This window comes from Phocoena phocoena, chromosome 20, assembly GCF_963924675.1.
Source record: "Phocoena phocoena chromosome 20, mPhoPho1.1, whole genome shotgun sequence".
Lineage (NCBI taxonomy): Eukaryota > Metazoa > Chordata > Mammalia > Artiodactyla > Phocoenidae > Phocoena > Phocoena phocoena.
Window position 1 is genome coordinate 420,463 of NC_089238.1, and position 52,496 is coordinate 472,958.

The 52,496-nt window shown below is 51.3% G+C and overlaps 5 protein-coding genes across 5 annotated transcripts; 1 reads left to right on the forward strand and 4 right to left on the reverse strand.

Annotated features, from left to right (window-relative positions):
* Window positions 1-1,334: 1,334 nt before the first annotated feature.
* Window positions 1,335-6,735, forward strand: LOC136140723 (zinc finger protein 132-like). Its single transcript, XM_065898896.1, has 2 exons — window positions 1,335-1,488; window positions 4,805-6,735. The coding sequence occupies exons 1-2, from the start codon at window positions 1,455-1,457 to the stop codon at window positions 6,733-6,735; spliced, it is 1,965 nt and encodes a 654-aa protein (XP_065754968.1). The 5' UTR covers window positions 1,335-1,454.
* A 4,130-nt stretch (window positions 6,736-10,865) lies between these two features.
* Window positions 10,866-18,034, reverse strand: ZNF584 (zinc finger protein 584). Its single transcript, XM_065899002.1, has 5 exons — window positions 18,017-18,034; window positions 17,013-17,167; window positions 15,286-15,310; window positions 12,493-12,589; window positions 10,866-11,869 (listed from the first exon to the last, which is right to left on the reverse strand). The coding sequence occupies exons 1-5, from the start codon at window positions 18,032-18,034 to the stop codon at window positions 10,866-10,868; spliced, it is 1,299 nt and encodes a 432-aa protein (XP_065755074.1).
* An 11,052-nt stretch (window positions 18,035-29,086) lies between these two features.
* RNF225 (ring finger protein 225) lies at window positions 29,087-30,055 on the reverse strand. Its single transcript, XM_065898898.1, has one exon. The coding sequence runs from the start codon at window positions 30,053-30,055 to the stop codon at window positions 29,087-29,089; it is 969 nt and encodes a 322-aa protein (XP_065754970.1).
* Window positions 30,056-31,460: 1,405 nt separating this feature from the next.
* RPS5 (ribosomal protein S5) lies at window positions 31,461-37,296 on the reverse strand. Its single transcript, XM_065898901.1, has 6 exons — window positions 37,232-37,296; window positions 36,381-36,489; window positions 32,819-33,028; window positions 32,533-32,661; window positions 31,661-31,759; window positions 31,461-31,571 (listed from the first exon to the last, which is right to left on the reverse strand). Exons 2-6 carry the CDS (start codon window positions 36,486-36,488, stop codon window positions 31,503-31,505), a joined length of 615 nt encoding a protein of 204 aa, XP_065754973.1. The 5' UTR covers window position 36,489; window positions 37,232-37,296; the 3' UTR covers window positions 31,461-31,502.
* A 5,259-nt stretch (window positions 37,297-42,555) lies between these two features.
* On the reverse strand, window positions 42,556-51,530 carry ZSCAN22 (zinc finger and SCAN domain containing 22). Its single transcript, XM_065899003.1, is given in 8 exon segments — window positions 42,556-42,672; window positions 42,763-43,754; window positions 43,757-43,815; window positions 47,630-47,690; window positions 47,838-48,057; window positions 48,059-48,291; window positions 50,988-51,251; window positions 51,344-51,530. Coding segments are annotated over 8 exon segments (2,133 nt in total).
* Between the last annotated feature and the right edge of the window lie 966 nt (window positions 51,531-52,496).

The window sequence follows — 52,496 nt, forward strand, 5'->3', positions numbered from 1 at the left end:
TCCCTGGTCGGGAAACTAGATCCCACATGTGTGCCGCAACTAAGAGTCCTCATGCCGCAACTAAGAAGTCCGCATGCCACAACTAAGAGTCCAAATGCCACGATTAAAGATCCCGCATGCCGCAACTAAGACCCAGCACAGCCTAAATAAGTAATAAATAAATATTAAAAAACAATGTCCCAGAGACTGCCAAATTGAGGTGCCAAGTGTGCTTTCTGCCGGGTCCAGGCTGGAGACATCTAAGGGGTGGAGGCTTGTGTGCAGCTGTGAGCTGGGTACAGGATGATGACCAAGCCTCTGAGTAGAGTGTAGACTTGGGATGAAAAATGAAGCATGGAAGTAACTGAGGCAGGATAACAGAGGGGCCCGAGATTAGACTGTTTTACCTCTCTACAGCTCACCAGGTTTTTGTGGCTATCCTCCTTGGGTCCAGGGGTTTTTGTCAGGCTATTGGAGTAGCAGGGACATAAAGGGTCAGCCCAAGCTAAGAGTTCCTAAGCCAAGGGTGGGGCCAGCGGGTCTGGGATTCGTGTATTAGGAAGGGCAAGGACAGCTATGACTGGTGAAGGGACAGCATGCACAAGGTCAGAGCTGGAAGAGAATAAGGGTGTTTGAGATCTTACTCATGGTTCTGGGGGGCAAGGTTGAAGCAGCAGAGCAAAGAAGGGAGGCATTAAATAGAGGGGTGAGGGCTGTCTCTGTCAGTGGGAAGTTTTGGCAATCAGGGGCAGTCCAAGGTTAGTATTGGATTTTGCTTGCCTTTGTCGGCAAGCTATGTACATAGTGGTAGATGGGTACACTAGGGAGATGCTTGTGGTGTGGCCAGGGAGAGGGGTGATGGTATTGTGGGCTGTGGGGAGTGGAGATATGAGGAAGGTATGGTCCTATGTGTACAAGGTAAGGGAATGAGCCCTGGTACTAGAGGCTTAAGGAAGAAAACAGAGTCCAAATTTTCTTATATTTGGGAGGTGTGACCTGGAGGACACAAGGGAAATTGTCCAATGGGGGAAGTGGGCTGTGTGCCAACCTAGAGCTGAAACAGCATCCATCTATCCACCTTCCATTTGTTCCTCTTGTTTGGTTTGGTCTGGATACAGTGGCCAGTGGGAGTATGAGGAGAGAAGGACACCAGTGGTGCCAGCACCTGTTGTCTTCTCTGAGGTGAGGGCCTGGAGATGGGGGTGAGCTGCAGGTAGGTGAGGGGAGGATGGACTGAGGGGATCATGAGAAGAGGCGATGACAGTGGTAGATGTGGCAGAACTCTGAGTCACAGGTCAAGGGCCTGGATGTGCCCATTTGACTATTTGTTTGTTATTCACCCCGCCTATTGGCCCCCTGGCTTAGCTGTCTCATCATTGCAGGGTCTGGTGACCTTTGAGGATGTGGCCGTGCACTTTTCTAAGGAGGAGTGGGGGCTCCTTGATGCAGCCCAAAGGCAGCTGTACCACAGTGTGATGCTGGAGAACTTGGAGCTCATGACCTCACTTGGTAAGGTCCTTATGCCCTGCCCAGCCTGGTGGCCAGCATCTGCCTTCTGCCTTCTCCCCACAGAAAGCTCTGTTCATCCCAAAGCTGGACCATGGACACTGCTTCCTTCCCAGGTTTCCTGTTGTAGGTGCTGTGAGTGCTGGGACTGAGCTGTATGCACTCGCCTTGTTTCTCCCTGAGCAGCTTGATGAGCAATCCTAATAGCTGTTAGGTCCCACAGAGGCCTTGTGGGAGAAGAGGTTGGGGATCAGGCATTCTGGTCTGCCTAAAGGATCCCACTGAGCTTGACCAGTTCCTGGCAGGGTGACCTAGTGTGGGGCCATGCCTAGGTTCTGCCCCTTCTCCCAGAGACATTTTTTTTTAAATGGCTTTACTGATACATATCATAACATTCACCTTTTTTTTTCGGCTCTGTCAGGTTTTAGTTGAGGCAAGTGGGATCTTTGATGCAGAATGCAGGCTCTTTGTTGCAGTGCACACAGGCTTCTCTCTAGTTGTGGCACGCAGGCTGCAGAGCACGTGGGCTCCGTAGTTTGTGGGACACGGGCTGCCTTGTTAATAAGGCTCACAGGCTCAGTAGTTGTGGCACACAGGCTTAGTTGCCCAGCAGCATGTGGGATCTTAGTTTCCTGACCAGGGATCAAACCCGTCTCACCTGCATTGGAAGGTGGATTCGTTACCACTGGACCACCAGAGAAGTCCCACATTCAACTTTTTTTTTTTTTTTTTTGTGGTACGCAGGCCCCTCACCGCTGTGGCCTCTCCCGTTGTGGAGCACAGGCTCCGGAGGCACAGGCTCAGCAGCCATGGCTCACGGGTCCAGCCGCTCCGCGGCATGTGGGACCCTCCCGGACCGGGGCACGAACCTGTGTCCCCCCCATTGGCAGGCAGACTCCCAACCACTGCGCCACCAGGGAAGCCCCAACGTTCACTTTTTTAATGTGTACAGTTTAGTGGTTTTTCATATGTTCTCATTGTATAAATATCACCATAGTCCATAAAACTCCTAGAAAAGAACATAGGCAGTATGTTCTTTGACATAAATCATACCAGTTTTCTTAAGTCAGTCTCCCAAGGCAATAGAAATAAAAACAAAAATAAAGAAATGGGACCTAATCAAACTTACAAGTTTCTGCACAGCAAACGAAACCATAAACAAAACAAAAAGACAACCTACGGACTGGGAGAAAATATTTGCAAATGATACAACTGACAAGGGTTTAATTTACAAAGTATACAAACAGTCCATACAATTCAGTAACAACAACAAAAAGTCCAATTGAAAAATGGGCAGACACCTGCTGGGCCTGTGTGCCACAAATGCTAGGGCCCGCACACCTGGAGCCCATGCTCTGCAGCTGGAGAGGCCACTGCAACGAGAGGCCTGCATACCACAGCGAGGAGTGGCCCCACCTTGCTGTGGCCAGAGAGAAGGCCATGTGCAGTGGCAAGGACCCAGCACAGCCAAAAATAAAATAAATAAATTAAGAAAAATAAAAATGGGCAGAAGACCTACATAGACATTTCTCCAAAGAAGACATACAGATGGGCAATAGGCACATTAAAAGATGCTCATCATTACTAATTATTAGAGATGTGCAAATGAAAACTACAATGAGCAGGATGGCCATCATTAAAAAGTCTACAAATAACAGATGCTGGAGAGGGTGTAGAGAAAAGGGAACCCTCCTACACTGTTGGGGGGAATGTAAATTGGTGCAGCCACTATGGAAAACAGTATGGAGGTTCCTTAAAACACTAAAAATAGAGTTGCCATATGATTCAACAATCCCATTCCTGAGCACATATCCAGAGAAAACTTGAAAAGATACGTGCACCCCAATGTTCACAGCAGCACTATTTACAATAGCCAAGGCATGGAGACAACCTAAATGTCCCTCAACAGATGGTAAAGAAGATGTGGTGTATATATACAATGGAATATTACTCAGCCTTATAAAAGAATGAAATAATGCCATTAGTAGCAACCTGGATGGACCAGAGATTATCATACTAAATGAAGTCATAAGGAGAAAGACAAGTACCATGTGAGATCTTATATGTGGAATCTAAAATACGACACATGAACATATCTATGAAGCAGAAACAGACTCACAGATACAGAGAACAGACTGGTGGTTGCCAAGGGTGGGAGTTGGAGGAGGGATGGATTGGGAGTTTGGGATTAGCAGATGCACCCTAGTACATACTGGATGGATAAACAAGGTCCTACTGTATAGAACAGGGAACTGTATTCAATATCCTGTGATAAACCATAATGCAAAAGAATATGAAAAAGAATTGTACATATATGTATAATTGAATCACTATGCTGTACAGCATAAATTAACACAACATACTTCAATTAAAATTTTTAAAAATTAGAGGTAATAAATGTCACCATACTCTAATTTTAGAACATTTTCATTACCTAAAGAAAAACTTTGTAGCCTTTAGCAGTCACTCTACATCTCCCCTCATCCCTTCCTCCTGAGTCTTAGGCAACCACTAATCTACTTTCTGACTATATAGATTTGCTTATTCTAGATATTTTATACAAATGGAATCATACAATATACATTTTTCTGTGACTGGCTTTCACTTAGCATAATGTTTTTGAGGTTCATCCATGTTGCAGCACATATCAGTAATATGTTGTTCATTTTTATGGCTGAATAATATTCCATTGTATCAATATACCAGTTTTTTTAATCCATTCATCAGATGATGGGCATTTGGCTTGTTTCCACTTTTCGACTGTTACAAAAATTATGGCTGTTATGAACGTTCATGTACAAGTTTTTGTGTAGATATGTTTCATTGCTCTTGGGTAGATACATAGCAGTGGAATTCGCAAACCGTTTCCCAAACTAGCAGCACCATTTTACATTCCCACTGCAGTGTATGAGTGTTCTGAGTTCTCTACTTCCTCATAAACAACTTGTTACTATCTTTTTTCTTATAGCTATCCTGGTGGGGTGGTATCTCATTGTGGTTTGAGTTTGCATTTCTCTAATGACTAATGCTGTTGAGCATTTTTTCACGTACTTACTGGCCATTTGTGTATATTTATCTTTCTTTGAGAAATGTCTTTTCAAGTTCTTTGCCCCTGTGTCCATGCCTCTGGTAAGGCCCCTTTACTCTGGCTTGCTGGGCCCTGTCCTGCACAGTGAGCCTTTCACTCTTACTCTGGCCCCCTTGGCCTATCAACAAACCCTTGGGCCCATTTCCGTATGTGTCAGTCACACATTTCTAATGAAATCACCCTTTCCACTAAGTGGAACACTCAGTTAACCAGAAATTTCTCGGCTTTCAGGTTGTTGGCATGGAGTGGAAGATGAGGAGGTATGTTCCAAGCAGGATGCTTCTGTAGATGTGGTGTCACAGGTCAGGATTTTCAGTGCACATCCTTCCACCCAGAAGGCTGACAGTTGTGACATGTGTGACCCATTCTTGAAAGACATTTTGCACCTGGATGTACATCAAGGAACACATGCTGAGGAGACTCCTTACACATGTGTAGCATGTGGCAGAGAGTTTTGGTTTGGTGCAAACCTTCACCAGCATCAGAAGGAGTGCAGTGGAGAAAAGCCCTTCAAATGGAACAAGGACAGGGACTTGTTTGTGCAGAGCTCAATAGTCTGTCTATCAGAGAAGCCCTTTACATGTGGATTAGGTGGTAAGGATGTCTCAGACAGCCATGACCTCCTCCAGCACCCAAACACAGATGGCAGTGGGAAGCCACACAGCAGCACAAAGTGCAGGGAGGCCTTACCACACCCTTCCAGTCTTGGGCAGCTCCCAGAAGTCCATGCCTCACAGAAGCCCTTCAAGTGCAGTGACTGTGGAAAAGCCTTCCAGAAGAGTTCTGTCCTCCTCAACCACCTGAGAACTCACTCTGAAGAGATACCATTTAGATGCCTAAGAGTTGAAAATTCCTTAGAGGAGAAATTAACTCTTGTTAATGACCAAAAGTTTCACACTGGAGAAACATCTCACGTATGTAAGGAGTGTGGCAAGGCCTTTAGTCATCCGTCTAAGCTGAGGAAGCACCAGAAATTTCATACTGGAGTAAAATACTATGAGTGCAGTGACTGTGGGAAAACTTTCAGCCACAAACTCACACTTGTTCATCACCAGAGAATCCACACAGGAGAAAGGCCTTATGAATGCAGTGAATGTGGGAAAGCCTTCAATAACAGGTCACACCTCACTCGGCATGAGAAAGTTCACACTGGAGAAAGACCTTTTGAGTGCAGCAAATGTGGCAGAGCCTTCAGCCAAAGCTCCAATTTCCTTCGGCACCAGAAAGTCCACACCCAAGTAAGACCTTATGAGTGCAATCAGTGTAGCAAAGCCTTCAGCCGCAGCTCTGCTCTCATTCAGCACTGGAGGGTTCACACTGGAGAAAGGCCTTATGAGTGCAGTGAGTGTGGGAGAGCTTTTAACAATAACTCCAACCTTGCTCAGCATCAGAAGGTCCACACTGGAGAACGGCCTTTTGAATGCACTGAATGTGGAAGAGACTTCAACCAAAGCTCTCACCTCCTTCGACATCAGAAAGTTCACACTGGAGAACGGCCTTTTGGATGCAGTGAATGTGGGAAAGCCTTCAGCAATAGCTCCACCCTCATTCAGCACCAGAAAGTACATACTGGTCAAAGGCCTTATGAGTGCAGTGAATGTAGAAAAGCCTTCAGTCGCAACTCCAGCCTGATTCAGCACTGGAGAATTCACACTGGAGAAAGGCCTTACGAGTGCAACGAATGTGGGAAAGCCTTTGCTCACAGTTCCAGTCTCATTGAGCACTGGAGAGTTCACACAAGAGAAAGGCCTTATGAGTGTAGTGAATGTGGGAAATTCTTTAGCCAAAACTCCATTCTTATTAAACATCAGAAAGTTCACACTGGAGAAAGGCCTTATGAGTGCACTGAATGTGGGAAGTTCTTTAGCCGCAAGTCCAGCCTCATTTATCACTGGAGAGTTCACACTGGGGAAAGGCCTTACGAATGCAGTGAATGTGGGAGAGCCTTCAGCAATAATTCTCACCTCGTTCGTCACCAGAGAGTTCACACACAAGAAAGGCCCTATGAATGCAGCCAATGTGGTAAAGCCTTTAGTGAAAGATCCACACTTGTTCGACACCAGATAGTTCATACCAGAGAAAAGACTTATGAGTGTGGCCACTGTGGGAAAATCTTCAGCCGCCTCTGCAACCTTGCTCAGCATAAGAGGACTCATACCTGAATGGAGCCTTTTAGAAATGATCTTCGTGAGAAAATCTTCAGCCACATCCAACTTCATGCAGCAGAATACCCACAAAGAAATTACCTAAGTGTGACTAATGTGGAAGAGCCTTCAGAAGCTACTCTGCCCTTTTTGAGCAGCTCAGGCAGCACTGTCTCGCCTCTGGAGCATAAACCTCTTTCTAGCTGTCTGGATCCAAATATTTGCAGCAGTCACCTACATATACATGGAGAAAACACCTCCCTTTGCCTCCCTTCTCCTTTCCTGGAGGGTGTTGGGATTGTCCTAGGCTCACTGGAATGGCTTCATTCCCATTGCCTCTGAGAGGGTTAAGGAATGAACTGACCCCATGCCGGTTGAGAGATTAATTAATCAAGACACATGACAGTCCTAAATGTTAATATACCTAACAGTGCTTCAAGGTACATGAAGCAAAAACTGACAGAACTGCAAGGAGAAATAGACAAATCCACAATTATAGTTGGAGATGTCCACATCCATCCCAGATAATTGGTAAGGACAGAGAAGACGAACAACACTGCCAACCAACTTGACCTAATTGACATTTATAGAACATTCTGTCCAATAAAGGCAGAATACACATTCTTTTCACAGGCACATAGAACATTTACCAAAATGGAGCATCTTCTGGGCCACAAAACAAGGCTTGATAAATGGAAAAGAATTGAAATAATACAAAGTATGGACCCTGACTATGAGACAATTCAATAAGAAGTCAAGAATAGTATGATGTGTGGAAAACCCTCACTTGGAAACTAAATAGCACACTTGTAAATAATCCATGGTCAAAGATGAAATCAAAAGAAAAATTAGAAAGTATTTTGAATGAAAATGAAAACAGAGGATATCACAACATATGGAATGTACCTAAAACAGTACCAAGGGAGAAATATTTGTGTGTGTGTCTCCATGTATACTAGTGAAATAAGAATAAGCCCTATGGAGTGTAAAAAAGAATCATTAAATGCTCAATTTTTTTAAAGTTACAACAAAAGAAGCAACCATGACAAATACAAGCCATAATAACTTCTTCCCTTCACTAAAAGGTAAAAGCCAATTGCAGAGGTCACGTGAGCCCCCAGGAGACAGAAATGCAGAACGTCAGGAGGGGCCTCATTGACACACTCGGGGCCCCTCCACAACCCTGCTCACAGTTGCCAGTTGTGTGGTTTCTTAAGGGATGTCTGTCTCCCCGTGTCTTAGTCCATTCCAACTGACAGAACAAAAATACCATAAACTGGGTGGCTAATAAATAATAGAAATTTCTCACAGTTCTGGAGGCTGGAAAATCCAAGATCATGGTGCCAGCAGATTTGGTGTCTGGTGAGGATCCTGGATAATAGCTGTCTTCTGTGTCTTCACACAGTGGAAGGAGAGAGGGAGTTCTCGGAGGTTCTCTTTTATGAGGGCACTAATCCCATTCATGAGGGTTCCTCCCCCATGACCTAATCATCTCCCAAAGGCCCCCACCTCCAAATACCAAACATTGAGGGTTAGGTTTTAACCTATGTATTTTGGGGGGACACAACATTCGGTCTACATCACCTACTAGAATGTCTGTTTCATGCAGGAGGGCCCCTATGGGTTTTGTCTCTGCTGGGTGAGTTCAGTCTCCAGAGCACAGCAGCAGTTTACACAGCCTGGGGTAGGTGTGTAAGCACTCAGGGAGTGCAGGAAGGGGGATGTACTACTCTTTCCCTGTGCTCTCCTACCTTCTCCCTCCCGAGTCAGCTCTGATGACAGGGCTGTGGTCTGGGCCCAGCACAGTCCTTCAGAGCAGCCAAACATTCCCTGGAGTCCTACTGTGTGCCAAGCTCTTGCCTGAGCTCTGTGGTAGATACATTTCATCTCCATCTGATGTGCAGTACAGAGATTTAACGTGCAAACAGACTAAAGCAGCGTCATTGTAGGGTGGCTGGAGCTATGAAGGAAATGAAGCAGAGGTGACAGAAGTGATGGCTGCTACTGCAGATTGGTTGGGGAGAGCTGAGGAGGTGACTCCAGGGGAAGGGTATTCCAGCCAGAGGGAACCGCAGTGCAGAGGCCCCAGGCAGGAATGAACAATGAGGAGACCCAGTGGCCCATGAAGAGGAGAAGAAGGCCATGAGGTCAGGAAACAGGTCATGCCGGCCCTTTTGGCTGGGGTGAGGAGTTTGGTTTAGTCTACCCTACCCCCACTTATTTGTCATCTGAGCCCTACTCGGCTCAGCTGGACTCTACTCTGCTTCCACACGGACTGCCATGCCAGGGGCAGACAATTATTACACACAGGGAGAAGGGCCTGAGCAGGCCTGGTGGTGGGCGTATGCCTTACAGTGTTGGAGAGACATTGAGCAGACTGGCCGAGAACTCCGTAGGGTCCTACCCCACGTGGCCACCACCCCTCCTGCCATCAGGGGGTGGGTGAGAGTAATCACTGAAGCTAAAGGAAGCAGCTGTTTCCCACCCCAACCCACAGTACTGGCTGAGCACCATGGCCCAAAGCCCCTCAAGTCCAGGGTTGGTGGCTCTCTCCCCAAACATACCTCCCAGCTAACATTTCCTTCTTGACATGAAGCATGATTTCTAGACCAGGGACACAGCTACAACCACATAACAACTTTCGCTGAACTGACATTTTATTTACCTTTTGAAAAAACAGGTTCCAAAATTTTAAACACAGATCTGGATCCATATGTTGATTCAACCACTTCTTTCCCTGGAGCCCTGGGAGAGCGGCAGCAAAAACAGCCAAAGCCATGGTGTGCAGAGACATCAGGAACACTAGCTGGGTCACAAAAGCCACATCCTAGGACTATAGGATCTTCTTTCAGTCCCAGGGTGATGGCCATGAGGTGAACATGCCCGGAAAGGCTCTGAGAATCCAAATAACCTGTAGATTATTTGCTGACAGTGACCTCAGACACAGGGAACAGGTTTGCAATTCCTGAGAAATTCTGCATGCTGCACCCTGTGAAACCATGGTTCCTGGAACATTTGTGGGTGCCTCTTTAGAACCAGCTCAAACCCTCTCGTTTACCAGATTCCCCACTCCACAGGACCTCACTCAGTGCTTCTGTGTCCACTTACTCTTTCCAACAGGCCCCTGTAGGACTTATGGCCAGTCTAGAACTTACCTCCACGTTCTCGATTTCAGGGGGCACGGCTTCTGAGCTGATTCTGGAAACAACTTCTGACCAATGCTGGAGATTGCAGAACATTCCCTGGGAACAAGGAACCCAGGTGCTTGTCCCTAGTCACCCGGGGATCTTATACCAACCACCCCATTCTTCAGGTGAGCTCTGAATCCTCAAGTAAACCTGACATCCAGGCTGAAGATTTATCCACAAAGCCTTTCAATCTTTCCCTGGAGGTCTCAGGCACCAGTGCAAGTTAGGCCAACCTTGACTGGAGCTGTCCTCTGCCATCCTGCTGGCCCCACTGAGGCAGACAAAAGTCAGGGACCCCCACAGAAACCGTTCCCTCTATCCATGAGCCCAATTTTGTTCTCAATCCTTCCACACACAGATCCCAAAGATTAAGGGTGGTTTAAACAAAAAGGCCTAAAGATTACCAGACATTCCAGAGCAGTGTGAGGCAGTTCCAGGGTTGGATAAATGCACGACAGGGACCAAATGTAGTATCAACAGTGTCCATGAAAATGGTTAACCTTCCCTGGAAGGCCCCAGCAGACACTGCTCAGCTACTCTTGGAAAGAACTAGGTCATGCCCACACCTAAACCAGTTGGAGGGGGAGAGAATAAGACCCATTATGGGCTCCACCACTCATGATTCTCTCCTTTATCAAGTGGGGAACACAGAGGTCAGCTTCCCTGAGCACACACAGTGACTGATGCTCACCACGGGGACCTGCCAGGTGGTAGAAGTGGGATGGCTTCTGTCACGGTAACTGGCAGTGACTCAACACTGCCAACAGCCTGGGCAGGTGAGAGTGCAACACAGCTCCTGAACGCTTCCCATGTACCTGGCACCAACCCAGTGTGGGTGCTGAGGTGTGACATGTTTAGCTTTCAAATGGCTACTCTCCTCAATCTCCTTTCTGGAGTGAGACCTTTCATGTTGAACAAGGTGCCAGCCATGTCTAAAGGTTTTCCCACATCCCCGTCCTCCTATGGCCTTTCTCCAGTGTGGACTTTCTTGTGCTGAAGGAGGGTAGAACTATGTTTAAAGGCTTTCCCACATTCTGTACATTCATAAGCCCTCTCTTCAGTGTGGAACTGCTGGTGCCGATTTCGGTAGGACCTGGTAGTGAAGGTTTTCCCACACAGGCTGCACTCGTAGGGACGTTCTCCAGTGTGGACTTTCCAGTGCTGATACAGCCCAGAGCGGGTCACGTAAGTTTTCCCACATTCACTGCACTCATAGGGCCTCTCTCCAGTGTGAACTCTCTGGTGAAGAATGAAGCTATGGTTGTATTTGAAGAATTTCCCACATTCCCTGCACTCATAGGGCCTTTCTCCAATGTGAACTTTCCGGTGCCGAATGAGGGTAGACAGAACGCTGAAGGACTTCCCACACTCGCTGCACTGGTAAGGCCTCTCTCCAGTGTGAATTCTCTGGTGCAGAACAAGTGCGTCTTTGCGGTTGAAGGTTTTCCCGCACTCACCACACTTGAAAGGTTTTATGCCAGTATGAACCTTCTGGTGCTTCCTCAGTTTAGATGGGTAACTGAAGGCCTTCCCACACTCACTACACACATGGGATGTTTCTCCAGTGTGAGTTTTTCGGTGATGAACCAGGGTTGAGCTCTCCATGGGGGCATTTCCACCTGCTGGGCACCTGAAGGGTCTCTCTTTGGCGTGAGTGATCAGGTGGTCAAGGAGCGCGAAGGCCTTCAGGAAGGCTTGCCCGCAGTCGCTGCACTTGAAGGGCTTCTGTGTGGCGTGGGCTCCCTGCCGTTGCTGGCGAGTGGAGCTGGGTGGAAAGGCCTTGCGCTCGGTGCTTCTGCGTGGTGTCCCCTCTCTGTGGGTGGCCTGGGGCTGGAGGAAGCCTAAGGTGGCAGGGATGTCCTTCCCAGACACCCTGCACAGAAAGGGGTTCTCTGACAGGCAGACTCTGTGGCTCTTCACCTGCTCGGGAGGGGCTTCCTCATCCCGCAGTCTACACAGAAAACCTGAGACAGAAGAGTCAGTCACTGAGAGCTGGCTTAGACGGAAGAGGCACCTTCATCATCAGTGCATGTCGGACACACCCATAAAGGAGTCCACAGAATTGCCAGGAGGTTGCAAGGAAAGGTCTGGCCGAGTGGAACAGGGCTCTGCCAGAGCCCAGAATAGGGGAGACCTCAACAGGGACCAGGACACAAAGATGGGAACAGTGCAGGGAAGGGATTCAGGGCCTCTAAGTCACTCCTGTGCAAAGGGTATCGGCAGGGCCTTAGCTACTGGAGACAGCAAGCACTGTGAAGAGGCTGTGTCTACTCCAATGAAAACATGACTGTGACACAGTAGCTGGTGCTCAAGTATTACTGAAGGATATGTACGCACCTCAAACCACACACACAGGAGGTCACAGTTGACAGTTCTGCACTGGCACAGAGGAGAGGAAATGACAAGACACAGAGGCCAGAGAGGTGGGTCATCCAGAGCCATGGTAGAGATAGCAAGACCACACAGTGAGTCCACAAGAGGGGAGAGGAAAGGTGGGAATAAGGTGTGGTGACTGGCCCCAGCACCAAAATGCCAGTGTACTCAGATACCCATTACTGAAACCAAGGCACCCCCTAGCCCCATTCACCAAGACCAGGACCCAACCTGGCCTCTGCTCTGCTGACCACAGTCATATCCACCATGTTGGGCACCCAGGGCTCTTCCTCACCCTTCATTTGGGCCACCTCACCCTTCATAGTGAGCTCAAAGGTGCAAAGCCTAGGAGGTAGAAAGGTAATAAGATACCAGCCCAAATCAAGGCTGACCCATCCCTACACGTACCACAGGAAGCTCATGTCACCATGGCAACCAGGTAGGAAACCAAGTATTAGAACATGAACCTCTTCTGTACATTTAAAAAAAAAAATTGTCAGAGAAGCAATTGTGATGTTCATTTTTTAAAATTTATTTTTTAAGTTGAAATATAGTTGATTTGCAATGTTGTATTAATTTCCAGTGTTCAGCAAAGTGATTCAGTTATATAAATATACATATATATTCTTTTCCATTATGGATTATTACAAGATACTGAATATAGCTCCCTGTGCTATACGGTAGATCCTTGTTGGAACCTCTTCTGTTTAAAAATTTGTTAAGAAGGTAGATCTCATGGTTTATTTGCTTTACCACAATTTTTAAAAAAAGACCCTCCTGTGAAGCAAAACTGACATAACTAAAGAAAGAAATAGACAATAATATTTAGAGACTTCAATTTCTAACTTTCATATATGGATAGAACGACTAGGCAGAAAATGAACACGGATATAACACATGAATAACACTAAAAATCAACTAGACCTCCAAGACATCTATAGAACATGCCACCTAACAACAGCAGAATACATATTCTCCTCCATTCTCACATGCACATGGAACATTCTCCAGAATAGACCATTGCTAGGATATAAAACAAGACTCAGTAGACTTCAGACAATTGAAATCATACAAAGAATGTTCTCTAACTACAAAGGAATTAAAACAAATCAGGGCTTCCCTGGTGGCGCAGTGGTTGAGAGTCCACCTGCCGATTCAGGGGACATGGGTTTGTGCCCCGGTCCGGGAAGATCCCACATGCCGCAGAGCGGCTGGGCCCATGAGCCAAGATCCCACATGCCACGGAGCGGCTGGGCCCGTGAGCCATGGCCTCTGAGCCTGCGCATCCGGGGCCTGTGCTCCGCAATGGGAGAGACCACAACAGTGAAAGGCCCGCATACCGCCAAAAAAAAAAACAAAAAAACCCCCAGAAATCAACAACAGAATGAAATTTGGGAAACTCACAAAGTTTTAAAAATTCGTTCCCATTATGGTTTATTATAGGATATTGAATATAGTTCCCTGTGCTATACAATAGGACCTTGTTGTTTATCCATTCTATATATAATAGTTTGCATCTGCTAGTCACAAACTCCCAATCCATCCTTCCCCTGCCTTCCGCTTTCCCTTGGCAACCACAAGTCTATTCTCTATGTCAGTGAGTCTGGGAAACTCACAAATTTATGGAATTTAAATTAAGTACTCCTAAATAACCACAAGGAAAGTTACAAAACATTTTGAGATGAAAGAAAAAGAGAACACAACATACCAAAAGTTATCAGGAAAAGTATTGCTTAGAGGGAAAATTACAGAAACATCTCTGAGCTGTCTTATTCACAACACTTCTGACACCACACGCATGGGGGCTTTCCCACACCATTTCTCCAGCTCTCTGACACCAACTGGGTGTTCAAGGATTCAATCCAATTCTGACACCAACTACCTGGAATTAGCATCAGATCCCACAGGTTATGGACGCAGTCCCACAAGACTGCCCCCACTTCAGACATCAACGGAAAGTCCCAGGGCTCCTGTACTTTCTGACCAACTGACTATAAATCTGGGATTCTCACAATTATTGATTCCTCCTCAGGTTCAATAATTTGTTAGAACAGATCAGAGAACTCGGGAAAAGAGTTTGCTTACTATTACCAATTTATTTTAAAGGATACAACTGAGGAAGAGCCCAATGGAAGAGATGAAAAGGCCAAGGTATGCCAGGGGTGGGGATTGAGGACATAGGGGGTAAGAAGTGTCCATGCCCTTGATGGCACCATTCTCCCAGCATCTTGCTGTGTCCACTAACCCAGAAACTCTCCGAACTGGTCATTTAGGAGTTTTTATGGATGTTTTATCACATAGGCATGACTGATTAAATCACTGGCCATTGATGACTGGCCCAATCTCCAGCCCCTTTCCCTTCCCCAAAGGTCAGGGTAGCGGGGTGGCGAGGAGGGGTTGGGAGTAGCTGAACACCCAACCTTACAATCATGCCTTGGTCTTTCTGGTGACCATCCCCCATCCTGAAACCATCTAGGGGTTCCCAGCCACCGTCAACCCATTAGCATACAAAAGACTCTCTTATCACTCCAGAGATTCCAAAGGTTTTAGGAGCTGCATGCCAAGGAACTGGGAACAAAGACAAAGTATATATTTCTTATGTCACAACACACATATTAAAAAAAGGTCTCTATATGTGTAACTGAATCACTTTGTTGTACCCCTGAAACATTGTAAATCAACTACACTTCAATTAAAAATAAATTTAAAAAATTTTAAAAAGAATCTTCACTATCCTAACTTTATACTTCAAGGAACAACAACAACAAAAAGCAACCCAAAACTAGAAGAAGGAAGGCAATAAAAAAGAGCAGAGATAAACTGACCGAAGAAGAAACAGAACAGCTGAACAGACTTAAAAACAAAATAAAAAACTTCCCTCACAGAAAAAAAAAAAACCTAGGCAGAGATGGCTTCACAGATTAATAATAACACAGGAATAAGAATTAACACCAGGGGACTTCCTGGTGGTCCAGTGGTTAAGAATCCACCTTCCAATGCAGGGGACTCGGGTTGGATCCCTCGTTGGGGAACTAAGATGCCACATGCAGGGCATCTAAGCCCAGGTGCCACAACTACAGAGCCCACATGCAGCAACTACTGAGCCCATGTGCCACAACTAGAAAGCAGCTCACGTGCCGCAACAAAAGATCCCGTGTGCCACAACTAAGACCCGACGCACCCCAAAATAAATGAATATATTTTTTTAAGAAAAGAATTAACACCAATATTTCACAAACTGTGCCAGAAAAAGAAGAGAAGGGTACATTCCCCAACATCCACTGAAGCCAAAATTATCCTCATACTCAATACAAATAAAGACATAACCAGAAAAGAAAACTACACCATTGATAACTCTTATGAATACAGAAAATCAATTACTGTAATATACCACGTTAACAGAATAAAGGACAAAAATCACATGGTCATTTCAATAGACATGGAAAAGCACTGCACAAAATCTAACGACTTTTCTCTATAAATGCCCTCAACAAACAAGAGAAGGGAACTTCCTCACCTGAAAAGGGCATATGCAACAAACCTACGGCTAACATCATACTTATTAGTGAAAGACTGAACGCTTTTCCCATAAGATCTGGAACAAGACAAGGATGTCTACTCTTACAACTTATATTCAATAAAGTTCTGAGGTTCTAGCCAACCAAGTCAGTTAAGCAAAGAAAGAAGTAAAAATATCTCTACTCACAGATGACATGACATTATATAGAGAGAAAATACCAAGGAATCCACCGAAAAGAATAACCATTAGAACAAATAAATGAGTTTAGCAAGGTTGCAGGATACAAGATCAGTATACAAAAATCAATTATATTTCTATACACTAGCAATGTACAATCTAAAAGAAAGAAAGTAATTCCACTTAAAAGAGCATTAAGGGCTTCCCTGGTGGCACAGTGGTTGAGAGTCCGCCTGCCGATGCAGGGGACACGGGTTCGTGCCTCGGTCTGGGAAGATCCCACATGCCGCGGAGCGGCTGGGCCCGTGAGCCATGGCCGCTGAGCCTGCGCATCCGGAGCCTGTGCTCCGCAACGGGAGAGGCCACAACAGTGAGAGGCCCGCGTACCGCAAAAAAAAAAAAAAAAAAAGAGCATTAAAATGAATAAAATATTTAGAAATAAATTTAGCCTTGTAAACTGAAAACACTTTAAAAAATTACAGAGCTAAATAAACAGAAAGACAACCATGTTCATGGATTGAAATACATTAAGGTGGCAATCCTGGGAATTCCCTGGCGGTCCAGTGGTTAGGACTCCACGCTTTCACTGCCGAGGGCGCGGGTTCAACCCCTGGTCGGGTAACTAAGATCCCACAAGCCACTCAACGCGACAAAAAAAAAAAAAAAAAACGGCAGTCCTGCCCAAATTGATCTACTGATTTAAATTCATGGCTCACACCTGGCCCAGAAAGGCCCCTATAAAACTTCTTTTGGAGGAAGAAGGCCAAAACCAGAACAGAGAGGGCCCACAGCTTCAGCAAAGTCACGAAGCCAGAAAGAGGAAGAGCTGGATAGGATTTGTTAGGCAAACCGTAGACATCTGAACCCCAAGCCTTACTCCAGGAGCCTGTAGGGCAACAGGTGTTGAGGCTGCCAACAGGGCTGCTCAGAGAGAGGCAGGGGAAGAGCACACAGCCTCTGTGGGCTTTAAGATACACAGAACTTCCCGTGGATTAAAGGCAGAGGTGGTCAGTTTGCCGAGGGAAAGTGTGAGAGACTTACCCAGTGAGCCAATGAGTGCAAAGTTCTCCAGCATAACATCACGGTACAGGCTCCTCTGGGTCAAATTAAGGATCCCCCACTCCTCTCGGGAGAAATACACAGCCACATCCTCAAAGGTCACAGGGGCCTGTAATGATGAATTCAACTGAGCCTTAGGGTCAATAGTGGGCAGAAAGCCAACCAAAATATGAACAGAGAAACACATCCATGCCCTTGACCTGTGTCTCAAGGTCCTGCCACATCTCTCACTGACATCATCTTTCCCTTTGAGCCCGCACCCCTCACATACCCTCATACCTCCTTCCTCCTAACACCTCGATCTCAGAGGATTCCCAAGGCCCCCAGTACCATCGGTGCCTCTCCCTTCATGCTGCTACTAAGTTCTGCATCCAGCCCACAACAGGCTGGTGACCAGAGAGATGCCATCTATGTACCCCGCCAAGCACTCAGGCCCACCCTATTTCCTGCCAGCCAATTCTCTCCGTGTCCCAGAGGTCACCTTTCATAAGGAAAAAAGACTTTGTTCTCCTCTCTCTCTTAGGCCTGAGTACATCATCCAAGGGCCCTCCAGTCTGTCCTCCTGCATGCAGACACATAACTGTACCGCAGCATGGTACAACTCCACACCCTCACCACAGCCTCGCCGGTCCACCCCACTGGCAACTCCCGCGTTCCACTGTGCACAGTGGTGTGTGTCTCCAGTGCGCTACCACAGAGAGCATCTTCAATCCCATCCTGCCTCGTCCACCCCACACCTCCCATGGCCCACAGCCAAGGACAACCCCCAGCTCTGCACAGAGGACCTACTCATCCTTCAACCCGCAGCCGCCAGGATCCACACACGGAGCTCCGAGACCCCCAGCCCTCCTCTTCTCTATTTCTGCATAGACTGTTCCTTCACCTGTCATAGCCTTCCTCACCTGTCACGGGCTCATTCAGAGTCCGGACCCGCTGGGTGGGGATCCGGGTGGTGAGAGCCTGGGGCGCACCTCCCACTCACCTGAGCCTCATCTGCCATTGGAACCTGTGGGCGGAGAGTTTCAGCGGACGCAGCTGAGATCCGCACCCGCCACCCCGCCCAGCGCGCTGGAGCCTCCGGGCGACCGAGGAAAATGTGCCCGAGGACTGGGAGCAGCCTCGGGACGTTCTCAGGGTACGACAGCGAGTGTCAGGAAAAGCAAGTCGTGCCCGGGGGTCACGGAGCAAGCAAAGGCGTAGCGAGGGTCCCTGCGCTTCTCTCAGCCGGGGTAGTCTCTGCGGTGCGAGCGCTGCCCTCAAAAGTGCTCGCACCGACCACCGGCGACGGCAAAACGAGTACCACAGGGAAACGCCGGAAGTCCCGCCCCGTCCCGCCCCGCCCCGCCCGTGCGCCTCCGTTAAGTCTGCGCCCGCGTTACCCGCGACCTCGTTCGGGGCGGGCGCGAACTACGTTTCCCATAAGTGACGTCGCAGACTGCGTCCGTACCGACGTAGCCAATGACAGCCCAGGAGAGGGGCGTTTCCGGGAGAGCCTCGTGGGCGGGGCAGGGACTTCCAGTGTCGGCTTTAGTTCCTTTGGACCCGCGCCGGGGCGGAGAGAAAGGGCTGCGGCAGCGGGGCGTGGCGGCCAGGAGGCTCCCCGGGCCCGCGGCCAGCGGAGTGGGCGAGGTGCGAGAGTCGGGGAGGTCCCACCACGCCTTGTACCCGCGGTGACCGAGCCGAGGTGACCCCGGCCGTAGAGAGGTGCAACTGAAATGCACTCATTTCAAGTGCAAAGTTTGATGAGGTTGGAAAAATAAATACACCCATTAATTAGATTCGAGTCACTCTCTGGAGTTATCTCCTTAGCCCAATACAGCTTTGTCCCACCCACCTCCATTATGCTGTTATTGGCAAATATATTTGTTTGTTATAGGCCAAACAGTAAAATTATACGGTTTTATACAGTTGCTTTTAAAATAAGAAATATGAATTTACGCTTTCTTTTATACACATGTCAATCATTACAGTATCATACAGAATAGTTTTGCTGCATGAAAAATCCCCTCTGCTCCATCTATTTACCCCTCTCTCCCCCTGAGTCCCTGGCAATCACTATTTTACTGTCTCTATAGTCTGGCCTTTCCCAGAAAGTCATAAAGTTGGAATCATACAGTATGTACCTTTTTCAGACTGACTTTTTGACTTAGGAATACACATTTAAGATTCCTCCATGCCTTTTTGTGGCTAGATAGCTCAGTTCTTTTTATTGCTAAATAATATTCCATTGTATGAATGTACCAGTTTCTTTATTCATTTACCTATCGAAAGGCATCTCAGTTTGATTCCAGTTCTAAGCAATTATGAATAAACCTGTTATAAACATTCCTGTTCTAGTGTCTGTATGGACAAGTTTTCAACACATTTATATAAATACCTAGGAGTGTGACTGATGGATCATATGCTAGGACTGTATTTAAGTTTGTATGAAACTGCCAATTGTCTTCCTAAGTGGTTATATCATTTTGCATTCTCACCAGCAGTGAGTGAGAGTTCTGGTTCCTCCTGTTGTCAGTATTTTGGATTTTAGCCATTCGAATAGGTATGTAGTGATACTGTTTAAATTTGAAATTCCTTAAAGACATATGATGTTGAGAGTATTTTCATCTGCTTATCTCTGCCATCTGTGTATCTTCTTTGGTGAGGTGTCTGTTCAGATCTTTTGCTTTTTTTTTTGGCCGTGCCACGTGGCATACGGGATCTTAGTTCCCCTACCAGGGATCGAACCCACGCCCCCTGCAGTGGAAGTGCAGAGTCTTAACCACTGGACCGCCAAGGAAGTCCGCATTATCCTTTTAAAACTGACTTCGTATTCTTGAATTTTAAAAGGCTTTGTTTATTTGTGGGGGTTTTTTTGGTACATTTTGGATAGAAGTCCTTTATCAGATTTATGTTTTGCAAATATTTTCCCCTAGTCTATGGCTTGTCTTTTCATTCTCTTTCATGGTATCTTTCACAGAGCAGAACTTTTAATTTTAGATAAGTCCAACTGAATTTTTTTCTTCATGGATCATGCTTTTTGTGTTCTATCCAAAAGTCATCTCAATGCCGAACTCAAAGTCACCTAGATTTTTTTTCCCATGTTATCTTCTAGAAGTTGTACAGTTGTACACATTTAACTCTATGATTATTATGATTTTTTTTTTGCTGTACGCGGGCCTCTCACTGTTGTGGCCTCTCCCGTTGCGGAGCACAGGATTCAGACACGCAGGCTCAGCGGCCATGGCTCACGGGCCCAGCCGCTCCACGGCATGTGGGATCTTCCCGGACCGGGGCACGAACCCGTGTCCCCTGCATCGGCAGGCGGACTCTCAACCACTGTGCCACCAGGGAAGCGCCAAGGATTATTTCTTAATGCTCAGCTAAGTGTGAGTCTTTAAGACTGAACCACACGTTAAAAAAAAAAGGCACTAAAAGCACACTGAATCAAGATGAATGGGAAACCATCCTAATAAACACATTTTAGATTAAAAAAAAAAGACTGGACTACATGTGTCACAGGGGTGGTCTTCTGGGTGGAAGGACCTCGCCTCCCTTGAGGACTTGTGACACTCTTACAGAAACACCCTGCTTGAAAGATGCCTCCTCATCCCGCACTCCAAGTCAACAACGGGAAAGCCAAGAAATGCTGGCAAAAGTGCATCTTGACTTTGATAGGAGAGGACAGCCCCATCACACATGTGTGTCTGACACCCAGAATATGTCCACTGAGGGGGCCTGAGTCAGGTTAACGGGCTACTGTGCAAGATCACAGAGTGGAAGATTCCTCATGAAGGGCAAGGAGACAGGGATGAAGTACAGAAGATGGAGAGTCTGCTTGGAGGAAGACTCTCAAACACGCTCCTCTGTAAATGGGTTTCGTCTGTGAACACTGTGTAGCAGGATGTGTTCAGGCCCAGGAAAATCCAGCCGTAACTGAGTAGCTGGTGTTCAAGGACTATTCAAGCATATGTGCGCACCTCACGATACACTAAGTGAAGGCCGACTCGGAGAGCACTGCAGAAGGAGCAGTGAAGAGTGAAGGAGCGCTGCAGAGAGGAGCAGATAAGAGGCAGAGGACAGAGAACAGAGAGGCGGGAAACAGGCAGGGGAGGAAGTCAGACTAGAAATGGCAATCCTGGGAGTTCCCTGTTGGTCCAGTGTTATGACTCTGCGCTTCCAATGCTGGGGGCCTGGGTTCGATCCCTGGTCGGGGAACTAAGATCCTGCAAGCCGTGTGGCGTGGCCAAAAAAACAAAAAAAGAAAAAAGAAATGGCAAGAGGGTGGAATGTCCAGAAAGGGGAAGGAACAATAGGCGTATTCATTTCTTAGGCTGCCATAACAAAGGACCAGGAACTGGGTGAGTTAAAACAACAGACAGGTCTTCCCTGGTGGCTCAGTGGTTAAGAATCCGCCTGCCAATGCAGGGGACACAGGTTCGAGCCCTGGTCCGGGAAGATCTCACATGCCACGGAGCAGCTAAGCCTGTGTGCCACAACTACTGAGCCTGTGCTCTAGAGCCCGAGAGCCACAACTACTGAGCCTGCGTGCCACAACTACTGAAGGCCACCTGCGCACTGCAATGAAGATTAGCCCCCGCTCGCCGCAACTACAGAAAGCCCATGTGCAGCCACGAAGACCCAACGCAGCCAATAAATAAATAAATAAACAAACAAAACCAAAAAATCCAGACGTTTATTGTCTGACAGTTGTGGGGGCTAGAAGACCAGAATCAAGGTGTCAGCAGGATCACGTGCCTTCCATAGTGTCCAGAGGAGAATCTGTTCCTTGCCCCTTCCATCTCCTGGTGGCTGCCAGCCTTTCTTAGCTTGTGGCCACATTACTCCAATCTCTGCCTCCGTCGTCACATCTCTTTCTCTGTCTCCTCTGTCTCCCTCTTGAAGGGTACCTGTGATGACACTGAGGGCCTACCCAAAGAATCCAGGATAATCTCCCCATTTTAAGATCCTCTATCACATCTGCAGTTTCTTCAGCCATATAAGGTAAGTAACATTCACGCATTCTAGGGATAAGGACTTGGGTATCTTTGGGGGCCATTATTCTTCCCACTACAGAGCCCTTCACTCTGCTTAAGGGGGAAGTCCAGAACTGCTGGGAGCATCAAGCTCTGGCCTGGCCTCTTGGCAAGGGAGGGGCCACCTGTGTTGATGAGCCAAGTCTGTATCCCATGGGGGGTTGGGGGGACCACCCAGAGCGGGCTGGATCAGAAGAGCCATACTCCAGCCTGGTGCTTGTCAGACCACATGCACACAACCAGTCAGGAAAGGACACTCGCTTCTAGGGATCCCTGGAAATCAAAGTCGAGAGTCGTGAGTAATTTAAGCCAGGGCACAGCAGACTACAGCCTGCGGGCCAAATACAGGCCATTTTCTATTTTTGTCTCGTCCCCAAAATGAGAACTGTTCTTACATTTTTTTAGTGATTGAAAAATAGATCAAAAGAATACTATTTCATGACATGAAAATTACATGAAATTCAGATTTCCACGTCCATAAATAGAGGTTTATTGGAACACAGCCATGCCATGCATTTACATATTGTTTATGGTACTTTGACTCTGGTGGCAGACTTATGGTGGCAGAGTTGAGCAGTGACCAGAAACTTCACATCCTGCAAAGGAGAAAATATTTACTATCTGGCTCTTTACAGAAAAAGTTTGCTGACCCCTGATTAAGAAGCCATAGAGCTGAAGAATTTAACCGGAGGAGCGGCGTGTAAAACAAAGGTGGTTGGAAGGAATTTGCTGGAGGAGGAGAGGATGGGGATGGCCACACTCAGCAGCTGCAGTGCGACTGACTCCAGCGCTGCCTGCAGGTGAAGATCGAAGATCGCGAGGGCGCCCTCCCATCACAAGTCAGCAGCTGGCAGGAGGCGGCCATGCCAAGCCCTGCCAGACAGCTAGGAGCTACCTCAGAGCCCTCGGTTCTGAAGATTGACTAAAAGGACACGTTGAACTCAGAAAATCTGTCAAACTCTTAGTTACAGTTTATTACAATGAAAAGGTACAAATTAAAATTGGCAAAGGAAAGAGGCATACAGGGCAGGTTCTAGGAGAGACCAGACACAAGCTTCCAGGTGTCCCCTCCCAGTGCAGTGCCGGATTCTCCCAGCAACAATATATGACAATAGAAAAGGCTGAGACAGAAACTAATACAGGCAGAAAGATCAATGTCTTCTTCAAGACTGCAGCCTAATTCTTTTTTTTTTAAATATCTTTATTGGAGTATAATTGCTTTACAATGGTGTTAGTTTTTGCTTTATAACAAAGTGAATCAGCTATACATATACATATATCCCCGTAGCGCCTTCCTCTTGCATCTCCCTCCCACCCTCCTTATCCCACCCCTCTAGGTGGTCACAAAGCACCGAGCTGATCTCCCTGTGCTACATGGCCGCTTCCCACTAGCTCTCCATTTTACATTTGGTAGTGTATATATGTCCATGCCACTCTCTCACTCTGTTCCAGCTTCCCTTTCCCCCCCGCCAACCATGTCCTGTACGTCTGTGTCTCTATTCCTGCCCCCACTTTTTTTAAAAAAATTATTTATTTTGGCTGCTCCAGGTCTTAGTTGCGGCATGTATGTGGGATCTAGTTCCCTGACCAGGGATTGAACCAGGGCCCCCTGCATTGGGAGCGCAGAGTCTTACCCACTGGATCACTTGGGAAGTCCCAACTGTAGCCTACTTCTTAGCACAAAACGCGATGAGGCTTTAAACCCCCTGGAAAACAGGCAGCATCTCTCAAGAATAAGCTGCCTCCTTATCTTGGGGATACCTCAAGTATGAGAACATGAAGCTCATAAAGTACCTAGACTGGCTTCCTAAATTAATACCTTAAGAAAGAAAGAGAAACAAAAGAACCCACGTATCACTAAGTGCTCTTTACCAACGTCAACCCTCCCACACTCCTGTCCGTCTTGGCCACCCCTCCTCCAATGGCCCTCTGCTTCTCACGGTGGTGCCAGTAAGCCTGTCCCTGCATCAGGGACTTTGCTCTTGCCATTTTCTCAGCCTTGCAGGCTGTTCCCTGGCCTCTGCTTGCCTTGTTTGGGCATCTGTGCTCCTACTCCCTGACCCCCCCATCGAAGTTGGGCCCCCGACAGTCTCTGTGACATCATTTTGCTTTGTCTTCTACAGAACACTTAGCTTTGACCTAAAGAATACTATGAATGGTCTGTCTGGCTGTAGACTGTCCAGCTCTGCCCTGGAACGTGACTTCTAAGGAAGAGAGAAATAAGAACATCTGTGACCTTCTTGTTCACTGCTACAACCTCAGCAGCCAGCCCAGAGTCTGGCAAATATCACAGGGGCCCCTTGAGATAAGGAAAGAACTATGAGATGAAATTTCAGCATGCGACAGATATTGAGTAGGTCCATGGCTCACTGGGACAAATGCTTGGCCTGAAACAAGCCTGGCCAGAGGACAAGCCCCCAGGGCCCATCTGCTCCTGTTGTGTCTGGCCTCTTGTGGCTCCTCAAAATCCAGCAGAGACCGTCAGCCCTGTCACAGTCCACCAGTACCTGAGAGCAGGGAGCACGGCCTGAGTGAAGCCAGGAGAGCCCAAGGCCAAGTGTACACCCCACCACTCCCCAAGTGGAGAGTGAGTTTCAGAAGGGCTAAGAACAAGGCCATAATAGGAGTAGGAGTCACACCCACATCTCTCTGGCTCCAGAGTCCACACCCATGGCTGAGCTGGCCCCACCAGTTGGGAAGAACAATCCACACACTGCTGTTTTTAAGAGTGGATTTCTACAAACTGTATGATTCTATTGGTATGAAATGTCCTGAACAGGCAAATCCATAGAGACAAAAAGTAGACTAACGGTTGCCAGGGGTTGAGGAAAAGGAGAAATGGGACATGACTCAAAAGGGTATGGGGCTTCTTTTTGTAAATGTTCTGGAATTCGATAGTGGTGATGGTTGCATAAACTGTGTGGTCATACTAACAACCCGAGGAATTGCACACTCTAAATGGGCAAATTGTATGGTGTGTGAATTACATTTCAAGAAAGCTATTACTAAAAATAAAACGAGTAGATTTCTGGAAGATTCCTGGGAGAAGTCCCATACCCAATGTGGAGTTTTCCACGGCCATTAGAGTGGAAACATACATGCCCCAGAAAGAGGGACGCAGGTCATAGGTTTCTCCTGGCCCCTCTGGCCCAAGCCTCTGCAGAAACTGACAGGGCAGAGGAAGTCGCAGCTCAGGAGGACAGGCCCAGCTCTGCCCCGCCAAGGTGTGTGCCCCTAGGGGAGACGCTCCCCATTCCAGCCTGTTTCCCCCTTGCGACGGAGGATCCCAGCACTTCCCAGGTCGGCCTTCGCTTCAGCTTCGGGCTCCTGATTGGTCAGACACACACACACACACACACGCCTCCCCCAGTTCCACACACACACACACACCTCCCCCAATTACACACACACGCCTCCCCCAATGCCACACACACACGCCTCCCCCAATTCCACACACACACACACGCCTCCCCCAATTCCACACACACGCCTCCAATTCCACAAACACACACACGCCTCCCCCAATTCCATACACATGCCTCCCCCAATTCCACACACACACACACACACACGCCTCCCCCAATTCCACACACACACACACACACACGCCTCCCCCAATTCCACACACGCCTCCCCCAGTTCCACACACACACACGCCTCCCCCAATTCCACACACACACGCCTCCCCCAATTCCACACACACACACGCCTCCCCCAATTCCACACACGCCTCCCCCAATGCCACACACACAGCCTCCCCCAATTCCACACACACACACCTCCCCCAATTCCACACACACACACGCCTCCCTCAATTCCACACACACGCCTCCAATTCCACACACACACACAGCCTCCCCCAATTCCATACACACGCCTCCCCCAATTCCACACACACACACACACACACACACACACACACACACACACACACACACACACACACACACACACGATGCGCTCGACAGGCCGAAGGCGGGCAAAATCGCCATAGCAACGACAGTCTTAAGCGTTCGATTGGCTATCAGCGCTGGCGCGCCTTCTCTGCTCCTCCCACCAGGCTCCGGGAGGGGCAAGATGCGCGCGCAGCCCTACAGAGCGGCGGGGAGAAGGCGGGCCAGGTTGCTATGGCAATTAACATCACGCCCCCATCCCAGAATGCGGCCTCCGATTGGTCCGCGTTGCTGACAACCTCCTAGCTTTCCCCGCCTCGAACACCGCTTAGGTTTGTGAGCGGGAAAGACTCAGAGGATGGCAAACTCGGAGGACGGAGGAGAGCTGCGGTTGCGGGGCCCGGGGAGGAAGGAAAAGCGAGACTGCCCTGTCAGGGTGTGGAGTTGAGGGGAGGTGTTTTGCAGAAAGCTCTCTGGTCCCTGTTCGAATCCACGCCCTGCCCCGCCCCCAGCCTCAGTTTCCCCATCTGTAAGCTGGACACTTCCGCTCTCAGTGTCCAGCGAGGGCCCCCCGTGGGCCTTATTCCCTCGGCCTGAACACAAGAGGCCCCAATGACAGGAGACGAGTGTGGTGTGGGCAGAGGCCTCCCCGACCCTCGTGAGGAGAAAGGCTGGCTGGATCCCGGTAGAGTGGAGCACTCGGCGCCCCTCGGGGGCAAACGCAGGAGACCTGGCGGAGGGCCTGGAAAAGGTTTGGGGAGTTGAGGGCCCCACGAGCGTGGAGGGGGAGGCAGTGTTGCCAAGATGATGGCTCCTCTCCTCAGCCCTCTGGACACCATCTGCCATGCGAAGTCCCTCGTTCACAAGGTGCCCCGAGTCCCCCCTTGGTACACAGCAGGCGCTCAATAAATACTTGTGGATGAACGAATTCTTCCTGCAAGTAGTTTATTGTCTCCCGTTTTACAGAAGCGAGAACCAAAGTCTGGCCGGTAAAGGCGTCCCTGGGCACCCATGCCAGGCACTGAGGCTAACCCCCACTCTCTGGGTGTTCACAGGCATTGGGACCAGTGAAAGGAGGAGCAAGCCTGGGGCAGATACGTGGGGGGGGGGGGGGGTGCGTCCGGCAGGGATGGAATGGGCATTGGGAGGGCCGGGAGAGCACAGCTCCAGGTGGCCACAGAGGCTGGCAGGCAAGTGTCGGGAGGAGTCCCCTCTGATCCTAGCCCCGGGGTGGTTTCAGGCAGCCCCTTTGTTCGTGGGCAGTGGGCGGGCAGACATCGAAGTCGGCTTCATTTTACGGGAAGAGAGACTGAGGTCTCAGGCTCCCAGCTGGGAGGGTGGAGAAGCAACCCTTCCCCACAGTCCCGAGGAGGAAGCACGTTAGGACAGGGAGGAGCCAGCTCTGACCACTGCCCTCAGCCACCAGCTCCCCGCTTAGGGCCCCCCCCCACCCCCGCCTCAATGCCAGCTGGCGTTACCCCTTAGCATCCTTAAAGATACAGCCCCGGGCTTCCCTGGTGGCGCAGTGGTTGAGAGTCCGCCTGCCGATGCGGGGGACACGGGCTCTTGCACCGGTCCGGGAAGATATCATGCGCCGCGGGGCGGCTGGGCCCATGAGCCATGGCCACTGAGCCTGCGCGTCCGGAGCCTGTGCTCCGCAACAGGAGAGGCCACAACAGTGAGAGGCCCGCGTACCGCAAAAAAAAAAAAGATACAGCCCCGAGGCCTCTTCCTCCAGGCAGCCTTCCTTGAACACCCTCAGGCAGAAAGCATCATCTTTCTCTTCCGTGCACCACCAGCCAAGGGCCCCTTCTGACCCCTCTGGCTGGGCCCATCCCTGCCAGTTCTACTCCCTCACCGTAACTCTCCCAGCCTGGGGGGTAGGAGGGAAGGCATGAGGAGGGGCATATCAGATCCCAACCTGGGGTGAAGTGAGGCAGACTCGGGGCTCCAGGGCCTAGGGGGGAGACAGAAAGTCCATGTTTAGTTTGTGCAGAGGGTGGCTGCTATCTACACCACTGTGACTAACCCAGGAAGGCTTCTGAGAGGAGGACCACTCTCGCTGCCGAATGAGGGCTGAGGCTTCATTCACCCTGGCGTACAGCAGGCTTGCCACAAAATGCTGATGGAGTCCTGGAGGAGGTGAAGTAACCAACGCTGCGTATTTAATGAGTGGAGATGGGGGTGATGAGGGCTCTAGTGGCTAAGGAGAGGGGCCAGGGATGTCCAGGAGCGATCCCTCACCCAAAATCACATGACACTGTCTGACCCAGAGGGCAACCTTGGCCTCTTTGAGGCTCAGTGACCACAGCTGCCCCTCAGCATATTAGGAGAATCTCAGAAGCCACTAGCCATAGGGGAAGTCGAGGTCCCACTGCAAGTTGATATTCAGGACCCAAGTGGGAGCCAGTTTTTGAGGCTCAGTCCCTGTCTGTCTCTCCCCAGTCCTGGCCAGGCCACACCTCCCCCTTCAAGCCCAAGCCCCTGCCAGATGTGTAAGGCAGCAAATGCAGGACCAGCATGGAGATGGCTGGATCCCACCCAGGCTCAGCCTGCAGGCAGCAACTCCACAGCCTGGGGAGGAGTGGGGTGGTTGGTCCTGCAGTGGGCCACTCACAGGTGTGGCCAGGGAATAGTCTGCCATCCAAAGATGGGGGCCCCCAGCACCTGCAGAAAGCCCAAAGGATATGTAAATCAGAGACTTAGGCTCTGGTGCCAGCCAAGGATGAGCGTTCTCCTGGAGTTCTGATGATTGGGGTGTATTCAGTAGGACCCTTACGAGGATCAGGGATGGGGTACCCCTAGCAGGGCCACTGCACGATGTTGGTCAGAGGGACCCTGCAGCTGGACTCCCACAAGAGCTGAGGATCGAGTGTACTCCCAGCTGGTTTATGAGTGCCTCCCAGTAGGACCTTTACAGACATGGGGGTCCCACAGCTGGATGCCCACAGAGACTGGTGTCAGGGGTGCTCCTTGAGAGGGTCCCTGCTCCGTGCTAATGATGCCAGGAATGATCCCTCCAGGCCTCTTTAGAGAAATGGGTGCTTGCCATGCGCCCTCTAAGGCCTCCACGGGGATCATGGCGAGCATCAGGATGACACTGGGGTCCCCAGGCCTGAGGCAGGGCCTGCGGCGCGGATGCTTTTACTGCGCCCCCCACCGCCTCCACCCGCCGCGTGCCCGCGGGGCCCAGTCAGGCCAAGCCTCCAACCCCCACCTGCGGTCCAAGGACCCGTCCGGCGTCTTTGTCTCTTCGGGAACCCCCTCGGGCTCCAGCGCGTCCTCTGCAGCCCCCGGTGGGGCGGCGTTCAGGTCATGGTCCACGGGGCGCGGCATCCAGCCGGGGGTCCAGGGCGCCGCCGGCGTGGGCCGAGGCAGGAACCAGGAGAAGCCGGGCGCCGGGGCGAGCGCCACGAGCTGGGGCCGAGCGGGGCTGGAGGTGGTGGCGCGCGGGATGAGGAAGAAGATGTAGAGGCCCGTGACCACGAGGCCCGCGGCCACAAGCACGGCCAGGGCGACGGCCGCGTGGAAGACCCGGGCCGATCTGGTCAGCGTCAGGCGGCGCGACAGCGGGCGGCCGAGGCGCAGCGGCGGCGGCGGCGGGGGGCGGGCCTTGCGCGGTCCGGGCGCGGGCGGCGGCTGCCGCACGTAGAGCAGGCCGCGCCGGCGGTCGAAGCGCACGGAGCCCTGGCGCGGCGGCGGGGCGCGTGCGGAGCCGGGCAGCAGGCCGAGCTGCGTGGGCAGCGCGGGGAGCCCGCGGCGTGGGGCCAGGCGCGTGGGGGCGCGGCACACGGGACAGGCCACCGCGTCGCCGCCGCCCGCCGTGGCCAGAGACAGACGAGCCAGGCACTCGAGGCAGAAGACGTGGCAGCAGTCCAGGCACTTGGGCAGCTTGAATACGCTGTCGAAGGGCGACACGCAGATGAGGCATTCCACGGGGGACGCGGGCGGCAGGATGGGTCCCCGGCTGCCGTCCCCTTCCTCCCCATCACCCTCGTCTTCGTCCTCCCCCCTGCTGGGGGGCCGGAGTGTGGACGGCGAGCCCGGGATGCTAGGCTCCGAGCCCAGGGGGACCCGGGGGCGGCGGATCCAGGGCGGCCGAGGGCAGGGCATCTGGACCCGGCCTGCGGGGACAGGCGGTCAGGCAGCGAAGGGGCCGGGGGGAGATGGCAGAGGGGATCTGGGGAGGGTCAGGGGCTGGGCTCTGGAAGGATCACCCCACACAAGGCAGGGGCGTCCAGAGAAGGGGAAGCAGAGCCCAGTAGGCAAGGAGACTGGGAGTTGGGACAGAGTGTGCAGGTAGAGATCTGGACTGGAGGCACACAGGCAGGTGAGACCCAGAGGGGTTCCGAAGAGGATTAGGGACAGGGACAGACAAAGGGAGCACCGCAGATTCTGAGCTACACTTGGGGGATGCCCCAGCCAAGAGCCAGGTGGACCTGGGTGACTCCAGGAAGGATCCCAGACAGGCGTGGAGAGGAGACAGGGACTCCCAGGAGAGCTGGGCAGAGACAGACCCTGGGAGACCACAGAAGACAAACGGGAAAAGCAGATGAAGGAGGATGGAAGCTTCAGGATAGGTGGCCAGCAGCCCAGGAGTCAGATTCCCCAGTGACAGACCCCAGCAGGCCAGCAGGCTCTTCCCACCTGCTGGTGCCTCCTTGCCTGTTCTGCCCGCAACCCTCGGCCTACCTGCCCCTGGATACTAATTGCTCCTCCCCATGGGAGGGTGCCTGTGGTGGGGCCACTCCCTCCAGATGCCAGGTTCCCACCACACCTGTCACACTGCCCTCCCAGCCCCTAGGGAGGTGCCACCAGGACAGGGAACACCAAGCCTGACATCGGCCAGATGTCGGGGGTGCAAGGAAGGAGGCACAGGCTGACAGGACGTTGACAGTCCAGGCTCATCAGGAGAGGGGGTCCCCACCACCACTCCCAGTCTTCAACACCTCATGAATCCTCCACCTAGAGCCACTGGTGGGGTGAGTGCAACCTGGGGTATCTGGCTCTGGGCAGGGGCAGCGTGTCCAGGAAGAAGAGTGGGACTTCTGGAGTCCTGGGGGTTGAAGGCAGGCTGACCCCACAGTAGACTGGACCGGACCAGCCCTCTCCAGCCAATGACAAGGGGCTAGAAACTGTCTTGGTCCAGAGCCCAGGCCTTGGCTTCCTCCCCCTGGGGCTGCTTCCTGGCAACACACCTCTCAGGGCGGTGGGCTGCAGCCACCAAGCCCTTCCCCAGACCAGTGACATCTCTGCCAGGACAACCCCACCCCTCATTTTCCAACACCTGCTGGAACAGTCCAGGCAGCCAGGCCTGCAGCCCAGGGTGCCATGGTTCTGAGTCAGTGGTGCTTCCTGAGCCGAGCACTTCCCTGGTGGGTCCAGGTCCCAACAGACCAGAAGACATGCCAGGAACATGGGCAGCTCCTCAGAAACACCAGTCATCCTGCCCCTCACCCCCTGCTCCCAGATACCCTTCCCCATTGAGCACAGACAGTGGCACAGATGGGTGGGGCCACCCCAAAGGGCAAACAGGTTTATTGCAGCTGTGGCCAGGCAATCAGCGGTTGGACTTGGCCACACGTTCCAGCTCATCCTTCTTCTTGATAGCGTAGGAGTTGGAGGAGCCCTGCAAGAAGGGATGGCTAGTTCCAATGTCGGAGGACCCTCCCCTTTGAGACTCGCCACCGCCCCCGCCGCCCAGGTGTCCTCACCCACCTTGGCAGCGTTGATGAGCTCGTCTGCCAGGCACTCGGCAATGGTCTTGATGTTCCGGAAGGCGGCCTCACGGGCACCTGTGCACAGCAGCCAGATGGCCTAGGGAGCACAGGGGTCCCTGTGCTAAGTAGGGGTTGCCCCTACACCACGCAGGGACACGGCTCTCCAGTACCCTGGGACCCAACAAATGCTGCCTACCACGTTGCCATCCACAGGCCAACTGAGGCAAGACACAGTGGGAGCCCACAGCGCTGCCCAGTGCCCAGGTGCCATGCTGCTAGATCTGGGATCAGACTGAGGGGCACAAAAAAGTGTGCGGACACAAAGGCTGAAGCTGGGTCCCTGATGATAGGTGACTTAAAACTAGCCGAGACAGGGAAATGCAATGTGTTCCTGTCCTGGAACCCTTGACTGAAAACGAACAGCTATAAAGGGTATGCTTGGGGACAGCTCCATAAACTGGAACAGTGATGTAATGTCAAATGTTAGATTGCTGTTACATTTCTTGGGGGTGATGGTGGGGACAGAACATCTTTATTCTAGGGGGACACCCACTGAAATGTTAACAGGGAAATGGTCAAAACACCTGCAACCGATTCTCAAATGGTCCAAGAAAATAAAAACAGTGTAAAAACATATACCCAAATGAAACGGGCCCTTCAATCTAATGCTGCCCAGGAGAGGGCCCAGAGCTAGGACGTGCTCTGCGTGGGGTGGGAATCCAGGAAGCCTTCATGACCCGACACTCAGGTAAACATGCAGACAGAGATGAACATTCCCACTTGCCAGCCTCTGCTGCCCCAGGCAGGATTCTGCCAGAGCCTGGTGGCTGTTCCTGGCCACCCATGTGTGCCCCAAAGCCCCAAGCCCACCTGATTCACACGGCGCAGCGGGGACACGTCCACGGCCTGCCGCCTCACTGTTCCAGCTCGCCCAATGCGGGTCGAGTCCTCCCGGGGGCCGCTGTTGATGATGGCATTCACCAGGACCTGCAGGGGGTTCTAAGAGAGGGGGGCCATGAGCCAGATACCTGGCAAGCATCCCTCCCCGACCCTTCACTCCTAAAACTTGGAGCACCCTGGCATGCCTATCGTGGGGCGGCCACTGGCTTTAGGGTGTACTAAGGGCACTCTGCCCCACCTGGCCTCGGGGCCCTACCTCGCCTGTGAGCAGATGGATGATCTCAAAGGCATGCTTCACGATGCGCACAGTCATGAGCTTCTTGCCATTGTTGCGGCCATGCATCATCATGGAGTTGGTGAGGCGCTCCACGATGGGGCACTGCGCCTTGCGGAAGCGCTTGGCCGCGTAGCGCCCTGCACTGTGGGGCAGGTATTTGGCATACTTCTCCTTCACTGCGATGTAATCCTGGGGCAGCAGGAAGAGGGGGTGAAGGGACCACGGTCAGGAGCAGGACGGATCTTGGCAGGGGACCAGAGAGACTGAACACCCACTCAGCGTAGCTCCCACCCACCTGCCTGCCACAGAGAAGTAAAACCGAAGCAAGTGACTTTACCAGGACACTGAAAAGAGTACTTCCTTCCTAATGGGAGGAAGGTATGGAAAACTAAGTAGGTAACCACCCACGATACCAGTCTTGTTTTAAAAGTGTTCTTCACTCTGCACTGACGTTTTATGTCAACTAACTCTTTGTTCCGGAGGGGCTGCCCCGTGCACTGTAGTATGCCAGGAGCACTCCTCATTACTGACCCCCAAAAATGTACCCCTAAAGGGGTAGGGGCGGGGGGAACTAAGCCAGAGAACCAGTGTTGCAAAACAACCATTCAACAATCTTGCCTATATATACATACACATGCCAAGATGGTGTCTAGAAACACTAAACCATTCGGGGGGGGGTTGAGTCAGAGGACTGCCTACGTGAGGACTACTTTTGATATTTCCAGTAGGAAACCTACACACAGTCATTCTACCACACACACATGAGAACATGTACAAACAATGAGTTTCTACAAATACAAGGATTAACAGGAAAAGAACGCAGAGGATTCTGATGTAGGCACAACAGTCTGGGGTCCAGCCTGGAGACGACCACTTGCACAAATAGGCAAGTAGACAGACAGGTGTCCACGCAGGGACTCACACTGTGCCAAAAAAACCTGCGAATACCAAATGCCCCAGCAAGCGTTTGGTTAAGCTGCTGGGCCCCATGGTAGAGCCCACCACAGCTTTCAAGAGAGTGAGAACTCTGATATCAGCTGACTTCTGCTTTCCCAGCCCCTAGGAGAGGACCAGGGGAAAGTGAAAATTAGTTTTTACATTATTAAAGGGTTGTACAAAAAAAAGCAAGAAAAAGAAAACAAAGAAGCAAACACACATGTGACAGACCACATGTGACCTACAAAGACTTTATAAAACATTTACTAACTGGCCCTTTTAAGTTTGCAGACCTCTCCCCCAACAAACCCATGAAGGAAAAACAGTTCGACAAGACATTGAGTGAAAAACAGGTTTGAATTCTCTGTTAGGCTCAGTACCTAGGTACCATGATATATTTCGAGGCAACAAAAAGTTTTAATTTCTTTTAAAAGAAGAAAGGGAAAAATATGATCAAACCTGAATTTTATTCGTCATTATACCAATGCAGTCACAAAATATAAATAAATTTATTTTTATGAAGGCCCCACAAAAGTCCTAATGAGGCCAAGTGTAAAACAGTATGGAGGCAACATACAGTGGGAGAGCTCCCATTTCCCAATTTCAAAACCTATTACAGGGCTTCCCTGGTGGTGCAGTGGTTGAGAGTCCGCCTGCCGATGCAGGGGACGCGGGTTCGTGCCCTGGTCCGGGAGGATCCCACATGCCGCGGAGCGGCTGGGCCTGTGAGCCGTGGCCACTGGGCCTGCGCATCCGGACCCTGTGCTCTGCAATGGGAGAGGCCACAACAGTGAGAGGCCCGCGTACCGCCAAAAAAAAAAAAACAAAAAACACTATTACAAGACAGTGTGGTACCGGCAAAAGGATAGGCATAGAGACCAATGAAATAGAGTTCAGAGTTCAGAAACAAACCCTTACATCCTTGCTCAACTGATTCTCAACAAGGGTGCCAAGACCACTCAATGGGATAAATACTCTCTTCAACAAATGGTGCTGCGCATGGGGGATCTTAGTTCCCCGACCAGGGATCGAACCTATGCCCCCCGTATTGAGAGCACAAAGTCTTAACCACTGTACCGCCAGGGAAGTCCCTTTACCTTTCTGTTCTTAATTTCACTGATTTCTGTTCTGATCTTTATGATATCCTATCTTCTACTTTGCTTTAGTTGTATTTTGCTCTTTTTATTTTTTGAGGGGTGCTGAGATTATTGATTTGAAACTTTTTTTTCTTTTCTAACAAATCATTATTATAAAAAGTTCCTTCAGTACTGTTCCAGCTTTATCCCACAAGTTTTCATTACAATTTATTCAGTTCTAAATATCCCTTGATTCCCTTAGAGACTTCCTCTATCACCTGTGTATTATTTAGAAGTATATTGTTTCATTTCCTACTGTTTGGAGCATTTTCTGGTATCTTTTTGTTACTGATTTCTTATTTGTTTCACGTTTGGTTTGATTGTTTAAATTTGTTCAAGTTTGTTTTATGACCCAGGGTGTGGTATATCTTGCTGAATGTTCTGTAAGGCTTCTTGAAATGAATGTGTATTTTGCTGTCACTGGGTGAAGTTTCTATAAATGTCTTCACAATCCTCTTGGTTGGGGTTATTACTCAGGCTTTTTACATCCTTGCTGACTTTCTGTCTAGTATTTCTGTCAGTTGCAGGGAGAGGGATGATGAAGTCCTGAAGTATAATTGAGAAACTGTCTATTCCTCTGACAAGTTCTGTAAGTTTCTGCTTCATGTATTTCAAAGTTCTGTTGTTTGGTGCACACACATATAGGATTGCTATGTCATCTTGGTGTACTGACCCTTTAATCATAATAAAAGGGTTCATTTTCTTGCAAAAACAAAAAAAAAACAAATGGTGCTGGGACATATACATATAATGTATAAATGAGATTGAAGTTACATTTTGTTGCCTAAATTTAAGTATGATACAGAAAACTCCAAGAGACGAAAACAAAAGCTGCCGGGACAACTGGATTTCCCCACACAAAATGATAACGTTGGGCCCTTACACTTTATGGGACTTGAGCATCTGCAGATTTTGGTAAACTTGGGGGCTCTTGGAAAGAACACCCCCTCAGATACTGAGGGATGACGGTAAGGCATTTAGATTTTTAGGCATTTGAATCTTTATAATTTGACTCTTCTCTCCAAGGCACAACTTCTGAACTTGAAAAATATTGTCCATTTTTATTTAATTCTAAAACATATAATTTAAATAAAATTTTATAGCCTGAATGAAGTATTGTCCTTGTCATCTTCAATACTTGAGTAAAATAAGAACACTCAAAACTTACAGATGACCTTTAAAAAATAAAATATATGAAACTAAAAACATAAATAAATTGTGCATTTCACTACAAAACAATTAACTAAACAACTTGTGGGATGTGATACTCCCTCTGAGGAAGGAACCATCTCCTGACAAAAACTGTAGCAACCTCTAACAGGATACAAGGAAAAACAGACATGATGGGTGTGGTGGTCCTGGGATCCCTCCTTTACCTGTCCCATCTTCAACTCTACTTCGTGGGGCAGCTACAAGTTTCAAGCGACCCCACCCCCAGCTGGGAAGCACAATCATTACACCCCCCTCACCTGCAGGGAAATGTCATTGATCTGCACATCATCGGTGCTCCACTTCCCAAAGAGCTTGATGTCGGGGGTCTCTGCTACTGCAGGTGCAGCTGTCTCCCACTCCGTCATCCTAGGGACAGAAACTGTCAAAGCCCAGGCACACTCACCACAGACTCTGAGGTTAGCGCACAACCTGAGAACTGGGACGTTACCAGGAACTGAGAAAGGCTGTGAACATCTGAGTCCACCTTGTGGAACCTTAAAAAAACCACTCATCTGTCAGCAAGAAACACCTGTCTCTCACCCAGGAACCCTGGGGCTAACAGCTGGCAGGCACCCCCTCAACGGTTGCAAGGCGGCCCAGAGACGGGCAGGGGATGCCAAATGCCCTGATGCTGCATCCGCTCGAAGTCAAACCCAACCTTGTTCTTCAAGAGCTCTGCGACCCTAGGAGAGTCTACAAGCCGCTGTGGACTCAGCTTCCTCATCAGTAAAACAGAAGGATCAATGGTATGAATTCTGCGCTTTACCAGTGCAAAGGTCGAGTTTGGTGTCCGACCCCCACGGGGGGATTAGGGGCTGCTACTTAGAAGAAAGCGTGTCCCGACCAAAGTGTGCATCGTGCATGTAAGGAAAACGGGAACTTCTTATAATAAATGAAGTACAACTGGAGAGACCAGGCCAACATTCCCCAGTCCGCTGGGGGCAAGGCTACGGCGGCGAGGGGGCATCAGCAAAGGGGCGAGAGTAACCTTCCCCGCGCCTCCATCCTCGTCTCCTGCCCGAGGGAAGCCCCCGGTCTCGGGTCCCACTCACGGCTCCCGGAAGACCCTGAATCAGCCTTCAGACCTCCGACTCCGCGACAGCCTCACCTTAAGCAGCAGCTGAGGTGTCTCGATCGCTCAGCATACACCACGCGCCGCCCTGGCACAGAAAAGAAAAGGCCGCACGCCGCGGGCCGACGCTTTTAAGAGAGGCGAGAACTTCCGGGTCACCGAAGACCGCGCATGCGCAGAAGAACAAGACGTATTTACGGACCAATTCGGAGCGAGCATGTAAAGGCGCCCTCTGGGCCAAACGGAAACCGTAAACCCCCGGCGCATGCGTACTTGCAGAAGCGGGCCCAAAGGTTGTGCCTGGCGGATGTCCAACTTCCAGCACTTGCCAGTTCGTAGGCGTCCCCTGCACAGGCGCAGAGGTCTCTATGAGGTCAACGCCGCCATGTCTAATGAGGGCAGAAGTCTGGCCCGCGCTCGTCGCTGCGCATACAAGCACCTGCTACAGGACCCGGCGGCTCAGTGAGGCCAGGCCGTCGCGACTGCTGTCCGCTGTGGTCCGGGCCCCGCGCGCGTGGGCGGACACCACTCGCGGGCCCCCCTCCCCCACACTCGCGCGCTCTGGGCTGCTTGGGGCCTGAGCCTCCGAAAGGGGACCCTTCGCTTCACCCCATGCCGGCGTCCCCCCGCGACCGACCATTGTCTCTCTTTGGCCCCCGCCTCTCCTGCCCCGTTACCGCGTGCGGGAGGTGCCCTGGAGGAGGAGCCTGAGGGACAGCCCCCGCCCTTTTTGATCCAGCTGGGGCCTGTGCTGCCGAGATCACTGATCGAGTGCAGGGCAGGCACGGTGGTGCGTCCCCTGCGCACTCTGCAGCCGCACCCAGTGACACCGGCGGTCTGCGTGGAGAGCACGTGCCAAGACTTCACATCCCCCGCCTAGACTCTGGAGCCGAACTGGGTTGTGGACGCCTCCTCGGCGGGCTTCGCAGAGGCAGCGACCACTGTAGCCGCACACCCATGCTGGCTGCAGATGGCAGGGAGCGGCATCTGGCAGAGCTTGGTCTCCAAGGCGCCTGAGGCTCCTCACCTCCAGGTGCCCACCTCATCTTCTAAGGGTGGGAGTTCCCCTTCTCAGACCCGAAGGGGCCCAGCCACGTGACCCAGGCGGTCCTTCATTTGTCCGCACCAACCCCAATGGCCCACCTTCGGGGCATGCGCATCACAGGTGCTCAGCAGCCGCGATGTTTGTTGACTGACTGTAAAGGATACTGACTGACTATAAAGGCTCGCCCCCATCCCTATCCCAATTCCAGGAGCGTTTCAGACCAGAAACTCTGGGCCCCCGTGGACTGTCGTCGTCAGTCGCAGCTCATGCCACTGCTCAGGGGGACACAAGCCTTGAAGCTGGTCTGGGCAGCGGGTTAGACCTCAGGTTCGGGTGGACTGAAGTCTGGGAGCCGCACCCAGAGAGGCCAAGGCCCCCAGCCACTGCAGTCTGTGGCCTTATCCCTGGCCTCTGCCTTGGTATGTACAGAGCAGCAGCCTCGGGCCTTTTACTGGGGTTGGGGAGGAGCTAAGTAGGTTCCTTCCTGGTCCTGGAGGGACCCTCTCTGATCATTGGGGGCCCTCCCTGGTCCTGGGGGACACAGCTGGGGAGGTGCTGACTGGGGGAAAACAGGGAGGCTGGGAGTAGGCACCAGGCACCCTCACACTCAGCAGGATCCAGGGGGCCCCCCAACCCTGTCTCTCTCCCAAAGTGGACAGGGGTCCACCCCCTCTGAACCTCAGTTTCCCCTGTCAGTGTGGAAGTGAGAACTAAATCAGACAAGGTGAGTTTGGAGCCTGTGGCCTGACTGTCAGTGGTCACTCGATAATGGGCATCTTTATAGACCTGACAGGAATGACCCACCATGCATGGGAGGGCAGGAGAGAGGTCCTGCAGTAAAGCCCTATGTGGTGCGGGGTAGGGGGTCACCTTGCATAGCTGATGACCACACACTACTTGCCAGGCCTAAGACAGTCCAGCCTCCTCAGGTCCCCAGGACACAGGCACAAAATCTGGAGTCTGATCCCATAAGTCTAGGGATGTTGGTGCTGTGTTCTTCAGGCTGGAGGGGGAAAGCCTCTGCAGAAGCCCCTTTGCATTCCTGGTGCATCGTGTTCACTCTGGGCTGACCAGCTCTGGCCATCTCCTCTGCCCTGATTCTCTAACTGCTCCATGAGGCGAGAGGCTGTTTGGTTTCTTCCCCACTGTGTCCCCAGCTGGAAGTACTGAGTCTGGCACACAGTATCTGCTCACAAGTAACTGCTGAAAAAATGATGGGTGGAAGGACGGATGGGGCAGTTCTCCCTAGTCTTGCTGCTCCCTCTCTGGGCTTCAGGCAGACACCAAGCGGCTAGGCCTCGCTCCTCCACCAGACACCAATTCCAGACCCAGAGTCCTGCTGTCTCCTGTTTAGAACACCTCCTTACCTGAGTCTGCCCCTCTTCCTGGCCACAGCCTGGGGAAACGCCCTCCTAATGCCAGGTAGGCAATAGGAGTCTGGGAATCAGACCATTTCAGACCTAATCTTCAGAACAACTTGATTAGGCAGTCAGGGAGGCCCAGAGAGGTGCAGTAACTTGCCCAGGGTCACATAGCAAAATGGGGCAGAGCTGGGATTCTAAGGTGGTTTGCCCCGGAGCCTGACCTCTCCCTCCTCCGCTGGCCTCTCCACCATCTCAGCATCGTGTCTCCCCCAGTGCCGCCTATCTCTGAACATACAAAGTGCCCAATAAACAAATGAGTTCAGTCAACTCTGGGCCTTTCCACTGGATCTAGCATGATCCAGAGAGGGGCTCTCCCTGCGCCTTAGGCTTCTCCCTTTTTATTTAATTAAATTAATTAATTTATTTGCGGTACGTGGGCCTCTCATTGTTGTGGCCTCTCCCGTTGCGGAGCACAGGCTCCGGCCGCGCAGACTCAGTGGCCATGGCTCACAGGCCTAGCCGCTCCGCGGCATGTGGGATCTTACTGGATGGAAGATCCAGGAAGATCCAAGCACATCTGATCATCCCCTCTTTCCAGGCTGAGTAGGTCACTGAGGTTCAGGGAGGTCACTTATCCGACGCCCCCAAAGCAGCCTAACTTCAGGGCCACTCCCTGCAGCCTGTTGGAGGCCTGGGGGCACGGGGAACATGCATCTCTTGCCTCTGAGTTTCCCCCCACATCTGTCAACTTTCTCAGTCTCTCGGCCTCGGCCGCACTCTGTGTGGAAGTCGACCTGTGTCTAGGTGTACCTGGGACTCTCTCAGAGATGCTGACACAAGATCTCCGTCTCCCTGGGTCTCAGCCTTCCTGTTCTGAACCACCCACGTCGGTCGGTCTTTGTTTACTCATGACACAGAAGGAACGAATCCAATACGGAGGGAGAAACACAGGGAGAGATGGTGACGATGACCACTACACAACAGTATGGGGGGTGTCAGATGGTTCACACGTGATGGGGTCATCAGAGAAACAAAGGAAAGAAGGCTGACGCCCTGGCAGTTAGGAACAGAGGCTGCGACATCCAGTTACAGACACGGACCCTGCAAGAGGGACAGGGATACAGCATTGTGAGAGAAGGCAGAGAGCAGTGACAGGATGCTGGCTGCCAGAGCCCACGGCACCGGGGGGGCTCTGGGGCCATGGAAAGGGTGGACTCAATACAGGAAGATTTTATTGGGCTGCTGCGTGCCAGGCTGGTCTGAGTGCTGGGGCCCTGGAGAAATTGGATTGTTTTGCCCTGTAGGGCCCACAGCTGGCGCGGGGGAGAGAGCCACGTAAACATCTACAAGGACGACGTAGGGTGCGGCGTGGTGACCGCCTCCAGGAAGGCGTCAGTCATGCATTCAGCAGCCATGGGTCAGGGCCCACTGCCCTGTGTGCTGTGGATACTGAGAATAAGACATGGCCCCTGCTCTTGGAAGCTCACAGTGTCCTTGGGAAACACAGTTTCCAAGCTCTGTAAGGAGTACATATAATATGGTAGGAGGCTTAAGAGGAGTAAGGGGGAGGCACTCCGGAAGCAGAGGGGGCAAGCTGAAGTCTGTCTGAGGTGGCTGGGGAGGGCTACTGGAAACATCTTGGAGGGAAGAAGAGAGGCGGGTTCCAGGCACAGGCACAAAGGCACGTTCGCGGGAAAAAGGGTGGCTTCTTCAGGAACCGCACGTTGTTCCGTGTGGCTGGTGTGTAGGAGGTGTGGCCACGGGAGACAAAGGCTGGGGGCCAGTCACGGACGACCGTGAACAGCAGATGACGGACCTGAGGTTTATCCCACAGGGCAGTACTCTGAAACCATCTTCACTGCACACACAGAAAAACGACAGTATTCCTACACACATAGGAAGGTAACTGGAGAGACGGCTTGGCACCCAAAGCAACTTATATCTTGGCAAACTTGTAACCCACTCAGGAAGCTTTGCTCTAGAAGGTGATGCAGTGGAGAGCTTCCCACATGGAGAGATACAATCAGATTCGGGCTGTGGAAAGAGCCTGCTGGAAGCTGGTGTGGAAAAGGAAACAATGGTGTGTGTGGGGGGGTGTGTGTGTATGTGTGTGGTGTGTGTGATGTGTGTGTGGTGAGTGTGTGTGTGGTGTGTGTATGTGTGTGGTCTGGGATGTGTGTGGCCTGGGATGTGTGTGGTGTGTGGGATGTGTGTGGTGTGTGTATGTGTGTGGTGTGTGTATGTATGCGGTCTGTGTAGATGTGTGGTCTGGGATGTGTGTGGTGTGTGGGATGTGTGTGGTGAGTGTGTGTGTGGTGTGTGTATGTATGCGGTCTGTGTAGATGTGTGGTCTGGGATGTGTGTGGTGTGTGGGATGTGTGTGGTGAGTGTGTGTGTGGTGTGTGTATGTATGCGGTCTGTGTAGATGTGTGGTCTGGGATGTGTGTGGTGTGTGTATGTGTGTGTGATGAAAGCAGGAAGGGGTCAGGAAGGAGACCCCCGCTGGAATCCAGGTGACAGGTGATGTGGGCTCGCATAAGGTAACAAAGGTGGAGAAGATGGAGCAGAGGTGGTTTTAAGTAAAACCAACAGGGCTGACGACTGGTGGGATGTGGAAGGAGAAGGGAGGGAGAAACGGACGCCGGGCAAGCGGCCAGCCGTACGCTCAGGACACAGGAAATGCGATAGAGGCTGAGGGTCTGGAAAAGGCAGCCTCACAAGCTGGCCTTGGAGTCAGACATGAACAGGTGGAGGGAAACAGCATGTGTGAAGGCACAGAGGTGGGCACGGGCAGGTGTCCCTCCTGGGCTACGTGGGAGAGGAACAGGCAAGAAGAGATGCCATGTGGGAATGTGAAGCTGGAGTCTCCCCGCCCCAAGCATCCAGGGACCACTGAGTCCGGAGAGCAACTTGACCCTGACTGCTCTGGCTCCGAGGACCAATCCACACCCTCAGCTCAGCTGTCCTCTGTCTGAGATGGGCTTGAGTGGGGTATGGAGGGCAGCGGGAGCCTTCTGGAAGCTTCGCCAGATGACCTGAACAGCTTTATGTTCATCAGGGGCCTCCATCTGGGTCGCAGAATGAAGAGCTGTTCCCGGACAGCCCCAGAGTTTGCCCTTTAGCATCTGGTCATTTGGGGGGATTCATCCGTCACCCACCCCGTCCCTCCCAGCTCTTTCAGAACTCAGGTTTCTCTTCGATGCTGAGCCACTGTGGGGAGGCTTCCTCGGGCACTGCAGGACGGTGCTGTGGATCCGCAGGTGAACCGTGAGGGCTGAGGTGCGGCTGAAGGCCTTCCCACAGTCGCTGTACTTGTAGGGCTCCTCCCCCGTGGGGACCCTCCGGTGCTCGTTGAGGGACGAGCTCTGTGCAAAGGCCTTTGGACAAACCTGACACTGATAGGGCTTCTCCCCGGCGTGGATCCTCAGGTGCTGGGTCAGAGCCGAGCAGTCGCTGAAGGCTCGGCCACAGGCGTAGCACCTGTAGGGCTTCTAGCCTGAGCGCATGCACAGGTGCTGGGTCAGGTGGGTGCTCCGGCTGAAGGCCTTGCCGCACTCCTCGCACACACAGGGCTCCTCCCCGGCGTGGATCCTCTGGTGCTGGGTCAGGTGGGTGAGCCAGCTTAAGGCCTTCCCGCACTCCTTGCATTCATGGGGCTTGGCCCCTGTGTGGACAACCTGGTGCTGGGCCAGGTGTGCACTCCGGCTGAAGGCTTTCCCACACTCACTGCAGGTGTGGGGCATCTTCCGAGCATGGCTCTTCTGGTGGGCCTCTAGGGCCAAGGGGCTCCGGAACGTCTTCCAATACTCACCACACTCGGAGGGCTTCCTCCCCAAGTACGTGCCTGGAGGCTCTGTGCCATAACCATCCGGTGGATCCACTTTCTCTCTGGAAGGAGTCTCCTCTTGGGAGGTGAAGTCTAGCCACATGTTGGGACTGTCCCCCAAAGCACCAGCTTCACAGCCGGGCTGGTCTGTGAGGGTGCCCTTGTGAGGCCCTGAAGTTTTCCTGAAATCCATCTCTTGGGTGACAGACTTTGTCCACATCTTCCCTGAGAGTCCGGCCTGCCTCTCTGAGCTGCCCTCAGGTTCGCAGGCGTGACCAAAGGTGGGTCCTGGGGAAAGCTCTCCTACCAGGGTTTCAGTGGCCCTGACTCGTCCGAATTGCTCTGCGTACAGCTCGCCTCTGAGAGCTCAGATCCCAGCACCGGCCTGCGACAATCTGAACCACAGTGTCACCACTTTTTCCATACCAGGCCTCCCCTCTCTGCTGGGCCCTGGCCTCACTCTGAAAGGGGAGATGTGGGCCACTCCTGATATTTGGCCCCATTTCCAAAGGAGAGTTTCTCATTTGGTGTCTTGGATGACAAAAGGGCACAGTGCTGTCCTCCCACACCATCAAAAGCGGCGTCACACACACAGATGGCCAACAGGCACATGAAAAGATGCTTGTCATCGCTAATTATTAGAGAAATGTAAATCCAAATTACGAGATATCACCTCACACCAGTCAGAATGGCCATCATCAAAAAGTCTACAAGTAAGAAATGCTGGAGAGGGTGTGGAGAAAAGGGAACCCTCCTATACTGTTGGTGGGAATGTAAATTGGTGCAGCCGCTATGGAAAACAGTGTGGAGGTTCTTCAAAAAACTAAAAATAGTGTTGCCATATGATCCTGTAATCCTACTCCTGGGCATATATCCAGACAAAACTATAATTCGAAAAGATACCCCTATGTTCATAGCAGTACTATTCATAATAGACAAGACATGGAAGCAACCTAAATGTCCATCAACAGATGAATGGATAAAGAAGATGTGGTACATATATACCACATCTGGTATTATATATACTGAATATACTGGTATTCCATACCAGTAATAATGAAATATTACTCAGCCATAAAAAAGAACGAAATAATGCCATTTGCAGCAACATGGATGCACCCAGAGATTATCATACTAAGTGAAGTAAGTCAGAAAGAGAATGACAAATACCATATGATATCCCTGGGAGTTTGGCATTAGCAGATGCAAACTATTATATATAGAATGGATAAACAACAAGGTCCTACTGCATAACACAGGGAACTATATTCAATATGCTGGGATAAACCATAATGCAAAAGAACTTTAAAAAGATTGTATGCGACTTCCCTGGTGGCGCAGTGGTTAAGAATCCACCTGCCAATGCAGGGGACACAGGTTTGTTCCCTGGTCCAGGAAGATCCCACGTGCTGCGGAGCAACTAAGCCCGTGTGCCACAACTACCGAGCCTGCACTTTAGAGCCCGCGAGCCACAACTACTGAGCCCACGTGCCACAACTGCTGAAGCCCGTGCGCCTACAGCCTGTGCTCCGCAACAAGAGAAGCCACCGCAATGAGAAGCCCGCGCACCAAAACGAAGAGTAGCTCCTGCTCTCCACAACTAGGGAAAGCCCACGCGTAGCAATGAAGACCCAATGCAGCCCAAAATAAATAAATAAATAAATATATATATATATATATATATAAAAGCATGTGTATAATTGAATTGCTTTGCTGTACAACAGAAATTAACACAACATTGTAAATGAACTATACTTCAATTAAAAAAAAACAAAAACCTGCATCACATGTTTCCATCCACCCCTGAAACCACCCACTGCAAACTCTCCATTCTTTAAGGCTCCTGATTTTGTCACAAGTGTCAGGAGGAAAACCCTGAGGTTGAATGGATCTGAAAGAGAGAGTGAGGGAGAGAGGAAGACAGCGAGCACGCCAGGCGCCTATGTGCCTGCTCCCTTGGGCAGGCTTGAGCTCTGTCCCTGCCACCTGGATCTGGATGTATCTGCAGATGCTCAGTAAATACCGGCCGAATGAGGGAATCAATCCAGGATGCAGTAGACTCTACCTTGAACCCCAAGTAGACACCTGCTGCTGTGGGTGGGTGGGTGATGCCTCCACTGGGCCTCCCTGAGCCCCCGGGAAGCCTGAGGCCTGCTCTTTATAATGTGCTGTGAAGGCAGAGCATGTCTGAGCGGCAGCTGGAGACTGGCTTGTGTACGAGGTAGAAGCATTCCCGAATGGACCTGCCCTTGACGGGTACACAGTGCACCTTAGGACGCCTGACTGGACATCGTTTACTGGACAGGTTCCAGGAAGTGGGGTGGGGGTGGCCAGAATAACTGCTGGTTAAGTCCACAATGGGGCCCCAGCTCTGCCGCTCGCCAGCTCCAAGGGTTGGGTAGTCTTGCCCTTGTTTGGGCTGCAGTTTTCTCATCTGCAAGAGGGGGATGCTATTCTGCTTGCCTCCCAGGGCTGCTGGCCACTGTTAGGCTCTTGTTCTGTGCTTGGCTCCAAGTGCAATGGGTAACTCCCATTGCCTCGTTTCAGCTTCATTCTGCTCTCAGAAAGGGGCACTTTGGGCTTCCCTGGTGGCGCAGTGGTTGAGAATCTGCCTCCTAATATGCAGGGGACACGGGTTCGAGCCCTGGTCTGGGAGGATCCCACATGCCGTGGAGCAACTAGGCCTGTGAGCCACAATTACTGAGCCTGCGTGTCTGAAGCCTGTGCTCTGCAACAAGAGAGGCCGCGATAGTCAGAGGCCCACACACCGCGATGAAGAGTGGCCCCCGCTTGCCGCAATTAGAGAAAGCCCTCATACAGAAACGAAGACCCAACACAGCCATAAATAAATAAAATAAAAAAAAAAAAAGAATGATCCATGCTTTAAAAAAAAAAAAAAACCCACTTTGACAACTGGGTTTCAGGCAAGGAAACTTGAGGCCCAGCTGAGGGGAGGTCTTAAGTAATTGGTACAAGACCACATGATTAATTCAGAGAGGTTGAGTAACTTGTACAAGATCACACAGTTAGCTAGTGGTCAAGTCGGGATTTTAGCTCTAGAATCTCCTCCTCCTCTAGACCCACAGGTGTTCCCTAAGTCCCTCAACCTCCCTAGCCACATGCTGGGGCCCGTCCACCCTTTTTTCCTCTATTCCAGAAACACTGCACCACCTGCTCTTCCCAGAATGCACCAGTGCATACCATACCCCAGGGGCCTTTGCCTCTCACCATTCCCTCTGCCTGGAGTGTGGTTCTTTCTTGCTGTTTCAGTGCCATTTTGCATTTTCCCTGAAGACTCTCTTGACCCTACAGAAGGATGGGGCCGCGCCCTCCCGCCTACCCAGTCCGTGTCTCGGCATAGCTGATGGGGCCAAGGGAGCGCATCTGACAAGCTCTTTCAGAAAGGTTCGTTTCTCAGGGAGCAGAACAAATTTTCCTAACAGCTCCAGTTACCACGTGTCTGATTCGTGCAGGCACCGTTTCATAGGCCGCATAGACTGCCTTGTTCACACTCTCGATGACACTGAGGTAAGTATTAGGACTACAATCCCCGTTTTACTGACAGGGAAACTGAGGCACAAAAGAAACACACAGCCAGGAGGCGGCAGAGCAGTGGTTGGACGTACCAAGCCTCGATGATTCTTCTGAGCCCAAACTCCATGGTCTCCCTGCCTACGACCTCCGCCCTGGTTGCTGGCACACCCACCCCACCAAACGCTCCCATCAGGTGGGGCTGGGTCCTCCTGGTGTCCCATCAGGTCTCCCTGAGCTGCGACATCTGAGTGGGTCTCTAAGCAACGGTGCCCACTCTGGCCTGGGGCAGGTCTGTCTCATCCAGATGCTGGAGGTCAGCATAGGGAGGGCTCCAAGGGGGTGCATCGGGACACACGGCGTTTCTGCCCCCTCCCCAGCCCCAAGCATCCAGCCCCCTTACCTGATAGCAGCATCCTGGTTTTCCTTTGGGGAACTTCCCTTGCTCACATCAGTCCCTGGGGCTTTGGTCCCCGACCAGCTCAGTGAAGCTCAGCTCAGGGTCTTTCGCCGTTCTCCCCATGAGGTTTCTACATCGATAAGGCACAAGCACGAGAGTGCTGGGCCAACTGTGTCTCCCTCGGGGACAGAAGCTACTTAAAGATGAACCTAACGTAGGAAAACTCAACTGAGAAAGAAAGGAGCACGAGAGAATTCTGTTCCCTCACCCGAACTCCTGATACACAGCCATGAAGCCTCCCTCCTTGGCTTCCGTCAGTTTGAGCTGGGCTTTTGGTCACTGGCAGTCAAAACAGACCTGCTTAACGCAGTGTGTGAGGGTTTGGGTGAGTGCCCCCAAGTGCAAACCTGCACCCCCAACATTCCAGTCCAGGCTTTGCCCCGTGTGCCTTGGGCACCTGCCCGTCACCCCCTCACCTCTCTTGTCCAGTGCCTGAGTCAGGTCCTCTACGAGCACCACAGCCTCCTCGCCACTCTCGGGGCACTGAGCCCGCAACCAGGTCTGGATCTCGGGGGGCAGCGCGCCCAGGAACTGCTCCAGCACCAGCAGCTCCAGCATCTGCTCCCTGGAGTGCACCTCGGGCCGCAGCCACTGGCGGCAGAGTTCACGGAGCCGGGCCAGCGCCTCACGTGGGTTGGGATGCCTCCTCATAGCAGAAGTGTCGGAAGCGCAGACGGGCAGCCTCAGGGTGGGAGGTGTGGCCAAAGTTAGACTCCTGGACCTGAGAGAAGCTGGCCTCCTCATGCTCGACCTTCACTCGCAGAAAGTCATCCTGTTCCCAGGGCACCGGGCTCACAAGGCTCTTGGGGATGGCCACTGGGCAGCAGACCTCCAGTGAGATATGGAATGGCTGGAGCCTTGGAACTGGGTCTGCAGGAAGATCAGAACTTGGTTATCCTGTGAACCTGGCGCCCTGCCTTGTGGCTGCTGAGTAGGGCGGATGCGGGCTTGGGGCCTGTGAGATGTGACTCAGTCTCACAGAGTCACAGATGATCAAAATAATTAGGGCAGCGCCCATTTGGTGCTCGGCACCTTTCTAAATGCTTGCATGTAGTAACTCGTTTAAAACTCACAACAAACTCAGGAGGTGGGGGCTTTCTCTCATTATATGGCATAAAGACACACAGGAGAAAAAGATTCGCCCAAAGTTTCCCAGATACTGAAAGGAAGGGCGGTTGCTGAGCTACAAACCCCAGTAGCCTGACCCCATGGCCAGTCTGCTTCAGGCCTATGCTCCTCCCACACAGAGTGGGTCTGTCTTCTATCTCACACACACCCCCCACTCCCCTGGGAGCCACAGGGGCATTCCCTTACTTTACTTGCTAATTATTTTGTAGTTTCTGAGATGAATATTTAGACAACTGACATTCAGCCTTTCTTCTTTTCTAATGCATGTATTTCAGGCTATAAATTTCCCTATAAACATAGCTTTAGCTGTACACCCACAAGTTTGGTTTTGCATCTTCATTACCATTTAGTTAAAAATATATTCTAATTTCTCTTTTGGTTTCTTCCTGAACCATGGGTTACTTAGAACTCTGCTGCTTCATTTCCAAACAATTCAGAGTTTTCTGATAGTCTTTTTATTACTGATTTCCAGATTAACTCTGTTGTGCTCAGAAAATGTGCTTTGGTCAATTTTAATCCTTTGATATTTGCTGGTTTGAGACTTGGTTTGTGACCCAATGTGTGGTTTTGTGGTCAGTGTTCCACACACACTCAAAAATAATGCAAAGCCATCTTAGGTAAGTGACAAAAGAGGAAACAGATAAACTAGACTTCATCAAAATTAAAAACCTTTGTGATTTGCAGGACACCGTCAAGAAGGTGAAAAGAGGAATTCGCTGGCAGTCCAGTGGTTAGGAGTTGGAGCTAAGATCATGCAAGCTGTGTGACAAGGCAAAAAAAAAAAAAGAAAAAGAAAAAGAAAAAGTGAAACGGCAGCCCACAGAATGGGAGAAAATATTTGCAAATCATATATCCGATAAGGGACCTGTATCTAGAACAACTCCATAATAAAAAGACAAATAATCCCAAATTAAAGAACGGGCAAAGGATTTGACTAGATATTTCTCCAAAGAAGATACACAAATGGTCAACAAGCACATGAAAAGATGATCGACATCATCAGCTACCAGAGAATTACAAATCAAAAGCACAATGAGATATCGCTTTACACCTGCTAGGATCTAATACGCAAAATAACAGATAACAACTGTTGGCACTGAAGCCATGACCTTGAGCACAGGGAGAAGTGAGCACGAATAAAACAAGACCTCAATCCTGAAAACTTTCAGTGGCAGCTGGTGATTTCTGGCAAAGCTGCGCTCTAGCCCCTAACTCCACTGTAAAGCTTACTTGGGCCTCTTGCAACCTTGCCTTTGCCATTATCCCGATTACTGAATTCCTTTGTCCCTGTTACTCTCTTGTCCTAAAATCCCCCTCTGCACCTGAGCAATTCCTCCTAGTTCTCCAGGCCCCACTTTAGCTGTCATCTTCTCCAAGAACCATCCCAGCACCTGAAAGCAGGCTAAGTATCCTTCTGAGTGCCCCGGGTCATTCTCCCCCAGCTCTGTGTTCTAACCTTGTTTCCCCAGAGAGACTGGGCGTGCTGGAGCCGCAGTGCCTATAGCAAGTGCACAGTGAACAGGTGCTGAGAAAACGGAGGGACCAGGAAAGGCGGAGTTTGAGGCAGGGAATCATTGTTCAGAGGAGTGGGTACAGGGGTGGCAGGATTGACAATAAATACAGCGACAGTTTCCAAGCTCCCTTTTGTACCCCTGAAACCGCTGCTTTGGAAAATCCCTGAGGACAGTCTCTGAGACACAGGGACGTGAACCATGATCAGCTCACCCCCAACGTGCTGACCTCACATCAGGTCGAGGTCCCCTGTCCACAGCTGCTCAACCAACTTGGGAGAGCAGTTCTTTCATTTCTTGCTCCTTCCTGTACCCGACCTGACAACAGGCCTGGCACACAGCAGACATGCAGTAGATGCCCAGTCTGATGACTCCACAGTCCCTGCCAGGCTTAAGGCCACAGAAGGTGCAAGTGGACATCAACCCAGCTGGGTGACTGCAGGTCACGTAATTTCAGCCGCAGACAAATTCTCTGTCACATACTTGGTAAACTCCCTGCAAATCATCCAAATATAGTCCCCCTGACAAATCCCAGTCAGTCACGTAGTTCCACGCACACACCCTACCTCAGGCATAGTCTGTCAGTCGTATCCCAAAATATACCCCTGCACCCGAACGTTCTCAGTGTCACTCACAGTCCAATAAACACAGGAGCTCACAGCATCGCCCGTCATCCACAATCATCAGTCGCTGTCTCAGCCAGTCACACACACAGACTCTCGGTTACGCCTGAAATCACAGTCAGTCACAGACACACCCTCTCACGCACCACACACAACCCTCCGACAAAATCTCAAACGACTTCTTTGTCAGTCGCACACCTGATCAGGTCAGTCAGACATCCTATCAGCCGACCACACGCTCCCAGCTTGTCGGTCAGAAACACAGCAATACGAGTCAGACACAAAAACACAACCAGACACTCACACAACCGGTCAGTCGGCCGGTCCCGCACTGGAACAGAGTTCCACACTCGGTCTGTCCGTCTGTCGGTCCACGCGCGGCTCGGGGTCAGCCCCTCGCTCTCCGTCTGCGCGTGTCGGTCCCACACATCTCGCTTAGACCACCGCAGGCGTTCGCCGCTTCGGGGTTTCCCGTAGTTTCTCTCCGGCAATCCGCTGGGGTCCCCACCCAGACCCACCTCACCCGCTGGTGCGCGGTCGGACGCTTCCGGGAGACGACGCGGCGGCGCTGGGGTGATGAGTGCGTGCGCCAGCTGGTAACCACAGTTCTCAGAACGCGCCGCGTCTCAGTCGCCCCGGCTCGTGCGACTGCCCGCCCACCTGGACTACAATTCCCAGAAGGCGCCGCGTCGCCCGCCCCCCCCCCCCAGGAGCCCGGGGGCACGCCGGGAGTTGTAGTCCGGCCAGGTACGTGGGCCGTGGGGACAGCGGCCGTGACTTTGTTGGGCAGTGGTGGTGGTGTGTGGATGATCCAGCCGGAGGGTGTGCGGGAGGCGGAACCGTGCATGGTGCGTGGGGGGTGAGAGGTGTGAGGGGTGTGTGAGGAGGTGAGAGCTGTGAAGGGGGTGTGAGGAGGTGAGGGGGGTGTGAGGAGGTGAGGTGTTGAGGGGAGTGAGGGGTGTGGATGCTGCGGGAAGGTGGTGCATCACGTATGTCATGTGTGTGGCCCACTGCAACCATGTGGTCACAGTGCCTCTTTATCTGGCCCTCTTTCCATTTTCTTTCCCCTTTAAAAATCTTTACCATTTTTTGGAGCCGTAATTCACATACCTTCAGTTCACCCTTCTGAAGTGTACAATTCAGTGGTTTTTAGTATCTTTACAAGGCTGTGCAACCATCACTATCTATGTTCAGAACACTTTTATCACCCCCAAAAGAAACCCATTGCCCGTTAGCAGTCACTCCCTATTCCCCCGGCCCCCAGCCCCTGACACCCACCGATCTGCCTCCTGCCTCTGGGGATTTGTCTATTCCGGATATTTTATGTAAATGGGCCCTCTGCAGTTCCTGACCACTGGTAGGCACACCATGGGCACCCTAATCCAAGGAATCCTTCACCTTCCCCAACAAAGACCCATCTCACCCATCAAGTGCTGGGCTTTGGCCTGCGGGTGGCACTGGTGGCCTTCATTTCTTTGGGTCTTCCTGGCCTTCTCTGTGGTCTTCTGCCTTCTGCTGTCCCACTTCTGTTGTCAAAAGCACAGCCCCATGACGCCCACCCCCGATGATCATAACCATAAACCACATCTGCACTGAGCCCCGTTTGCACACCAGGCAATTACTGAGCCTAGTCGGTTCACCCAGATCAACTCTGCCCATGACCTTCTCCCTTTTTGCACCGCCAAAGGCTTTCTCTCTGGCAGCTCTCGCTTCCCACCCTCCAGCCCTGCCCTCTCCAGCAAGCCCAGCTTCGCGTCACTGACGCCTTGCGGCACTTGCCTTGATACCTCCCTGCCTCCAAGCCTAACTCGCC

Coding starts and splice junctions, on each gene's coding strand:
- ZNF584 (XM_065899002.1), bottom strand. Junction 12,590..15,285: donor CAACGAGGGATCCAACCCGA/GTCCCCTGCATT, acceptor ATGAAGGGTGAG/GTGGCCCAAATGAAGGGTGA. Junction 11,870..12,492: donor CAGGTTGGGTCCTGGTCTTG/GTGAATGGGGCT, acceptor CTTCTGTCTCAG/GTTTTCTGTGTAGACTGCGG.
- RNF225 (XM_065898898.1), bottom strand. CDS start 30,055: ATGCCCTGCCCTCGGCCGCCCTGGATCCGCCGCCCCCGGGTCCCCCTG.
- LOC136140723 (XM_065898896.1), top strand. CDS start 1,455: ATGCTGGAGAACTTGGAGCTCATGACCTCACTTG. Junction 1,489..4,804: donor GGAGCTCATGACCTCACTTG/GTAAGGTCCTTA, acceptor CTCGGCTTTCAG/GTTGTTGGCATGGAGTGGAA.
- RPS5 (XM_065898901.1), bottom strand. CDS start 36,488: ATGACGGAGTGGGAGACAGCTGCACCTGCAGTAGCAGAGACCCCCGAC. Junction 32,662..32,818: donor TCCATCTGCTCACAGGCGAG/GTAGGGCCCCGA, acceptor CCCCTCTCTTAG/AACCCCCTGCAGGTCCTGGT. Junction 31,760..32,532: donor CGCTGCGCCGTGTGAATCAG/GTGGGCTTGGGG, acceptor TGTGCTCCCTAG/GCCATCTGGCTGCTGTGCAC.